Source organism: Humulus lupulus, chromosome 2, assembly GCF_963169125.1.
Source record: "Humulus lupulus chromosome 2, drHumLupu1.1, whole genome shotgun sequence".
NCBI lineage: Eukaryota > Viridiplantae > Streptophyta > Magnoliopsida > Rosales > Cannabaceae > Humulus > Humulus lupulus.
Window position 1 is genome coordinate 41570027 of NC_084794.1, and position 72089 is coordinate 41642115.

Consider the following 72089-nt stretch of genomic DNA (forward strand, 5'->3'; position numbering starts at 1 on the left):
GTTAGTCCTAAGATTAGTCAGTGCACCAGATTTACACTGACTTGCCAATCTACGATATGATATACTTACACATTACATTGTTATGTTCTTTCCACAATATTAGCAAAGTAGATAAGATCGGATGTATTTTTTACATCGGACAGGACCGATATTGACAGTTGATAAGATAAGTAAACATGCCGCTATTATCTATTCTAGTCATATCATATTGTTGACCATAGGTCAATTCAATCTCAATTATGAGTGGTTAGTATTCTAACTGATTGTATTATTTGAGTTCTTTGACTTGTTCGTTACCAGCTTACTGTACGGACTAGCCCATACTTACATCTTGGGAACTCGGTAGTATAATTGAGTGGGAGTGTTAATCATAGATATGAACATCTATAGCTTCTGATGAAGAAGTGAAATGATGGTTTCCTTTTAGTTTGGTTCAATGTATTCAATGATAGAGATCTCATTTCAGTAATTAAACTAGTTTACTGAAATATCATTTACAAGGAACTAAGTGTTTTAAGGATAAAATACAATGTGGGGTAAAACGGTATTTTAGTCCCATCTCATTGTAGACCGTCTATAGAGGATTGAGTGACAATTATGGTTGTAACAATGGATGATAAATAGCGTGTCTATATTTGTTATAGAGCGTTCTATGAATTCAAGAGTGCAATTCCGAGTCTATAATGGAGTCACGAGGAATTAATAAGTTAGTAAATTTATTTGTTAGATTTATGATAACTTATTGGAGCTTGATTTCATAGGCCCATGGTCCCCATTGTACCTTGGATAAAATCATCTACATAGTCTCAATTAATTGATTTAATCATCAATTAGAATTATCAAAGTAGACCAGGTCAATTTTGGATAGTTTCACAGAGTTGTGTAATTTTGAGAAGAAAAGAGAAATTATGGCAGATTTATTAATTAAGATAAATTGGTATCTAAATTAATAAATAAGTTTAAATCAAGGTTCAAATTATAAATAATTAATTTGATAAAGGATTTAAATAATTATTTAATTAATTAAATCAATAGAAAATAATACAGGCCTTGATTTTAAGTCCAATGGGCTTATAATCAAATGGGAAATTTCACGGGCCTGTAGCCCATGATAATTTCGACCTAGGGCTTAAAAATGGCTGTTATTTTATTGATTTTTTAATTAAATTAAATGGCATAATTGAGTCTATAAAAGGAGTGCTTAGTGAGAAGTTTGATAAGTCACAAGTCAGGTTTTCTGATAGTTTTAGATTCTCTCTAAACACAAGTCCTTTTCTAAACCTCTTTGTTATTTTCTCTTCTTCTCTCTATATCTATCTCATGTGTTGAGAATTGCCCACACTAGTCTAGGTGGTTCTAAGGATACATTGGAAGATCGTGAAGAAAATAGAAGATCGGTTCAGTTTCTTGATAATACTCTGCGACAGAGAGGATACAAGAGTTAGAGAAACTGAAGGAAGGACTCTTAATTCCGCTGCGTATACTGTAAGTATTATATTATTTGTTTCTCTTTGAATTCAATTTTAGAAACATGTTTTAGGCTATCTTATATTAATTTTTTTAATATTAGATATACATGAAAATTAATAAAGATCCTGTATAAGATTTTTCTAACACCAACTTGTTGGGGTGTTGAGGCCATTTGCTGTGGCTGTGGATGCGGCGGAGGCGGAGGCGGAGGCGGAGGCTGAGTTTGGGGCTGAGCTTGTTGTCGCTGATGCTGCAATATTTCCTCGACTTGTTGTCACACTCTGGCGATCTCCGCAGTGTTATCAGCTGGTGGCGGCAGCGCGTTGCGGCTGGCAGTAGCACGCACTCCCCTTCTGCGAACTGGAGGGGCTTCATTGTTCACTGGAGTAGTGTTGGAGGCGTTTCTGTTGGTGCGGGCAGATCTTCGGAGCGACATCACAGCATAGTTCTAACAGTTGAGAAAAACATGTCAGAACTTTACCCTAATAGGCTCTATGGCAAAAACTTAATCTAAACAAACATAACTCAGACCTATTAATTATGACTTCTTATGAAAATTATAAAAGTCTTCTTTATTATTAGAGTGTGTTTCTATATTTAGAAAAATAAGCAATCTTTATTATTTTCTAAGTCAGTTTCTAATCATCCTATATGACTTAATTCTCAGGCTCGAAACTCATCTTTGTTCCATAGTTAACCATATTGAGGGAGGGCTGGGATCAGTAAAATCGTTCCCACTACTATAGCCCCCTAACTCTCAATATAGAAACTTAGTTCATCGATTTGTATCCACTCTCACCAAACTTAGTCATTATTTATTATGATTGCAAAAGAAAATCTAACTCATACATGATATCAAAATAACCATGATATTAATTTGGAAAAGAAGGTTTTCACTATTTACAACCATAAAAGAAAACAAATAATAAATTAAAACAAAGAATGAAACTAATTATTCTAAAAATCGGGATCTTCTATATCCGATCCTTCATCTAGCATATCATCATTTAACTCCTCATAGTCCTCATTATCATGTGCCTCAAAATGCCCTCAAGGAAGGTTCGTAAAAATTCTATGCTTTTTGCTCATTTATAAACTGAAATTCCATTTTTCATGTGAACCTAATTAAGAGAAAATAATATCTCATTGCTACCGGAAATTCATCTTAATCATCCATTGTTTCCAATATTTCCTCTAAGGCTGCAATTACAGTATGATAATCTCTAAATAGTCTAATTACTAAAACGTATTTCTCTGTTGCTCTCATCATCATCTGCTTAGATTCTTGGAGGTGACCTATTTCTCTATGGAACAAAAGCAGCCTCCGAGTGATTCTTTCTAGCACTCCTACGGTATTTCTCGGTTCTCTAATTCTTTTCAAAGCCTTAATGGCTCGGATATCCTCATAAGTTAATGCTCCGTTCATTCTTAACTAAAATCATAAATACTAAAATCGTCAGTTATACATATAAACATAATAACTATAACTTAAACACTTACTTGGCGATCAGATTCAGAGCTTTGAATGTGTGTATCGAGGAGAACTTCATGCGAATGAACCGTTTCTCTAATACCAATTGTAACGACCCAACTATTCTAGACTTTGGACCATTAATACACAACTATACACAGACACTAATCTTAAGAAAACATACATATGAAATAACCATAACTTTATTTAAAAGCTATAAAGCAAAGGTTTAAAATACATAAAAATTCATAAGTAGGATATGGGATCCCATTGTTTTGAAAATAAAGCATAACATAACTTAAATCTTAAAATTCGTTACAACTCAGATGCGGAAAAATACATAGAAAATATGATTGAGAGACTTAAACAACTTCATCCTCGAATCGTTCGCGCAGTCCACCAATTCCGTTCTCCCTCAATACACATTCCCAAGCTGCCAAGAACCTTCCCGCCGCCATAACTATTTTCCTGTACATATAAAACATAAAGGAATGAGCCTAATGCCCAGCAAGGAAAATCTACTACAAGCATGAAACATAATCATACACATAAACTATGAACATATATCATATACTATAACACATATAATTCTAACCCATGTACATGGTAACTATTGGGGTTTGCTAACTAAGCAACTATAAGCCTCAAACTACAATGAGGTTTGCTAGTAAAGCAACTATAAGCCCCAAAAACATAAAAATGTTGGGGTTTGCTATATAACAACTATAAGCTCAAAACATAAAAATGTTAGGGTTTGCTATATAACAACTATAAGCCCCAAAACATGGATATATCATAACACATAAAACCATACTATAACACTTTCATATAAACATAACACATTTCACATAAGAACTATCCTATTTTCCTTACCAAAATACCGGAATGATGAGAACAAGTTTGGGATTTTGGAACACTCCTAAAAACCATTAATAGAGAGGTGAGTATTCTAAAAGAAAAGAGATGAAAAGAATGAACTAAACCATCAAGCAGATACTTACCAACAAGAACCTCAAGTTCAAAGAACTTAGATGCCTAATAAAGAATAAAGAATACTGAGTTAGGATTTGAGTAGAGAAAAACTATAAGAACTAATGAAACAATACTGAAAGGAACTAAGAATAGGAATACCTTTGAATACTTCTATGACCGAACTACACCTCGAAATTGAAATACACTATAGACCTTACTCCCCAAGTGTTTGATAAGCTTATAATGATAAAGCTTATAATCCCAACCCAAGTGTTTAACACTCTAAAGTAATCCTAGCAGCTTGTAGGCTCTGAACTCAGCTTGAAGAATGAAGAAATGGCTAGGTACTAGGTCCTATTTATAGAGTTCAAGAATGAAAAGATCTTCATTTAGCTTGAATAAAATAATGGCTTTTTAATTGAAAAACATTTGAATAATCATTCAGCAGAGGCTGAAGACTCGGTCAAAAAGATTCCGGACTTATCAAGATGTTAAGGATTAAAATGAGCTCGGTTTCAAAATTATTTAAAAATCATGCACTGCAGTCGATATATCGCCCATGCTAGGCGATCTATTGCCTGGACTGATATTCCCGAGGCTCATTGAAGTTTTCGTGCGAAGTTACGTGTTTTTCGTATCCCCATATGGCGATATATCGCCCCCTAGAGCTGCGATATATCGACATACGCTGAAATATTATACACATAATTACATTTTTTCAGCCTAATTTGAATTGAGTAAACAGCCTTGACTAAGTCCTTTAACGATTTTAAAGCTGCTGGCAGACTCTAGGATTTTCAAATATTATTCCTAATAAACTATTCCTCAAAAATACTTAATTTCTCATTAAACATACATATGAAAAGTGTTATTATCTTATTGGGTCTATCTAAATTTATAGTATAATAAATATCATCTCCATAATCAGTCATATTAATCAAACCTTAGGTTATAATTAATATTCTTAAACTATAGGTTAAACTTATAAAATCTACAAGTGTTGCTATGAGTGTCCAACTAAGTCCCAGCTTGAACCAAAATCCACCGAAAAAAAAATACTACAACTACTACTAGCTATTACTATTACTATTATCTAAGTAAAGTTCTTGGACTCTACAGCAACTGACGAAGTTCCAAGGTCTTGATCGCCTGGTCGGGCATTACCATCTGGTGCACTGTCGTCAAGTATTTCTACTTGACTGGCAGGGCGGTTCAGATTTTGCCTTTCGACTGGGACGATCTTCCTCTTGTTGGTGATAACGTCCCTTAGATCCTTCTGGGAAGCATGCTCTCCTGCCTGATCGAACACCGTACTCTTCAATTTTTCAGAGGGCTTACTACACGGGACTTGCTCTCTCCTACTATGCTGCTGGCCGGGGTGCAGTGGAGGATTTTCGGTACGTCCCGGGCAGTCTTTTCCTTCTTGTGGGTTATTTTCTGCTTTATCCTTTGACTAGTCAGTGTGATGACTATCAGCCTCATCACGACCATGTCCATCTTTGAACTGTGAAGTTCCCTTTTCTCGAGGAGTTCTAGTATGATCCTGCCTGGGTCTTACTGCTCAATCGATGACTTCCTGATCTCGAAGTTTCTGATCGGTGGCTCCTGGATGGAGTTCTAGAGTTCTCCCTCTGTGTTGATGCAGTTTTAGAGCGGACTCCGTCATCTGCCTGACCAGTCTGATTACTTTGACTCCGATCAGGTCCCCGAGAGTCCGTCCTTCCAACAGGGGACTTCTGACTAGCGTTGTCCTTTCGTGCTCCTTGGGCGACTGCTCGTGCAGCAGATTGAGCATTGGCTTGGGCCAATTGGGTAGCTGCCTCTAAAGCAAGTTCTGCTTCGCGATGTCTTCGGTCGGCCTCTTCTTGTCATTGTCTGATCTCTTCGCTTCTGGCCTCCATATCGCGCCTTTGCTGCTCTAACGCAACTACTTGGCCATCGCTTCAGCGAAAGACTCCTGCCGAGCATTGAATCGCATCATCTCCTCTTGGAAAGCGTCTATTACTTCCAGGAGTTGTTCAACTTCTAGAGTGGTCTCTTCGAGAAAGACCCTGGGCTCAGTCTCTGGGTTCTGCGGTCCAGGACCTTCTGATCTAGCAGGCTCTTTTGACGTGCCTGACTTTTTGGATGCCACATTGGTATTCTTGGGCGCCATCTTGATATGATAGTTGTGTGTTTCTTCTCTTCAGGCTCTCAATGAAAGCACCAAAATGTTGACCACGATTTTGGCCAACGACGAGTAGATGTCAAAACTATAATAAACCTTCAAGAGAAAGAACGACACTGATAATTTTTATAATGGTTCAGCCCCAATATGTTGGTAATAGCCTAATCCACTTAGAGTTATGATTTATGGATCTACACTCAAGATCAGATGAGCATGTGTCAACTGAGTTTCTTAAGTGTAAATGAAAAGAATATAATATTTCTCTCAGAATACAAATACTCTCTCAGGAAAATCAGAATCTCCCTAAATGATGCCATGAGCCCTCTATTTATAGGCTCATGGATCGTACATCAGATATATTCCTTTCACCAGGTCCTTAGTTCTTCCAACAGACTTTAACTAATAAAATATAAATGAATTTAAATTACAATAATATAGCTATTATTCCGGGATATCTGAGAGATTCCCGCGGCAGTTGAGAATGATTCGGGTTGAAGCTGTTACTGAGGACATATGCAAGCACCTCTCGTCAGCAAAGAACTCCTCTAGCACACCTCTGGTCTAGCATGACACGTCTCTGGTCTAGCAAAACCCTTTACTAGTCGGGAAAAACAAATGACTGGTCGGCCAAAATAAATGACTGATCGTTCAAAATAAATGACTGGTCAGCCAAACTCCTAACTGGTTAGTCAAAAATCTATACCGGTCGGACATAAATTCTATCAGATCGGTTAGATCACTTTATCATAACTCCGAAGAGCCAATACATTTATTGACTATTAATGTGCCATTTACTAACCATGCATTGCCACTTGTCACTTCTGATTGCCACGTCATCGAACTGAAATTTTGGGGATAACACCAATGAGAAACCCTATTTGCTACCTGGAAGGAAAAGTAAGAGGGTAAGCTAAAAGCCCAGTAAGGAAGTACAAACAATATACAAGTAAGCACCACAAAACCTATTCATAATCATACATTGTTAAACATCATACTTAAGCATCATCATCATTGTCATGTGTAATCGTGATCATCATACAGTAAACATCATTATCATACGCCATACATTATTCATCAATAGAAAAATCAAACATAATCATCATTATCATTTCATCCTTGTGAACATGGCCTTTATCTTGTCCATGTCACACCTTGAGATAAATAGGAGGCTCTAGTCCTTGAATAATCTCGACGCGTCCGCCCTATGAGTTATGTCATACCTTAGTAACTCGGGTTACGTCTATATATCCTTAGTAACCCCTTTTTTGTGCCGCGTTCAACATGCTAGCAACCATTTACATAACATACAACATACAAAAAAATACATGTAATCCATTCATATCGATACAAAGGAAATACATGATTTCTCAAATTCATCGCATCAAATCGCAACAGCATTTCATTCATCATATCACATAGTACATCATCATTCATAGCATATCTTTACCCTCATACAACCTGTTGACGCGGTTCTTTTCCAACAGGTAATTAAGAGAAAGAGAGGAAAGGATTAGCACTGAATGTAGAACCGTAACAGATATAAAATCTTAGAGGATGAAATAGGTGACTCAAGACACGTTTTTAAGTGGTTCAAAGGTTAAAATCCTTCTATTCCACTAGTCAATATTATTGATATATTATGGGTATTTGGTTACAAAGTATCTCTCTCTAGAGACTATTTTTTCCAACCCTTATCAACTCCCAGGTTCTCCATATTTATAGGAGAAGGCACCTGGAAGTTGGTAAGGAGGTCATCCCGTGACCTTCTTATTTGTCATATCAACTCTGTGACATTCATGATTAATTCCTAAACCTGTCACATAAGTATGGTCAAATCGATAGGTAAGGAGATAATGGGCAGCACGGCCCAACCCAGCCATGGGTGCCTGAACACGCACGTTCCTGCAGCGTGTCCGAGAAGTCAGGGAGATATCGGACACGTGATGTCAGATATATGCATGTTTATCTTGCGTGTGTTGACTTTACAAGGGGTCATGGCCTCCATATCTAGCTCGTACCACGAGCTGTGCATCTAGCCCGACCTTCGGCCTTCGATTCCTAGCTCCAGTCTTGGCGAGTCCTTGAGGATTCCTCGAGCTAAGGGGGTACGACCTCAAGACAGGATCTCCGACCTGGGGGATGTTTATGGACTAACCATGATTAGTCCGAAGCTCGACTTGCTAATCAGCCCGTGGGAAAACCAGGGCGTACATCTGCCCCCCAAGCTCCTGCTCGTGGTATATGACGTCATATATAAGACCATAGCAGGTGCTTTTAGAATTCCCCACAACTATTTGCATTCCACTCTTTATGCAGGTGCCTGGCACGTGGCACATCGTGGGTGGTGACGGTACGCCTTACGAGAACCGCATTTAATGGCCTAGCCTATGCCCAGCCATCGTTTCGTATTTCGAGTGGAAGGCCTCGGATCCCTCATCAGGGCCATCCAAGAGCCTTCTACACGTGATCCTCCACGCATATAAAAAGGGGGTGGCCACCCTACGCACGAGCCACCCTTTCATTCAAAATTTTCAAACCCTTGACTCGGCCGCTGCCATTTTCATCGTTCAAGAAGCTCAGGCGCACGGATTTCTCCGAAGCTGTGGAAGCTACTACACTGACGAAGCTCCTGTCAATGCAACACTCTCGTTTACTTCCCAGTCATACACAGTAAGTTTCCTGACCCTGCGTACTTTGAGAACATGCTACTGTAGCTTAGGTACAAATTTTCACCGTAGCCGCATGCAAGGGTTTTCTGGGCTTTGTGGATATGGAGGGTGACAGCCCTTTTCAGGTTAGGGTATATTTGCTGTAGGAAATCGCTTTAGAGTATGGGTTTCAGGATATTTTTTCTGGGGAAAATTTATGGGTAGAAGTTTTGGGAATTTTGGGTGCAAAACTGGGTAGCTTAGGGAACAAGCCTCATAAGCTGTTTTGTAATTTTCGGCCTATTGAAATTTTCCCCCCAAGGAAAATTCTATTCTGAACCTCCTGACGCACGGATTTCGAGTAATCTGGGATCTGTTAGGGGTATACGCGCGTGTTCACTGAACCGCGTGGTTCCACTCTCCACGAGCTGGGCTTACCTCAGCTCGGGAAAATAATAATTGCTTCCTCCTCTTGCTTGGGTCGCCTTTTCTAAAGTGTTTTCTTTTGTTCGCTAGGCGACCAGATGGCTCCAAAAGAGAATCTCTCCCAGAAGAACGTTGAAAGCTCGGCCTCCCAGCAGGAAAAAGGAAAGGCAGTGATGCCTAGCTCCCCGATCCCCCGTTTCGGGCCGGCAGTGGAGAAGGAGGTCGAGGTGGCCCCTGACGCATTCTTTGAGGCGGAGAGGATCGTCTCAAAGATAACTGATCAGGCAAAGATTAACAAGCTCTTCCTCACTCACAACATCGCGCTGGGGAAAGCCTCCGTCATTGCCCGACCTGCTTCGGAGGGCGAGCGGAGCTGCTCGCCGCTCGAAGAGTCGTTTGCGGCCTGGAGCGGTGAACACTTTAAGGCAGGGGCCTTCCTTCCCCTGGACCAATACTTTGCTGATTTCTTGAACTTCGTGGGGTTGGCCTCATTTCAGCTCCCCCCAACTCCTACCGTCTGCTGGCAGGGTTGAGGTACTTATTCCAGAAGCATGAGTGGGAGGTCCCCACTCCTGCGGATATTTTATATTTCTTATGTCTCAAAGCCAGCCCGAACCAGCGGGGGCGAGGCGACGGGTTTTACTATTTAACCCGTTTTCCCAACACGGCGGCGGTCATCGAGCTACCTAGCCATCCTAATGATTTCAAGGACCAGTTCTTCATGTCAACTAGGTTCCGGAACTGCGAGCACCACTACTTCACTCATCCTCGTAAGTGCTCCCTGACCCTAGCCCGTGTGTTTAAATATCACTTTAACTCCTCTTGCACCCCTTTCTGACTTAAGTTCATTACGCAGCCATCTTCGCGAGAACGGAGAAATCTGTGACCCTCGAGGCATAGTATGAAACACTGGCGGGCTTGCACCCCAGTGAGAAGGATTATCGCGCGCTCGTGACGGACGAGACGATGGTGTTCTGCAAGCTGATTTTTCCAAATCAGACCTTGAACCTCAAGAGGCCCCGGGGGCCGCCCCAAGCCCGGGACACCAGACCTGTCAACGTGGAGGAGGTCGCGGAAGATGAAGACGAGGAGGACGAAGTTCCGCTCATGAGGAGCAGGAAGAGGTCCTTGGAGGTCGCCCAGAGGACAGGCGAGGAGAGGATCCAATCCGGAGCAGCTGCGGGTCCTTCTGGCCAAGGTAACCCTTACTTGTTTAGGAGTCTAGATAAGGCCACTGCGGACCCCCGACTGGCTAGGTTTAATCCTAGGCAACTCGTCCATCGTCACAGGAGCAATCCGGACCTGAACACACTTCTGCTTCATTGTGTCGACCGGCTCGTGCTGGATCACTAAGAGAGTCGGCCTAGGGGCACCGTAGTAGTAGATAACACCCTAGCCTTTAGGTCGATCCTTTTCCAGGAGTATGGGACAAACATACAAACATGGTCATCACTCCAAAGGGGTATCTATGCTCCGGGGCTTAGGCAGTACGTAGGGGAATCTAGCCCGAAATCGGACCCGGAGCCAGAACCTGCACCTGTTCGGGAAATAATCGTCTTAGGTTCTTCCAGCTCGGGGGGTAGGGTTCCCTTAGTATTTGTACACTTTTTTAGCTTTAACCTTCTGTCTTTATCTCTGCATGATTGCTAACTTGTAATAACCATGTTTTTTGTTTGACAGAAGAGATGTCTCAGCCCGAGGATAGATTGCGGGGCGTGGTCTTCGTGGGGAACCCCTCAGCCGGGCCAAGACAAAAGAGGCTCCGGGGTTCCAAGAGCACTACTGGGGTCTCCACCAAATCTCCAGCAAAGGAGAAGGAAAACACCCCGACAGCCCAGGTCGTGGGGGCGATCCTTCCTGCTGCCTGAGCAGGACACATGCCCCCACCGCCTCAGCGAGTTCCGCCTGCCGCCCAGGACGTGGGAATGGAGATCAGGACTCCGTCTGCGGCGGCCTCCGATGTACGCATCCCGGTCAACCCCCAGGACCTGGCAAAGATCCCAGAGGCCTTCTGAGGGCAGATGTAAGAATCGGCGAGCTACGCCGTTAACCACATCTACAAGTTCACCGAGAAGGAACTCCGGACTATTGAGTCAATGAGCCCGGTTGACGTTATGGACTCTTCAATGAGCATGACCCTAACGGTAAGATACCCTATTCTTTTGAAGCTTTTACCATTATACTCCGCCTTATCTCTCCTCTGAACCAATTTATCTTTCATTCCTCGTAGGGTGTCGTCGCCCTTCACCGGAGCATCATCAGGGCCAGAACTCAGCTCGATGACATGAGGACCGAGCACCAGGCCACCCTTCAGGAGGTTAAGGCGGCTAAGGATGTCTTGGAGACCTCGAAGGTTGAGTTGGAGAGGACCTAGGTCGACTTAGAGAAGACCCGCTCGAAGGTCCAGGAGCTCGAGACATCCCTTGCCACCTCGCAGGCAGACCTTGAGGCAGCGAGGACAGAAATCCAGGCCGCCCAGGCCGCCCTGGAGGACGAGAGGACTATCTCAGAGCAGTCCATGTTGGATCTGTTCTATCACTGTTGGCTTCACAATCTGGAGGCTGACTTCTCTTTCATGCCACCGAATCTCTGGGCGCGCTTGCTGGTGAAGTTCCAAGCTCGCCTCGACAAAGAGACGCCGCCTTCGGAGACTGGGGAAGCCTCTGGTGTCGTGGAGCAAGGTGAAACGGCGACCTCCAAAGGGCCAACTGACGGAGCTTAGGGCGCTTTTTCTCTTCTTTTTTCTTTTCTTGCTATTGAATATTTTGAAACATTTTGTGTAACCTTTTCATGAGGTATTTTCACCTCGAGACGATCTGCCTTGCACCTTTAACTTATCTTTTTTTTTCTTCATGCTTTTGGTTACAATATACGTATCTTTTTGATAAACTTAGTTCGTGTTAACCACTATTTATATCTCGAGCTCTTTGGAAAGAACAACGATAAATAGATAAATCAACTTCTAAGTTTTATGACCCAGTTAAAACCAGGAACTTATTTAGAAAACTTAGTTCGTGTTAACTTTTATCCTTATCTCATGCTCTTTAAGAAGAACAAGGAGAAATAGATTTAAATCAACCTCTAAGTTTTATGACCCGGTTAAAACCAGGAGCTTATTTAGAAAACTTAGTTCGCTTTAACTTTTATCCTTATCTCATGCTCTTTAAGAAGAACAAGGAGAAATAGATTTAAATCAACCTCTAAGTTTTATGACCCGGTTAAAACCAGGAGCTTATTTAGAAAACTTAGTTCGCGTTAACTTTTATCCATATCTTAAGCTCTTTAAGAAGAACAAGGAGAAATAGATTTAAATCAACTTCTAAGTTTTTACGACCCGGTTAGAACCAGGAACTTATTTAGAAAACTTAGTTCGTGTTAATTTTTTATCCATATCGCGAGCTCTTTAAGAAGAACAACGATCAACGGATTTAAATCAACTTCTAAGTTTTTTATGACCCGGTTAAAACCAGGATAGGACTTAGTCAGTGTTAACCCTTATCAATATCTCGCGTTTTTAAGAAAACCATGGTCAATCGATAAGAATCAGCATCTAAGTCGTTAAGGAGACCTGGTTATATCCAGGTACCATATGCCCCCCAAGTAACTGGGAAAGGGTCTTTCGTGATTACTTTTAAGATTACACTTACAAATATGCGTAAAAGCTGATTTTTATTAATACATAGAAAGTGGCTTTCCAGGCCTTACAAGCGGATCATTGATAATATTTCTTTAAGTGGATGGCGTTCCAAGTCCGCGGGATCGCCCCTCCATCAAGTCGAGCTAGCTTATAAGTTCCCTCCTTGATGACTTCGATGACCTGGTATGGTTCTTCCCAGTTTGGTCCCAACACTCCATCTTTGGGATCTTTTTCGGCCAGGAAAAATCTCCTTAGGACCAAGTCGCCAACGCTAAAGGCGCGTTTTTCGACTTTAGAGTTGAAATAGCGAGTGATCTTCTGCTGATAATGGGCGAGCTGGAGTTGCAATTCCTCTCGCCTTTCATCAACGAGGTCTAGGGAGTGGCATAGAAACTCGTGGTTCCGACCTTGGTCGTAGGACTGGACTCTATGCGACAGAATCTTAACTTCCACGGGGAGGACTGCTTCACTCCCGAAGGTTAGGGAGAAAGGAGTATGACCCGTAGGAGTCCGATGCGAGGTCCGGTATGCCCATAGGACCTGGGGGAGCTGTTCCGGCCAGACTCCCTTTGCTTCATCTAATCTTTTCTTGAGGCTCGCCTTTAGAGTCTTGTTGACAGCCTCGACCTGGCTGTTAGCTTGAGGATAGGCTACAGAGGAGAAACTTTTCACAATCCCATGCCTGTCACAGAATTCCGTGAATAGGTCGCTGTCGAACTGAGTGCCGTTATTGGAGACGATCTTCTTGGGCAGGCCGAAGCGACAGATGATGCTTTTAACCACGAAGTCAAGCACCTTTTTAGACGTGATCGTTGCCAACGGCTCTGCCTCGGCCCACTTAGTGAGGTAGTCGATGGCGACCACGGCGTAACGGACCCCGCCCTTTCCGGTAGGCAGGGCGCCTACTAAGTCTATCCCCTAAACGGCGAACGGCCAAGGGGCCGAGATCATTTTTAGCTCGACTAAAGGAGCTCGGGCAACTGCAGCGAATCGCTGGCATTTGTCGCAGCTCTTTACGTATGAAATCGAGTCTTTGGACAGAGTCGGCCAGTAATACCCTTGCCTGAGAAATTTTAAGGCCAGGCTCTGCCCCCCAGTGTGGTCTCCGCAAAATCCTTCGTGAATTTTCTGCAGGACGGCCTTCGCTTCACTTGGAAGAATGCACTGGAGGAGCGGTAAAGAGTGCCCACGTCGGTACAACACTCCGTCGACTGTCGTATATCTCAAAGCTTGATATAGGACTCGCCGCGCGTCGTTACGTCCCTCAGGCAGCTTGCCCTCGGTGAGATATTCAAGAATGGGGGTTATCCAGGTCGGCATGGCGTCGATCATCTCGACCTCTGCCCGATATCCTTCTATACTTGGTTTTTCCAAGAATTCTACTGGCACCAGCCCCAGGGTCTCTGTCTCTCTCGAGGTGGCGAGCTTGGCAAGAGCGTCTGCATTGGCGTTCTGTTCTCGAGGTATTTGTTCGATCAATCCTCAATCAAATGCGGACAGCTCGGCTTTTACCTCCGCCAGATAGGCGGCCATCTTGGGTCCTCGTGCCTGATATTCGCCCAAGACCTGGTTAACCACGAGTTGGGAGTCACTGAAGCATTGGACGAAGCTCGCCTTTAACTCCCTGGCTATCCTTAGGCCGGCCAGCAAAGCCTCGTATTCCGCCTCGTTGTTGGAGGCCTTGAACCCGAACCTTAGCGCCGAGTGGAACCTATGTCCCTCGGGGGATATCAGAATGATTCCGGCCCCAGAGCCGTTTTCGTTGGATGAACCATCTACAAAGATCTTCCATAACGATTGGGGCGGAGTGAGCTGAGATGAGTCCTCCGCTAAATTCTCCTGGAATCCCATGCACTCTGCCACAAAGTCGGCCAAGGCCTGACTCTTTATGGCAGTTCGTGGAGTATAGAAAATCTCGAACTGACTGAGCTCGACCGCCCACTTTAATAAACGTCTCGATGCTTCAGGCTTTTGCAAAACCTGCCTTAGAGGTTGATCGGTCATGATGTGTACCGAGTGAGATTGGAAGTACGACCTGAGCTTTCGCGAGGCCGTGATTAATCAGAATGCCAGTTTTTCCATCAGCGGGTATCGTGATTCTGCCCCGAGGAGTCTCTTCCTGATGTAATAGACTGGCTTCTGAACTTGGTCCTCTTCTCATACTAGTACGGCGCTAGCCGCGTCCTTAGTGACGGCTAGGTAGAGAAAAGGTGGCTCTCCTGCCTTGGGCTTGGATAGCACGGGCGGTTCAGCCAGATGTGCCTTCTGGTCGAGGAATGCGCTTTTGCATTCTACTGTCCATTCAAACTTCTTGTTTCCTCGGAGCAGGTTGTAGAAGGGAAAACACTTATCGGTTGACTTGGAAATAAACTGGTTCAGTGCGGCCACTCTTCCTGTCAAGCCCTGGACATCTTTCCTCGACCTAGGCGAAGGAAGCTCGAGCAGTGACCTGATCTTGTCGGGGTTTGCCTCGATTCCTCGGGTATTAACTATGAACCCCAGGAATTTCCCGGATGCGACACCAAAAGTACATTTCTGGGGGTTGAGCCTCATGCCATATTCTCGTAGTATTTTAAAATATTCTTCCAGGTCGGAAACATGGTTGTCGGCAGTCTTTGACTTGACAAGCATGTCATCAACGTACACTTCCATGTTTGTTCCGATCTGGTCCACGAACATTCTGTTTACTAGCCTTTGGTAGGTAGCTCCGGCGTTCTTCAGACCGAATGGCATGACCTTGTTGCAATAGACACTAGTCGAGGTCATGAAGCTGGTGTGTTCCTGGTCCGCCGGATTCATCGCGATCTGATTGTAGCCTGAGTACGCGTCCATAAAGGACATGAGCTCGTGCCCTGCCGTGGCATCCACCAGCTGATCGATCCTTGGCAGTGGAAAACAATCCTTGGGGCAAGCTTTACTTAAATCGGAGAAATCAATGAAGGTCCTCCATTTCCCGTTGGGCTTTGGAACTAGCATGGGGTTGGCGACCCAAATAGGAAATTTGGCTTCACGGATGAAACCGCATTTTTTGAGTCGGGCCACTTCTTCTTCAAGGGCTTCAGCTCGGGTTGTTCCTAGACGTCTTTGCTTCTGAGACTTGGCAGGAACGCTTTTATCCAGATGGAGCGTGTGCATGATGACACTCGGGCTGATCCCTACCATGTCTTCGTGCGACCATGCAAACACATCTAAATTAGCCCGGAGAAACATAATCAACTCCGTCTTCCTCTTGCTACAGAGGTTTTTCCCGAGCTTGACCGTCTGTGATGGATTTTGTGGATCAAGGTTCACCTCCTCGAGCTCCTCAATAGCCTGGAGCTCGGACCTGTCTTCGCCTATTCGGGGGTCAATGTCCTCACTAAGGGCGACACTTTCCTTTGGCGTTTTGAGGTTTTTCAATCTCAGGAGCCGCCAAGGGCTCCTGGGATTCCTCTTCACTCAGAATGGCCATAGCCAATTGCCCGGGTTTAGATTTTCCCTTCATGGAAATGCTGTAGCATTCCCTGGCAGTGAGCTGATCGCCCTTGATGGTGCAGATTCCTGTTGAAGTAGGGAATTTCATGGCGAGGTGTCAAATGGAAGTGATAGCCTCGAAAGTTATGAGCGTAGGTCGGCCCAAAATGGCGTTGTAGGTAGCGGAGCAGTCGATGACCACGAACTCGAGTAGTTTAGAAACTGTCCGAGACTCTTCCCCTAGGGTGATCACCAGCTCGATCGTCCCTATCGCTGCCGATCCTTCTCCCAAAAAGTCATACAACATCATGGAGGTTGCCTTTAGATCGGCGACAGTCAGACCCATCTTCTCTAAGGTGGATCGGAATAAAAGGTTCACCGAACTCCCGTTGTCTATCAGCACCCTTCTTACTTTCCGATTGGCGAGCTGGACTGTTACAACCAAGGGATCATTGTGAGGGAGCTGGACATGGCCTGCATCTTCCTCCGTAAAAGTGATCGGTTGCTTCTCTAATCGTTGCTGTTTTGACTGACGCTGCTCCAGGACGAACTCCACTCCGTTGTGAGCTTTTAGTTCGTTCACGTATCTCTTCTGGGCGCCTCTGCTCGTGCCAGCCATGTGCGGACCTCCAGAGATGGTGGATATCTCTCCTCCGATCACGGGAGGAAGGACGTCCTGATCTATCCGAGTCCCGGGCTGACTGGTTGGGACGTCTGGAGCAGGTCGACTCGCTGGGACCCTGTTTTGTGAGTATTGAGCCAAGGGGCTTGCTCGGATGAGAGTCTCTATCTCATCTTTGAGATGCCTGCAATCGTCGGTATTGTGGCCGACGTCGTTATGAAAACAGCAGAATTTGGAAGTGTCTCTCTTTCCCTTGTGGTGTTTCAATGGTTCCGGCCTCTTCCAGGGGACCCGAGTAGAGTTGGCCAGGAAGATACTTTCCCTGGACTGGGTGAGTTCGGTATATGTCGCGAACACGGGCTTAAACTTGTCTACAGACTTATTCTTCTTTTGGCTGTGCTGATTGTTTTCGCCATTTCCCTTTCTTTTGCCTCCACCCGGCTGGTTGTTCTGTACGACGCCTGGGGTCGCTGCCACGACCTCCGTCCCTACTCCAGCGGGCTGCTCGGGAACCTGGCTGGTTCCTGCGGCTGAGGCTTCTGCTTCTTCCAAGTTTATCCATTCTTGGGCTCTGTTAAGGAATTCGTTAACCGAACTGACTCCCTTCCTCTGTATATCCTTCCATAGGTCTCCTTCGACAAGGATTCCGGTTCTCATGGCCATGAGCTTGGAGCTATCATCCGCATCCTTAGCTCGGGCAGCGAAGTTCGCGAATCTGCTCAGGTAGGCCTTCAGCGTTTCGCCGGGCTGCTGTCTCACATTGGCCAGGGAGTCGGCCTGAACACGGGCTGCCTGGGAGGCGCAGAATGCCCTTTTGAAGTCAGCTGAGAAGGTCTTCCAGGAGTTGATTAACTGTCTTTTACTCTGCTTGAACCACTGTCTGGAAGGTCCGGTCAGTGTGGAGGGGAAGATCAAGCATCTCAGCTCCGGGCCAATGTTATGGGCCATCATTAGGGTGCTGAACATCCCTAAATGGTCCGACGGATCTCCGTCCAAGTTGAACTTTGATAAGTGAGGCATACGGAAACCAGATGGGTATGCCGTTGCTGCTATGTTGGGGGTGAAGAGTTCCATCTCGTCCACTGAATCATATTCGTCTTTTTCCTTTTCTGACAGGAGCTTCCTCATCAGTTCCTCCATCTGAGTTAGGAGCTCGAGGGTTTGGTCTTGAGATCCTTGGTTATTCCGGGGCTGTTCAACAGCTCCGGATCCATTGTACATATTAGGTGGGTTATTGCCCCTCCTTTCTTGAGATAGGTTGTTTGGGACATTCCCTCCGTTACATACTTTGGATAGGGCCCCCCCCGAGCGAGCCTGACTACCATCTCCAGCCCGATCCTCTCTGTGAGAGTTGAGGTGATCTCGAAGGTCGCCTCCCTGGGTGGTCTGGTGGCTTTGTGCCGAACTTAGTCGCTGACGTAGGTCTCCTCCAGAGAGATCACTCCGGCGACTGCCGGTCCAATGACTCCTGCTGGATAGACTTGGAGTCCGTCTTTGGTGGTGAGGACCTGAGCTTTCTTCCGGCGCCCTGCTACGCCGGGAAGGTCCCACTGATGGTGGGTTTCTCCTATTACTCCCGTAAGCTGGGATGTCTTGGACGGGCCGAGGAGGAGACGGATATCTGATCGGAGATGGAGGATGCCTGATTGGAGAAGCGATCCTGGTTCTGTCTGGATGGATCAAATTTGGTGGGGACCTTTCGGCCCTGCCAACTTGCTGGTCCCGCGCCGGGCGATCTGGACGAGGCGCAGGACGGTCTTCGGGGACGGGCTGACGTTGCGGGCCCTCCCCGGATCTCCTCCGGGAATTTTCTCGAGCTCTCCTAAGCGTCCTCGAGGATGGTTGAGAGCTAGGAGTCGACGTCCTAACCGAACGGCTGTATTTCTGTCGTCTGGTCCCAGGCTTTTCCCCGAAGTTTGTGTCTCGATGGTGCGATGAAGGGGTGGAGTTGGCTGCTGGAAGTCTATCCGAACGGCTATGCCTGGACTGATTACCCCGGCGAGACATAGGAGCCTCACCTTGCCTCTCTCCAACGTTAACGTTGGTTGTGAAAGGGGTAATCGGGCCAGGATATCCTGGATTTGCCGACTAGCAGTTGCTAACTGGCTCCTCAGCTGAGCGTTCTCCATCTCCACCGCAGTATAATAACACGGGTTCGGATTAGGTGGCTGGGGCGCCGAACTACCAGTATCGTCTTGGCCCGCCGGCTGCTTTCCTGGCCGCTGCTGGACTTCAGGAATTTGTTCATCAGGGATGGCGGTATGATGAGCCTCCTGCCCATCATGTTGTTCTGTCTCGTTGCCATGCCTGGATCGAGTAGTCACCATAGTTGGATGTTTGTAGCAGCACTAATCGATTTTGCTCTCAATGAAAGCATCAAACTGTTGACGCGGTTCTTCGCCAACAGGTAATTAAGAGAAATAGAGGAGAGAATTAGCGCTGAATGTAGAACTGTAACAGATATAAAATCTTAGAGGATGAAATAGGTGACTCAAGACACATTTTTAAGTTGTTCAAAGGTTAAAATCCTTCTACTCCACTAGTCAATATTATTGATATATTATGGGTATTTGGTTACAAAGTATCTCTCTCCAGAGACTATTTTTTCCAACCCTTATCAACTCCCAGGTTCTCCATATTTATAGGAAAAGGCACCTGGAAGTTGGTAAGGAGGTCATCCCGTGACCTTCTTATTTGTCATATCAACTCTGTGACATTCATGATTAATTCCTAAACTTGACACATAAGTATGGTCAAATCGATAGGTAAGGAGATAATGGGCCGCACGGCCCAACCCAGCCGTGGGTGCCTGAACACGCACGTTCCAGCAGCGTGTCCGAGAAGTCAGGGAGATATCGGACACGTGATGTCAGATATATGCACATTTATCTTGCGTGTGTTGACTTTACAAGGGGTCATGGCCTCCATATCTAGCTCGTACCATGAGCTGTGCATCTGGCCCGACCTTCGGCCTTCGATTCCTTGCTCCAGTCTTGGGAGTCTTGGCGAGTCCTTGAGGATTCCTCGAGCTAAGGGGGTACGACCTCAAGACAGGATCTCCGACCTGGGGGATGTTTATGGACTAACCATGATTAGTCCGAAGCTCGGCCTGCTAATCAGCCCGTGGGAAAACCAAGGCGTACACAACCAATCTTATCATTTCATAGCATAAACATAAAGATTTTATCTAACTTCCTTACCTCAAGTTCGAGCAAAGCAAAAATTGAACAACTTCACAATGAGCTTATAACCATAATCAAATAGCATTCCTTAGTATCACATAAGATTTTCTTGTGCCCAACTCATATATCCCATGTGTGCATGGGCCATGCACACATGGTTAAATCTACACATAGTTTTCCAAACAAGCACATTTTATACATAAAATCACAAAAAGAATAATGCAACTTCTACATATTATCCATGCATGATTTTCAAGTAAAAATCATATGGTTGAATATTAGACATATTTTTTAACGTAAAAGTGCATTTGCATGTGACATGCATACGTGGGAACGTTGTTAAAAATTGACGTTAAAAACGATAATTTCTACACGCTTATTTCTATCATTTTCAAGAAAAGGGTTTAACAACATACTTTCTCACCCTTATTTATTTCTTTTAAGTACCCTAGTTGATTAAACCTCTTTAAGACATTATATTTTATTCCATAAAAATAATTTATTTAGCCATTTCAAAATACAAAAAATCCATTTATTATTTTTAAATTGCATAGGACTAACAAAAACTTGAAACTATTTAAAGTGCTTATAAATATTATGTTCCCTTAGAAAAATAATAATTTTATTTATTTAAATTAATAAAATTATAAAATTGATGTGAGGAAAATATAATTTTATGTGTGAGAAAATATATTTTGCTTGTATTATTTAAGACTTGATTTTATGTAATATAACCTCATATGTGATCATCAAATAATTAATTTAATTTATTAAACTAAACTTTCAGCCACCATTTAATTTATTTAAAAATCACAAGTGAATTAATCTCAACATTTTTTTTAATTAAAATAAAGAAAATCATACCCATTAAAAGTGAATACTCAAGGTTACATTTAAAATTACCGTTTTTAACATTTACGTAGTTTAGGGTGTTATATTATTTCAACAAACACACAAACTTTCTTTTATTTAAAAGATTTTTCAACACTTTTACCAAAAATTCCAGCAACAAAATAAACCCTAAAAAATCACCATCTTGAAATTAAAAACTCATATTTTCTCTAAATATATATATATATATATATATAAATTTTAGGTATTTATTTGAGTAAAAACATCATAGCACTTGCAAAATTATGTAAGCATGCAAAATCATTATTTTCATCATATTCTAAACCACTTATACACAAAAATCAGCAAGCATAACAAGTCATGAAATCCTTCTTTTTACATCATGCTTCACAAAAATTTACACAATAATCATACATGTTTCAATCTATACAAATAAATCACCAACCCTAGCATGTATCCATTATCATGTTGTTATTCTAAGAAAAATCCCTATCATCACATATACATTCAAACCATAGGCATAATTCAAGATCAATCATACATATACATGGCACAAGAACCCTAGGCCAAAATTCACATGACCTAAACATAAAATAAAACCAAAATTCTCATAAACATATTCATCCACTTTCATGGATTCAATAACAAGAAATCCAAATAAATTATCATGCCAATATTTACATAGGATCCTAGAACATGGATCTAACAAAATTAAAATAACAATCATACAAGGAGGATCCCTATACATGCATAAGCCAAAACCTATCGTGAACATGGACATAAAATATCCAAAAATCAACATATCCCAAACATTCAACCTCACAAGTATGCTTATCAACATAAATAAACAAAAAAAACATCATGAAAGACTAGGTCGAAACCCCTCATCAAAATAATCCCTCAAAACCACAACCAACACAACATTTTATAAATCAAGATCCATCACCACAACAACCAAAAGGCTAGATTCACTACCTCCTTGATAGAAATCAATACCACAAGGTTGATTCTCCTCTTGGGCACCTATAATTTTCGAACCCCAACAAGAACAAGGAAGAAAACAAAAGAAAGAGAAGAACATTATTACTTTAGATTCAAGAAGAAGAGAATAAAAGAAAAAGAAACAGCATAATTGAGTACCTACACCTATGGATTTCGAATCCCTTCTTCTTCTTCCTTTCCTTCTTTCTTTGCTTCTTCCTTTCTCTCTCTAGCTCGTGCTTTTCCTCTCTCTCTCTCTCTCTAGTCGTGCTCTTCCTCTCTCTCTCTCTAGCCGTGGGTTCCAATGAGCAAAAATGCTCTTCTCTTCTTTCCTTCCCTCTTCATTCTAACCTAGCCCATAATAGCCTAATGAATGAAAAGGTAAGTTTCCTATGTGTGTTTATTTTCACTTATTTTGTTTTTTATTTGATTTTTTTCTTAATTATAGGAAAATAAGAGTGCATAAAGATGACAACATCTTTTCCTATTATATCTAAAATCACCCAAATAAAAATGGTAATGAAATCCCTCCTTTCCCACCATTCTTCACATGTCCACCTCTTCCTTTCCCTTTCTTTTATTTTTTTATTTAAATAAACAAGATAAATCTAATAAAAGGAAACAATAAAGTGTGTAGAAAATTCTATACAAGTGCACCATGTAACCATGCACATGCACACACTCAATCACTAGGGTGCATCACTACCTACCATGCACCTTGGTGCATTCAACCAAAACTCAATTATTCACAAATTAAATAAATAAATAAACAATTAATAATTAAATTCACAAAATTCTACTAAACAATTCTAACAATTAATTTAAACAAATAAATAAAATAAATCACAACACTTAACAATTAATTAAAATAAAGCACACAATTTAATAAAAAATTGGTGCACTTTATACGCTGGGCCAGTTCCAAGGCTGGTTATACAGAGGACAGGCCAAAGGACCTGGGGTGACTCATTAGTCCTATATCCTAGAGCGTTGAGCTAGTATGATTCCATAATCATGTATTTTGGGCATTGGGGCCCGATATGATTCATTGATCATTTATCTTAGGAAATTGGTCCCATATGACATTGTAGTCATTTATATGAATTGTATGCATGCATGAGTAGGGGTATTACTGCTAGGCATGCTTATTATGATTTGGTAACATGTTATTAACTCCTTATGAGCATGTTTAAGTTTTCTTGCTGAGCCTCGGCTCACGGGTGCTACATGGTGCAGATAAAGGGAAAAGAAAGTCGGACCATCCTTGAGTTGGAGAGCTTAGGTGACGATGTGTACATATGCGGCTGCCCGACCACCACAACCGAGGGTTTAAAGAGGAACTAGGGTCAAACACTATTTTTCCACTTAGGTTGGCAGGTTGTAACTCTTTCATTGTAATTAACCTTTTAAATGTATTTTGGATCTCATGTATACAGTAAACGTTTTAGTGAAACGTTCGTATCTGTGACCAAAATTTTTAACCCTAAACCGTTAATCATGTTTAGTTACATGATTATGACCAAATGACTCGTTTAGCGAGTTTAGCACTATTTAAAATACACAGTGTAATGGTCCCTAGGTAGTAGGGCATTACAAAACCGGTGTCGGGTTGTGTATTGATGGATCTCCTATTTAAAGTATATAGAAATCTGCTATAAAGACAAGTCCATCAACCTTTACCAACACATCTTCAACTACCCCTAAAGGATAAGCATTAGTGTGATCGACCAGTTGAATAATAACTTCTGTCTCAAGATTTAAATAAGCATATATTGAATATGACATGACATTAATCGATGCTCCCAAATCTATCATACACCGCTCAATCCTTTTATTCCCAATCATACGAGGAATTTTAAAGGTTCCAGGATCCTTGCATTTTGGTGGCAGCTTCTTTTGGAGAACAGTAGAGACATTCTCCCCCATACTTATCTTTTCACCACCCTTCGATTTCTTCTTATTGGTGCACAACTCCTTCAAAAATTTAGCATAACATGCCATTTTTTTAATAGCATCAAGTAATGGAATGTTTACCTCAACTTTGTGAAAACTCTCATGAATTTCCTTGTCAGCTTCCTCTTTCTTAAACTTTTTCAATCTGCTTGGAAAAGGCGGACGAGGGACATAGGTTGGCATAGTTGGTTTATGTAACTTTTTTTGCATTAATAGTTCATAATGGATCAAGTTGTCTACTACTTGCTTTTTCAATAGAGCTAGCGATGAAGGTTGTGTGGGTGGTTCATATTGTATACCACTTTACAGTGTTATCACACTTACATTTGCTCTTGGGTTCTTCTCTGGCTGGGGAGGTAATCCTTCAGAATTTTGAGTTTCAAGCTTGCTCGGAGATGTAGCAATCTGTCCTATCATGTTCTCCAAATTCTTGAGAGACGCTTGAGTACTTTGAAGAATTACTTGAGTTTGTATATTGGATGCCACCAAATTTTTAAGCATGTCTACTATTGATGGTTCCTGATCTTGTGGGACTCCAGTAGGAGGTTGTTGATGACAAAGTACATAGGCTTGTTGAGGCCTTTGTTGGTAATTAAACCCTGGTGGTCTGGTAGGTGTTGCTTGTTGTTGGTTCCCATGTCTTAAATTAGGATGATCCCTCCATCCCTCATTACAAGTATTTGAATAGGGATCATATTATTTTCATGGCTGCCTAGGAAACCCACCAATGGAATTTACTTGCTCAATTTGTACCTCTTGAAGAGTGGGACATGCATCAGTAGCATGCCCCATCAACTGACATATGTCACAAGGTCTCACTTGTTGACCTAAAGCCATTTGTTGAACCATACTTGTTAACTGTGCAAGCAGCTGCTCTACTTTAGAATTTGTCTCATTTACTCCCTTAACTGAACCCTCATGACAAACTCCAAACTGTTGGGAATTGGCTGCCATATTAGAAATTAAGCTCCTACCTATAGCAAGAGTCTTATCCACCAGCGCTCCCCCACTTGCTACATCAATCGTGCTCCTATCCAATGGAAATAGTCTTTCATAAAATTATTGGATCAGGAGTTGTTCACTTATTTGATGGTGGGGGCAGCTAGCGCATAACCCCTTAAATCTCTCCCAATACTCATATAATGACTCACCAGTTTGTTGGTGAATGCCACATATTTCCTTTTTTATACTACCAACCTTAGATGCTGGGAAGTAACGCTCCAAGAACATTGTCTTCATTTCATTCCAGGTATTAAAAGTTCCAGGAGGAAGGTAATAGATTCATTCCTTTTCACCATCCTTCAAAGAAAATGGAGATGCTCTCAATTTTATCTTCTCTTCAGTTACTAACGATGGCTTCATACTAGAGAAGACTATGTGAAACTCTGTCAGATGCTTATTCGAGTCCTCTCTTGATAGCCCATGGAAAGAGGGTAGCAAATTTATGAGGCCCAACTTGAGGTTAAAGTTAATGTCCAACGCTGGATGTTGAATACATAGAGGTTGATGGTCTAGATTCGGCGCTGCCAACTCTTTCAACGTCCTTTCCTGAGCCATCTGAGACTTAACTGATGTTTCAGAGTCGTCATTAGATGGTAATGGTATTTGTATTGGATTGACTTTCCTTGAATGTTGAAAGAGTGGATTTTTAGTGATAGTCCTTGAAGAGCAGGATGACGATGTATCAAGATATTGCTTTATGGCTTCAAGATATTCCTTGAATCTTGAGTATCGTTGCCACACATATACACTTGCAATCAAAAGTATAAACTAGTTAGTATGTGGTCAATTACATTGAGTAATAAAAAGACGTACAATAGTCCCTGGAAACGACGCCAAAAATTTGATGGGTGTCGTATGCCGTATCAAAGTGAAATGTTTATTTTATCAATCTCTTATACCAGCCACTTCAGTAGAGCGGTTAATAAGGGTCGAGCCCACGAGGACTATGATAAAATCATTATTAAAAATAAAAACTAAAAAAAATTAGATAAGGGCTTTTAATTTTAAAAACTGAAAACATAAAATAAAATAATGATCAAATATTAAATAACTAAGGATAAAACGATATTAAAGAAACAGTCAAGAATTACTCTCCACCTTTGACAATAAATCTATCCACAATCACAAATAATATTTCATATTCCCAATTAAACTATTAATCCCGCAGATAACACTTAAGCTGTCAATTATCCCAGTTTCCCTGTTATAATTAATTAAAGTTAAGCATTCTTAATTAATCATTTTTACCTAGCAATAAACCCATTAAGCATGCGATCTATTTAACCTAGTAAAAGCATTACGCTCTATGGAAACAAGTTAATCTAGGCAACGAATTCATTAAGCATGCAATTCATTTAACCTAGGTTCTATTTTTCATCAACCAAGTTACCCGTCACAATATCCTAATTGAAATTTATCACCCTACTTAGAATCCTAAACTATTAGGTGAATAGAAATTCTAAGATGATAGTAGAATAATGCAAAACCCTAATTAGTTGGACACCTAACAAGATCTCACAATATTCATAGCATTAAATTAGAAAAATAGAAACAATTTAATATAAGAAGAATACAATTTATGATTGCATTCAAGATCTCATGTCTAGGGTTTTGAAATAACCCTCAACTACAAAGAAAACTACTCCACAATCACATTCATATTCACAAACATAAATATTCAATGAAAATAAAGGAGTTTTTAGAAGAAAGAAAAACTAGATTGAAGAATGTATATGCTGATGTCTTTTCTCCTCTAAAATTCGCAATCCAAAGTGATTCTAAAAGTTAACCCTAGTCTATTAAAAATTACATTTAAAAATCAAAATTTAAGAAAAATTATATTGCAGGCTGTGACCAGTAATTCCTTGTGGCCGCGACCACGGGACTGTTCTGGGAAAAATACGCGCTCTGGCCGTGGCCAGGAGTTTATGGTGGACGACGCCACTAGTCTCTAACTCCCAGGCCACACCCAGGGATTCTTGGTGGCCACGACCAGTGACCATTTTCAGCACGCATTCATTTTTCTTCATTTTTCCGTGTTTATTCAACTGCAGCCACTGGAAATATTTTAACCATAACTTCCTCGATATAGCTCGTAATTGGAGAATTCAAAAAGCTATGAAAAGCTAAGAAAAATATCTAAAACTTGTATTTCTTGAAATAGTTTCAAAAGAGCATTGTAAAATTATCAAAATTAATTGTGAATTTTCAAACTTGTAATTCCAAGCTTAATCATTGCTTGTAAAACATCCCAAATTCATTATTTTTCACCCAAGTGTCTTGTAAGTCCTAAAATGGAAAATAAACTTATTAATAAATATAAACAAATGATCAAGTTCATAATCATAGAAGAATAATGAATTAAAAATAGACAAACTCGATACTTATCAAGGACCCATCGAAGTCCAAAACGCATGCTCGATGGATGTCTACGAGTATCTGAATCGTCCTCTCAGACTGACCATATGTCCGAGGATGGTAAGCTGTACTGAATTTCAACTGGGTCCCCATAGCCTTTTGCAGACTTCCCCAAAACTTGGAAGTGAAGATGGGGTCCCGATCTAACACGATAGACCTAGGAGCCCCATGGAGGCATACTATCTCTTTCACATAAAGATCAACACTGATCCACTGTAAAGTTCATCCTTACTGGAAAAAGTGGGCTGATTTGGTATACCGATCCACAATCATTCACACTAAATCATGTTGACCCACTCTCCTGGGTAACCTAACTACAAAGCCCATAATGACGCCCTCCCATTTCCATTCGGGAATACCCAAAGGCCATAGTAACCTTGCTGGTCTCTAGTGTTCAACCTTGACTTGTTGACATGTCAAGCACTTAATCACATATTCAGTTACATCTTTCTTCATCCCAGGCCACCAATATAAGGTTTTCAAATCCTGGTACATCTTCGTGGTGCCTGGGTGCAGAGAATATGGTTTAGTGTGAGATTCATATAGAATTTCTCGTCTGACAACAGGGTCCATCGAAACACAAATCCACTCCTTGTACCTCAGCAAACCCATCTTTGAAACAACATAGTCCTTAGCCACTCCAGCTAGGAAGTCCCCTCTGTGCCTCATCAACTGAGGATCATTCAACTGAACCTCATTTATCCTCTCCAAAAAAGTAGACTGCAAGGTGATGTTGGCTAACTGACCCACCACCGACTCTATCCCTGCTCTAGTCATATCTTCTGCCAACTCCTTCGATATCTACTTCAAACTGAATAACTGTCTCGAACCTCTCCGGCTCAAGGCATCTGCCACCATGTTGGCTTTCCTTGGGTGGTAAAGAATCTCATAATCATAATTCTTCACCAACTCCAGCCAACACCTCTGTTTCATGTTTAGATCCTTTTGGGTAAAGATATACCTTAAGCTCTTGTGGTCAGTGTATATCTCACTCCTCTCCCCATAAAGGTAGTGTCGCCATACCTTCAATGCAAAGACCGCTGCTACTAACTCCAGATCATGCGTAGGGTACTGCTGTTCATATTCTTTCAACTGTCATGATGCATTTCCCTGCCTGCATAAGAACACAACCTAACCCCTACCTCGAAGCATTACAGTAAACCACAAACTTTTCTTGATCTGATGGAAGACTAAGTACTGGAGCTGTAATCAATCGTCGCTTCAACTTCTGGAATTTGTTCTGACATCTGTCTGACCATACAAACTTATGATTCTTGTGTGTCAACTCTGTTAGTGGTGTAGCAATCCTTGAGAACCCTTCTACAAAGCGTCGACAGTATCTTGCCAATCCAAGGAAACTCTTGATCTCTGAGGCACTTTTGGGCCTTGGCCAATCTCTCACTGCCTCAATCTTAGTCGGATCAACTTTATTTCCAACTTTGCTAACAATGTGACCGAGGAAGGTCACCTAAGGTAATCAGAAGTCGCACTTCTTGAACTTGGCATACAACATGTGCTCCCTCAACCTCTGAAGTACTAATCGTAGATGTTGCTCGTGTTCTGCCTCTGTCTGATAGTAGAATAACATATCGTCGATAAATAAAATCATAAACTTGTCGAGGTAGTCCTTGAACACCCTATTCATCAGATCCATATAAGTTGTCGGGGTTTTGGTCAGTCCAAACAACGTGAGCAAAAACTCATAATGTCCATATCTTGTGAGAAAGACTGTCTTCAAAATATCCTCATCTTTGATCATCAGTTGGTGATAACTGTTGGGAATTGTGCCCTTAAAGCAACTGTAGTTGACAATGGTTTTAATGAAATAAATGAAATAATTGAATTATTGTATATATGTAGCTTATGTACTATATTATTGTTACTAATATTAAGTAAATATCAGAAAATTCTCAAGTTCATCTATGTGGTCTCAATCTCATATTGGAATGAGAGGATCAAGATTGAGATAATGGACTTAAATAATTCGTAGTAAAATAAAGTTATGGAATCTTTAGATTAATTATTGCTAGTACGGTCCACTAGTATTATGAATACATGTGACCTAGATCCGGGTTACTAGTGTAGTAGGACACTTTAGTGGAGGTACTTTGCATACTGAGAGTATGTAGAACTAGACCAGATGTGATTTAATAATACTTTTTTTGAATAAAGTTTCGTAGTATTACAAAACATATCAACTGATGATCATATACAAACTGATCTTAATCCTAAAGTTACTATGAACTCTTATATATGTCATTTGATTCATGCGTTACGGTTTGTCAGAATGATCACGCTAAGAACTATTGTTTTTGGACTCAATGATGTATATGGCTGGGGACATAGCTTGACAGATATGTAATCTATACCTTCTTATAGATTGAATGATGGTTCCTTATTAGGTTGGCTTCTGGAACTGAAAAGGTTATTGACGTCAAATTCATAAGAAGATTATGAATTAACCTTCACTAGTAAAGTCAATGGTACACTAGGAATCAAGATATAATTAAAAGGGTAAAATGGTAATTCTATTTCCACTTATTTATGAATCATCAATAGAAGATTAATTTGTATGTAATGATTATATCAATGGACACTTTATGTTACAATAAAGTACTCAGTAAATATATGTCTTTAATTCTCAAGAATGCAGTCTCATATTTATAGTGGAGTAATCATGAGATTAATATATATGATTATTAAATCAAAGATTTATGGTTAATAATTTTTTTTTATTGGAGCTTGGAATTATTGGTCCATAGGTCCTCATGATGGCTCTACTAACACTATTCAATATAAGAGTTGATACAAGAGTCAAACTGTGAATGAACTATTTGAGAGAATATTTATTCTTTGGGATAAATATTTAATTATGTGATAATTGAAGTTGCAGAATTTATTATTGCATTTGTGCAATTTTTGAAATTGTGTAGAAATAAAAGAAATTGATTTTAATCAATTATTTTATTTAAGTGCAAAAAGGTAAATATGGATAGTCAAAATTGGTTTTGATAATTAAATTTATTTAATTAATAAGAAGATGATAAGGAAAATTCAAATTTTGAATTTGAAATTTAAGTTGTTATCTTTACCTTAAAAAGATGATACCTTATTTGATTTCTAATTATTAATTAATTAAAATAAAAATATATGAAAAAAATCAAATCCCATTTTTAGGGAAAGTGCTACACGCATGGGGCTTCTTAGACTGCCCTATGCGTGTACCACAACTGATGGTGATCAATTATTGATTTTTTTTATTTTATTTAATTAATTAATAAAATATTTTAAAAAGGGTTTTTAAAATGGAATGTAATCATTTCTATTATTATTAAAGATGATCAATTTTATTATTATTATTATTATTATTATTATTATTATTATGATAATAATGTCTATATATTCTATCTGATAGAAAAGAGGAAGAGAATTGTTTTGACACATAAGAGAAAAATTGATCATCTTTTTGCATACAAAAGAAAAACCTTTCTCTCTAGTCTATAATCTAGAGTCTCATGTGTTGAGAATACTTTTGATTCACAAATATTGATTTTTGTTCTCTATGTGCCCACCCACACCTTGAGGTGTTGAGTACATCTTGGAAGATCTAGGTGTGAGTACTCTAACAAGGATAGGAAGATCGAAATATATATGAAAAGATTAAAGGATTATGTAACGTCCTGAATTTGATATTAAGGCTGAGTGCCTTGACTACAGTGCCTAGAGGGCCTAATTAGGATTATATGATCGAGTAATTGATTATATGCGTGATGATGTAATATAATGAACTGTGTGATAATGTGATTAGACATGCATGTTTGTGTGTATTAAATATGCATGTGGGCTCATTTTTGTGAATAGGGGCATGTTTATAATTTTGGCCCTTTGAGGGCATAAATGTAATTATGTTTGTATCGTGAGTGAGACCCCAGTGTTATGGGGATATGTTTTAGATGTGTGGTCTGAGACGATCCTAGGAAGCGGATTAGAAGAATAGTCACAACGGGGTCAGATACTCGGCTAGGGGTGAGCTTAGGGGTATTTTGAGAACTTGGCATGTGCCTGAGATTTACTGGGTAATGGGAAATTATTTAGTAATTATTTGGGTATGTCAGGATTAAATGGAAATTTATAGGAACACTCGAGGAATTAACGGGAGGTGTCAAATGACATGATTCCCTTGGTGGCACTAAAGGATTTAGGATAGACTTGGGGGTATTTTTGTCTTTTGTACTATAGGATACACTTAGCTTAGGCCTTGGGAACCATGTAGAATAAACCAAAAAATCATAAATAAAGAAAAAAACAAACCTCAACTCAGCCCCTTCTTGCTATATCTCTCTCTCGGCTCCCTCTCCTTCTCTTGGAGACTTGGGCAATTTCGGAAATTCTTGTGGAGAGGCTCTGAATTGAGGTTGAAGCTTAGGGAAATCTAAAGCTTGTGGAGATTGGAGTTGGCCAGATCAAAATTATCAGTGAGGTAAGGCTTTGCCCTGAATTTTGGTGGTTTTAGTTGTGGTTTAAAGGTTTTCTTAAGGTTTTAGTTTTGGTTTGATTGTTTGAATTTTAATGGGTTATGGGCTAGGAATTAGGGTGATTTTCTGGTCATGCTGTGTTATTATAAGTTTGGGATGTGAATCTGAGTTTGGGGCAAGTTTAGGTAGGAATTTGGTGATGCTAGCTTGAGAAAATGCAGAGGATTTCTGGCTTCGTAGGCTTGAGTCGCGACCTTGTTCTTCAGGTGCCGCGGCCCGTATGAACAAAAAGGCTTGGGAGCCTCTGTTTTTGCCAAGCGATGCGACATAGGCTGAGGTGTGCCACGACTCATCATAGAGAACTTTGCTCTCTGACTTGAGTGCGTTGCGGCCCTTAAGGGTTGGGCCGCGACTGAAATGGGAAATATTGGTCAAATGAGGGGTTTAAGCTTGGGAACCCAAATGTTAGGGCTCGGGAAGGTACCTACTACCCGGCTTAGTATAATCTGAGGTCCTGAAGGCTAGTATTTTAATCCGAAGTTCTAAACTGATTAGAGATTGATGGATATCTATTTGTTATGGTGTTGTGACTAGGTTTTACTGCTCAGGCTTGGGATTAGGAGTCATGCTTGAGATCGCTTTGAGTTGTCAGCTTGGGACACCATGTAAGAAAATTGTTTGTACCCATAGAGCTATATGGTGTATAGTGTTATATGTATTGGTTATAACTATTATGTCATACATGTGATTATGACTAATCTGCTGGAAGCGGCAAGAGCTGGGAGTGGCAAGGGGCCGGGATCGGCGTTAAGCATGTTGAATGTAGGCTGCCAAGGTGAAACCCTCTAAGGGTGTTGTACACACCCGTTCGGTTAAGGCCACAACTATGCTACTGTGCTGTTGTGTTACTGTGCAACTATGATATTGTGTTGTTATTGTATTACTGTGTTATTGTGTTATTGTACTTCTGTGTTACTGTACTGCTGTGCTGCTGTATTATTAGGTTGATATGCCATTGTGCTATTGTGCTGTTATACTACTGTGTTGTTGTGCATTCCAATAGGAACTGGTAACTTTTTGTTGTTTTGACTAAGTATATATTTGTTGAAATAAATTATTGTATGTTGTGCTTGAAGTTCTCTTGTTGGGCCTTGGCTCATGGGTGCTCTGTAGTGCAGGTAAGGGCAAGGAAATGATCAAACAATCATGTGTTGGAGGGCATGGTGCGGTGTCCACATGTTTGATCTACTTGGCCGCTACGGCCGAGGTTGTTTTGAGGAACACGTGGTAAACGTTCGATTTTGTCACTTAGGTCGACGGTATCATATCTTTGGATTATAAATGTATTTCAAAATAGTATTTTGACTTCCCAATGTAATATTTTTATGAATTTTAATGAATGACCAACTTTTTATACTTAATGTTCATTAAATGAGTCATTTTTTTATTTAATCACACTTTTTAACCTAAAACCTCGATTAGCGAGCTAATGACACATTTATAAATCACATGGTAACGACTCTAAGGAAGTAGGGTGTTACAGATTCTTGATAGGCTACAAGAGGTAAATTATTTCGTATTATTTTTACATATACATATTATAATGATTAACGTATTGCATATTAAAGGGTCATCATATAAATTTGTTTATATGAATTTTTTTTGTTGTCTACGATACTATCATTACCGTAATTTCTGTTGTGCACTAGGAACTGTTCCTAACAATTGGTACCAGAGACATCTTTATTTCATGCATATGTTAATTACTGTGTGGTTATCATATGCATTTTTTTTATATTATCTGTAATCAGATTATGAATTATCCTTCACTAGGAATCAACGATACACTAGGAATCAAGATATAATTAAAAGGGTAAAATGGTAATTTTATTCCCACTTAATTATGAATCACCAATAGAGGATTAATTTGTATGTAATGATTATATCAATTGATACTTTATGATTACAATAAAGTACTCAGTAAATATATGTCTTTAATTCTCAAGAGTGCAGTCTCATATTTATAGTGGAGTAATCATGAGATTAATAAATATGATTATTAAATAAAAAAGTTTTGGTTAATAATTTTTTATTTAATGGAGCTTGGAATTATTATTCCATAGGTCCCTGGGGCGGCTCTATCAACACTATTCAAGGTAAGAATTGATACAAGGGTCAAACTTGTTACACCTAGATTTCGAGATAAGAAGTTATGACCCCGAAAGCTGGGCTCGTCAAGTGTGAGCTCGAAATATATGCAGACATCATATGGTCCAACCATTAAACCTCTCTGAAGTAGGATGTGTAACCTTGAATATTCTCTGAGCTCGCGATGGGCAATGGCATGACACTTGAATATATTTTTTACCAATTGTCTTCAGACGAGATAGCTCGAGCTCGGGAAGTGCAAGCTCGGATGCAACAGCCTTGTCAGTATCTACTTGTCCCGAGCATAGCGTGAAGTTGGGTGGTGAGCTTGTGATTGACCCATAAGTCTTGACAGACTCAATGCCAATTACTGATCTCGAAGATCTGATGAATCACTTGGGATAGCCCATTACGTGTGAACATGTTTATTGTTGTGTAATCCAAATATTTAAGGGATATCATTTAATCTATTATCCGTTCCCGATCTTCATGGGGTGTTTCTGTGTATATAGGAGATAATGCATTTAATATCATGATTTCCATTGATTTACAGAATATCTTCCCAAAATATGTGGGAATGAATTCTGCAACCTTCTCTATAAATAGAGAAGGAATCACCACTTGGGTAATTCATCTCTAAAGAATTTCCAAAAAACTCCCAAGTCTTAATAACATAGACTCGTGGACTAGGCAGAATTAACTGCTGAACCACGTAAAAATCCTCTTGTTTTTCTTCATTATTCATTTGCTTCATTGTTCTTTTGTTTAATTGCGCTACAACTTAAGTTGACGAAAAACGACGTCAAAGCTTTGGTGCTTTCATTGAGAGCATTAAGCAGTACGTGCGTGAGTCTGTTGTTAAAAAAGCCTCCCTGAATCAACAATGGCAGCGAATGATCCCAATGTTCCTGAGGAGGAAATTTTAGATGAAGCTGACTACCCCCGACGCCTTGGAAAGCAGCCTATGGTGAATTCAGACCCTGATGAGAGGAGTGGATCATTCGACTCTTGGGGACACCAGCCCCCAAGGACGATGAGGACATGTACTACAATCCTGAATGATATGTTCTGATAGTGGAGCTCGAAAATCATCAATTGAATAAGCAGTTGGCAGAAGCCAAGAAACGAGGGGCTAGCCAGATTAGCTGCTGAGGCACAGGCAGCTTAGGCCCCACCTTCGCCAGAGGCCCAGGCTCCACCTCTGCGGGACATTCATGTTCCACCACGTAGGCCTCGAGGGCGACAGTGCAAAAATGCTGCCACCCGAAGAACAGAGTAACCTCCGCCGCCAGCAGAACAGCCTGCTCCATCAAGTCCCCAGAGAAGTAACCGGGCTGGAGCTCCTGCCAACCCAACTGCAGAGGTAAGAGCCGGAGTAGGGAATAACTGAGCCCCCACGGAGGCTCGGACCCAAAATCCTGGTAACGCGTAGAACGTTCCTAAACTAGATCGAGCAAACTCAGGGCCTTCTAGTCCCCGTAATGGATGGCAGCCACCATCACCCATAAGGCACCCACCATCGCCAATAAGGTATCCCTCACCAACTCTGAGAAGCACACAACTGACCCAGGGTGATAGGGAAAGGCGAGCTGGGTGAAGGCGTGGAAATGGGGAGACTGCTAGGGAGCATAGAGGTACCCAACCCACGAGAAGCCAAATGTCTCAGTCTCACACTATTGAGACGAGGCAACCGGCAAGGAACCCATCTCGAAATAACCGCGCAATGAGCCATGTCAGTGGAGGCTCGGGAGACACTAGGTCGGTTGGTATGTATGACCAGGGACGTAGAAATACTGGAAATCGAAGGGATCACCCAGATTTACGAGAACACCTGAACCACCGGGGGAATGATAATCCATCGAACCCAGATATGAGGGATCATCTCAATGGGCGCAAGAACCCCGTACCGAGGCATGAAACTGGGGTTGTAATCAACGATTACCAGTTCCCACTGCTTCAAGTCAGACCCACCGTAGATCCAGTCCAAGAAAGGATTGAACAATTGGAAAGAGCATTCAGGCTCTTACAAAATGAACGAGCACGGGAACGGGATGAAGAGTTCGACAAAGAACTTGAACCCTTTTCCCCCCATATATTCCAGTACCCTGTTTCCTCAGGGATTTCGAATTCCTCATGTCCCACCATTTGATTGGAATTTGGATCCGTACAGTCATTTAAGTACGTTCAACACAATCATGCGAGCCAGTAATGTGGGCTATGAACTCAGATGCATGCTGTTCCCAGCCTCGCTTACAGGACTAGGGAAGAACTGGTTTGAGAAGTATAAGAGACATTCAATTGCTTCTTGGGATCAATTATCTAGAGATTTCAAGAAGCAATTCAAAGCCATGGTCAGAATTAGGCCCGAGGCGTCTGCCTTGACCAATGTCCGACAGCAGCCGAATGAAACATTGAAAAGTTACCTCACAAGGTTTAATTTGGAAGTCGCCCGAGCTTGTGACGTCAACGATAGTGGCCATTTAATGGCTGTCCGAGCCAGAGTAATGCCTGTAAGTCCTCTCTGGGAGGATATGAAGAGGAAGCCCGTAAGGTCCTTAATCGAGCTCAATCGACGAGCTTAGAGGTTTGTTAATGTAGAAGAGGCGAGGTCAGCATTAAATATGACCTCAGCGGATCCTACGAACTCAAAACCCCCTGGGGACAACCCTTCTGAAAGGAAGAAGAATGAAGGGAATAACCCCGAGGCGGAAGGGGGAAAGAAGAAGAAAGGGGAAATATACTTCTCCGTATACAAAGTGTATACCAAGCTCAATGAGTCTCAAGAGAATATATAGCTGGCTAATGAAAACTAGGTCCCCTTCAGACGACTGGACCCCATGAGGAACCAAAAAGTTAAAAGAGACTGCAGCAAGTACTGCAGATTCCATAGAGATATTGGACATACAACCGATGAGTGTCGGAAATTAAAAGATGAGATCGAAGTCCTGATCTTGAGAGGATATTTCAGGAAATATGTTAGGAATCAAAACCCCAATCAGGCTTCCACCAGCCAGAGGGTAGTAGCAGCTCCACCTGCCCAGAATAACAACTCCTGAGAAAGGGAGGACGAACGACCCCCTCCGATTGATGGAGAAGATGTCATAACCATTTCGGGGGGACCACATATTGCAAGATCGGGTAGGAACACCCAGAAAAGATATGTGAATGAACTGAAAACTGGTGACAAGTCTCCCCACGAACCCGAACCCAGAGCTCCAAAACAGCAAAGGGTTGAATCCCAACCCATAACTTTTACTAAGGATGATGCGTCTCATGTACAGTTTCCTCGCAATGATCCGCTGGTCATCACCCTTCAGCTCGTGAACAAGAGGGTACACTGAGTTCTGGTTGATAACGGGAGCTTAGTAAATATCCTCTACAAGGCCACCTTAGAAAAGATGGGACTCATGCTTCGCAACCTAAAGGTCTGTGCAACGACGTTGTACGACTTTTTAGGAGAAGGAATTGCCTGTATGGGATCCATCGAACTCCCCGTAACCTTGGGAGACTTCCCAATCTCGACAACCAAGATGATGGAATTCGTGGTAGTGGATCTTCCATTGGCCTACAACGTACTGCTCGGGAGACCCGCCCTAGTGGGGCTGGGGGCAATTTCGTCTGTAAGGCATCTGGCCATCAAGTTCCCGACTTCCAGTGGCATTGAGACTCTAAAAGGGGACCAGCTCGCAGGGAGGGAATGCTATAGCATTTATGTTAGAGGAAAGAAATAGACAAGTGCAGAAACACTTGTCGTGATTCAGAATAAGGATGGGACAGTCTTCGAGATAGACGAAGAAATTGATTCGAGAATAGAAGAAAGGGCTGATCTCAAGCTGTTAGAGGAGCTCGAAGAGGTTGACCCCCTGAAAACTATAAAGGTGGGGAAAAACCTTTCGGAAGAAAAGAAATAGCAATTAATTTTCTTTTTGAAAAAGAACCAGGATGTTTTCGCGTGGTCACATTCAGACACGGTAGGGATAAGTCTGAATGTGATGAACCACGCTCTTAACATTGACAAGAGCTTCCCCCTGAAGCAACAAAAATAAAGACTCCTGGACGACGACAGGAAGAAGGCCCTAAAGGAAGATGTCGACAGGTTGAAGGCAAATTGATTCATACGAGATGCCTTCTACCCGGATTGGGTCGCTAACTCAGTACTAGTCCTGAAACCTAATGAAACATGGTGAACATGTATTGATTACTCATACCTCAATAAAGCATGTCCTAAGGACTGCTTTCCCCTACCTCGGATCGACCAGCTCGTAGATGCCACAGCTAGGCATGGACTTATGTCATTCATGGATGCTTATTCTGGATATAACCAGATTGCCATGCATGCCCCGGACCAAGAGCATACAAGTTTTGTCACAGATAAAGGACTGTACTGCTACAATGTCATGTCGTTCGGGCTCAAGAATGCTAGAGCCACATACCAACGACTCGTAAACATGATGTTCTCCGAACAGATAAGTAATAACATGGAAGTTTATGTTGATGTTATGTTAGTTAAATCTAAGCATAATAATAACCATGTGGACGACCTTGAAGAATGCTTTGCCGTGCTATGGAAGTACAACATGAAGCTCAACCCCCAGAAATGCTCTTTTGGAGTATCGTCGGGGAAGTTCCTAGGTTTCATTGTGAATGCTCGGGGAATAGAGGCTAATCCTAACAAGATCCAAGCGTTAATTGAGATGCCCTCACCTCAAAAGCACAAGGATGTCCAGAGTTTGACTGGATGGATGACGACATTAAGAAGGTTTATCTTGAAATCTACATACCGATGTCTTCCATTTTTCAACCTTTTGAGAGGGGGCAAAAAATTTGAGTGGACAGAGGAATGTGAGCTAGCATTTTAGGAGTTCAAGAAGCACCTCGCGGAGCCTCCTATCTTGTCGAAACCTATCACAAGAGAAATTTTGTACCTATATCTCACTACAACCGAGCACGCCATTAGCGACGTGCTCATCCGAGAAGAACAGAAGGTGCAAAAGCCAGTATACTATGTCAGCAAAAGGTTACTGGGGGCAGAATCGAGATACCCCTTAATGGAGAAGTTGGCTCTCAGCCTAATTCATTCATCTTGAAAGCTCTGACCTTACTTCCAAGTGCACCCTATCCATGTGCTGACCGACCAACCACTACGACAGGTCTTATCCAAGCGAGAAGCCACAGGCCGATTACTAAAATGGGTTGTTGAACTCGAGCAATTCGAGATCACTTATCATTTGAGGACAACCATAAGAGGACAGGCCTTGGCAGACTTCATAGTGGAATGCACTGGAATGACTGGCGATGAAGTTATTACCCCAGCCCGCGAGCTGTGGAAACTTTATGTCGATGGGTCTTCCAACGAAAATGGATCGGGGGCAGGAATCATACTAATCACCCCTACTGGGAGTCGATTTCACTCCACTTTGAGATTTGACTTCGAAGCGTCTAACAACGAGGCTGAATACGAAGCTCTACTTACAGGACTTCGAATAGCCAAGGAACTCAAGGCTAAGGCGATACATTGCTACAGTGACTCCTAGTTGGTGGTCAACCAAATTTTAGGGGAGTACCAGGCTCGTGGGACAAGAATGGTTGCATATTTAGAAAAAGCAAAAGCAGCTCTTGAACATTTCGAGTTCTACACAATAGAGCAGGTTCCCCGAGAACAAAATTCGAATGCAGACGCCCTAGCCAAGCTCGCCACATCCACAGAAGTCGACGAACTGAACGTTCTACCAATCAAGCATCTATCAACGCCTAGTATAAGCGAGCCTGAATAGGAAGATGTCTACATGATTAACTCTAAGCCAACCTGGATGACCCAATAGTTGAGTACCTTGAAACCGCCATTCTCCCAGCAGAACGGAACAAGGCTCGAAAACTGATGTATCAGATTCCCAGATACACTATTATGGAAGGAAGGCTATATCGAAGAGGATAGTCTATGCCACTACTCTGATGTGTGACTCCACCCAAGGCTAAGAAGATCCTAGAAGAGATACATGAAGGATTCTGTGGGGACCACACTGGGGGGGCATAGCCTATCTAAGAAAATTATACGCTAAGGATACTTCTGGCCCACTATCAAAGCAGACTCATTTGATTATGTCAAGAGATGTGATAAGTGTCAACAGTTCTCCACAATCCCACGAGCTCCCCCATCCGAGCTAACTATGATGACCTCCCCATGGCCATTTGTGGTCTGGGGTATTGACCTCATAGGCTCGTTGCCAACCAGCAAAGGCAAAGTTAAATACGTAGAAGTCGCGGTGGATTACTTTACAAAGTAAACCGAGGCCGAACCTCTGGCAACAATTACCTCAAAGCAAGTCTTGGACTTTGTGGTAAAAAATTTAATCTGCCGATATGGAATGCCAAGGAAGATAGTATTGGATAATGGTACTCAGTTCGATAGTGACCTGTTTACCAACTTTTGTGAGAAAAATGGGATAATAAAGAGCTTCTCCTCTGTGTCCCATCCCCAAGCAAATGGCCAAGTCGAGGCTGTGAATAAAACCCTGAAGAGTTCTATAAAGAAGAAATTGGAAGAAGCTAAGGGAAAATGGACCAAAGAGTTGCCCTAAGTCTTGTGGGCATATCGGGCCACAGCTCATACTTCAACAGGACATACCCCTTTTTCTTTGGCATATGGATGCGAGGCTATGCTACCAATCGAGGTAAAAATACCCACCATTCGTACCCACGCTTATGATCAAGCCTCGAACCAATCCCAGCTCGAAGTAAGTCTGGACCTGATTGAAGAAAGACGGGACGAGGCTCAACTAAAAAATGCAGCATATCAGCAACGAGCTACCCGGTATTTCAATAAAAAGGTTCGAGACAGAAAATTCAGTTTGGGAGATTTGGTGCTAAGGCGTGTGTTCTTAGCTATGCGGGACTCGGCTGCTGGCGTGCTCGAGCCTAATTGGGAAGGACCTTATCAGATCGAATCGGTTATCCGACCTGGCATCTATAAATTGGCAAGATTGAACGGGGATTTGGTACCACGAGCATGGAATGGCGAACATCTATGACCTTACTATCAATAGTGTAGGAATGATGTCACCTGTAACCATGCTTGTTTATCTTTACTATGCTACTGTTAATAAATTGTTGAATTCCGAATAAAGTTCATTTTCGTTTCAATATGTTGTATTTTTGCAAACTCTCTTAATTTAATAACCTTTGGTCACACTCATAGGATATTAAGGGGGCATTAGTGGTATATATACCGTAAGATTGAAAAAATAAAAAATAGCATACACGAAAAGAATAAAAGTGTTTGGACATAACCAATAACACGAGCTAAGATAGTTTGGACATAACCAAATTATTAAAAGAATAAAAGTGTTTGGATATGACCAAATACGCGAGCTAAGATAGTTTGGACATAACCAAATTATTAAAAGAATAAAAGTGTTTGGATATAACCAAATACACGAGCTAAGATAGTTTGGACATAGCCAAATTATTAAAGGAATAAAAGTGTTTGGATATAACCAAATACACGAGCTAAGATAGTTTGGACATAACCAAATTATTAAAAGAATAAAAGTGTTTGGACATAACCAAATACGCGAGCTAAGATAGTTTGGACATAACCAAATTATTAAAGAATAAAAGTGTTTGGACATAACCAAATACGCAAGCTAAGATAGTTTCGACATAATTTGGACGTGACCAAATTATTAGAAAATAGAAGTGTTTGGGTATAACCAAATGCGCGAGGCAAGGTAATTGGATAAAACCAAATGCGTGATCTAGACATAACTATATCAAAAATATTTGTGTATGGATTACGAACCAAAAACACGACATAAATAGGTTTGGAACAAGCCAACTAAAACTAATCGACATAAAGTTGGAATATAAATAAACCTACTTCAAGCTAAGTGGAGATCGAGGCTGGAATATCTTGCAAAATGATAGTTTCGACCTCGTAACTTTGGGGAGCTACCCAAGGACAAGGAAAAGTAACTAGAAAAGCAGGAGATAACTAAACTACCTACATTACACGCCATATAAGTACTTTCGAGTGCATGGTAAAAGTAAGTTTCGACCTTGACAAGTAACGAGATCAGACACGGATACATCGCGTAAACTGTGCATGAATGCATTGAAGCTCGAGCTTAAATCCACCACGTGTTTGTATGAATAAACAAACATATGGACACTTTTAATATAAATTGCTTGAAATATTTCAACTTGAGAAATGTAAAGCAAAAATATTAAAGTAAAGTCAAATACGGTATTATAAATATCATAAGAAAATAGCTCTTTTACGCGCTATAAATTGTCTTAGCCCCAAGGGCATAGAAAACAAAAGATAAAAACTATTACAAAGGTTTTAAAAGGATGCAGCCCCAGATCGAGATTTAGGAGGAAGGAGCGCCCTCCTTAGCCTTCTCTACCTCATCCTAAGCAGCCTCCTCTACATCAAGCCGAGCTTTCCATTTGGCCACGAGCTCTTCCTCAAAAGAGCCTAGAAAGCTAGTATCTAGATCAGCGTTACTGGCCTAGATCCTGTACATGGCCAGGTCAACCGCCCGATCCTTCTTCTCCTTGAACTCCTCGAGAAGATGAGCCTTTTCGCCCTCCATTATCTCGAAGGTGGCCTTCTTCTCCTCCTCAAGCTTGGCATTGATCTTCTCAAGCTCCTGGAGCCTGGCATTCAGCTTCTCGAGCTCGGCTATCTTGGCTTTCATCTACTCAGCTTCAGCCTCCATCTCTGCTTTTGCGGCCTTGAACTCGTCAGCGAGCTTAATTTGAAGATCTTTCGACTCTTGGGCATAGGACATGCTCGAGTGAACCTCGTTGTTCAACTTGTAATTAAGCTGAGTAAAGGCAGTAAGAGACTAACAAAGAAACAAATCAAGTTAGAACATACACTAAGCACAATTACAACAAATAATAAGGTGAGAGAGGTTACCGCAACAGCGAGCTCGACACTCTTATCGTAAAGAATGTTGCAGTCCCGAGCATTGTTCAAAAACTGCCACTGGGGAGCCTCGAAGCTGCTGATGCTCTGGCCTATCCGAGACAAAACATCCGAGCCAAGTGTGGCCCCATGAGTCCTGGCAGCATTGTCGACAACATACTCATCAACATGAGTAGAAATCAACAATAGGCGTGTTTTGGGGGTCACAGGCTTCATTGGAAGTGGGCCGAGTGTTGAGCGGACCATGATGGCAAGAGGCACAGGGGGGATACTGTTAGAGAATATATTTTATTGCTCAATGGAAAAGTGGAAAAACCAAAAATAAAACTCTATGCAAAGAATACAATGGACAAGATGATAGATAAATAGGTTTACAACTTAATAACCAACAATACAAGTAAATGTAGAAAAGAGAGAAATAAGAGAATTACTAGAACAAAACTCTAAAACAAGAGATACCAATAAATATGTAAATAGAAATAAAAGAAGAGGATTACAAACTCAAAACAATAATAATACAAGAAGAACAACTGAATGAAAAGATCAATGAAAAACACAAACTCACACTCAACCAAAGTGTAGAGTAATGGGGATCACCAACTTAAACAAGGTTCAAAACCTTTGTCCAAAAGCTTTTTTCCCCTTATTCTCTAAGTACTAAGGGATCTCTCAAGGAAATAGCTCTCTGGAATAATCAAGCCTCAAGGTGTATTTTTCAGCCAAGTGCTTTGTGGATGAAAAATGGTGTGTCTTACAAGTGAGCATTAGGCTCCTATTTATAGAGTTTTGAGACACCCTTTGAATTTCAAATTCCACCAACCCATGGCTGTTACCAATAATTAATTGGATATTTTATGGAATTAAAATAGAGATTTGGGAGTTACTTGGCTGTTGGAAATGTTCAAAATTTGATAAAAACCAAATTTGTATGAAGCTGTCAACCACTAGGGCCGCGACCCTTGGTCATTTTCAGCAACCAATTTTTTAGTTTTTTCCAAAACGTTCCAATTTATTCCCACTTGATTTTGTAACTTCCATACACAATATGGGAGTTAAAATCACATCTCTATCAGCCATTTCTCATATGGCTTTATGAAATCCAATCTCAAATGTGTAACATATAATATACACATTATTGGATAATATTTGGGAGTTACAAATTTGTAATTGATTTTGTAACTCCAAAATATGTCACATTTAGGCACACACATGTGTCCAATTTTGTGACTCTCAGTAATATGTTACAAGGTGTGACAAATCACATTTTGTCACATTATTTAATCTAATATTATATTATATGAAATAATATAATAGATACCCATGGTGGAATCTTCGACCTGGGGAGTCGAATCCAAGATTGAGCTCGTAAAAGTAGGAGCTGGGGGAGGAGGAATCTTCTCGGTCCTCTTAAGGACATTGGCAGGCCGATCTGACTTTTGCGAGGCTCTCGGGCGCCTACTCCTCTTGGCCCCCTCGCCACTGGCGAGCACGGTGTCGAGATCGGAGTCCATAGTACCTGCACAATCAAATCACATTAGAAGATGATCTCAATAAGCGTAATACAGACAGTCAAGGAATAAAAGGACAAGTAATGAGGAACCTAACTGGAACTCTCCCCTGAGCTCGTGCTTGGCGACCACGTAATTCCCCCATCTTCGGAAGAGGCAAGGAGAGTCCCTTCCCTACATGTGGAGGTCAACCTCGAAAGGTCCCTATAATCATTCGTCTCGTATTGGACAGCTATTCCATCCCAGACCTCGTTCAGACTATACATAGTATCATACTTCCCTAGTCATCTTCACACAAGATTAAGGTGTCAGGCTTATGATTAAGTAGTAGAGGAGACCATAAGGCCGAGCTAAGGATGACCATACCTCTGTCACACTACAAGAAAAAACAGTATTCATAACACTTAAAAACTGCTAACCGGAACTATTGATAATACTTCTGAAAATGCTAACATAGCCCCTGTTATTAAAAGTCCAGTGTTTTCTATAACAGTATTTGAATGTTATGTTCGGTGTTATCTTAAACTATTCAATAACACATTTTTAGGTGCTATAATATTCAAATAATAACATTTAGATAGATTTTTCGGTTATAAATTTGAAGTTTAATCTTATATTTTTTCATAACACTTTTCAACAGTTACATTTGATTATTTTGATAACATTTTTAGTTTGTTATATTATATAAACCATAACGATTTTTTACGCTTATAATATGTTTTTAAATCATAACATATAGTAATAAAATTTTAAATTTTATTTTGATAAGTATACTTATATGGTTTTTTTTTAATTTAAAGATTTTCATTATTGTATTTTGATAAAAAAAAAATTCAAAATTAATCATAAAATGTAATTCTCAATAGATTGATAAACTATAAGTATTACATTAAACAATAATTATTTCAAACCATGAATGTGTCTACTTTATGAGATCTTAGTTCTAACTTAAGTTTGAAAGCATAACATAATAAAGTTTTATAATCTTGAACAATTTTTACTTCAAAAATGAAAAATAGAAACATTGCAAGATACTCAAAAGTAAACGAAACTTGCTCCATCCTTCAATTCATCATCCTTTGTGCACTTGTCTTTGTTGTGAGTCCATTTGCTTAGCTACAACAAAATTTAAATAATTAATGCTTCAACTTAAATTTATAGTAAACTAAAAGAGTACATAAAAAAAATTAATTACCTAATTATAACTTTATCAGCTGACCATGCAATTATATATTATAACTTTATTTTGCATCTATCTTGTGTTTAATATAAGAAAATAAAACCTAATAAGTACCAAGAATTTGAATAAATGTTTTTGACAAACAAAAGTCAGTTGTCATCGAGACAATACCTGAGGCGTGAAGCATCAAATTGTAAAGAGGCCTCAATAGCAGCATCATTGTATTCAGGAGAAATTATTGGCTGGGTCTGGGGTGGAGTAAAGAATGGTACACTGCTCTCTTCTCGAACTGGGAATTCAACTCCAGCAGCCTGTGATATATATTTATACATAGATTACTTATAATACTTTATTATAAAAGTGAGTTAAGAAATCAAAATAGGTTCCTTTCCAAATACTGTAGTAGCACATTATCTATAAAAACTCTAAACAGAAAAAGGAACACATAGAATTAATACAACCCATCCAAACACAGATGCAAAACATTCATCATAACTTAAGCATCAAGGACAACACTAAGGGATTCAACTTCAGCATATATATACCTTGTAGGCTAGTATAACCATGTATAACTAACATTCACATTCATCTGCAACCCATGCTATTGCATATCTCACATAAAGCAGAAAGAAAAAAAAAAGGTTGATCATATGATATTTACACTTTAATCAACTTAAATAAGCTTTTGCCCAAATGCCTTGGCTGACGAAGTAATTAACAAGAGGTCCCCCGAAGGCTTCTTTCCATGTGTCAATTAGGATTATATCTTTTCCCTCACATTCAAGTCTGGCTACAGAATTTAAACAATTGCATCGGACAAGTTAGATTTACTAGGAATGCACAGGAGAGATTCGCAGTGAAAGGACAAGTAAAACTAAACCCAAATTCTCTTCTAAACTAGTCAGTAATGAGGTCAAAATTAGTAAAGAAGGTGAAAATCGCTTAAGGAGTTCAAATGGCTAAATCGCTTAAGGAGTTCAAATGGTTAAGAGCTTAAGGAGCTATTCTAATTCTTAACAGTCCTTACATTTTCATGGCCAATATGGCATAGGAGTTCAATATCTTTCCCAATTTAGTTGAAGCAACTGCTTATGAGCAAATAAAAAGAAAAGGCCAGTTAAGCAGTGGCTGGACAAATTTAAATATATGTAGGCAGCGAATGAAAATAATATGAATAACTCAATTTCTTAAATGAATGAAGGTGAAATAAAAAGCTCAACACCTTGAATTTGATCCAGACTAAGTGTTTCTAAGTTATAATATAGTGGCCAAAGTTATAAATAAAAAGTACAAGAATCTATACACACATGTTAATGAAATTAACACATGCCTACAACCAAACAAGGTCAAAAGGCCACTAGAAGTACAGGAAGCATTGTGCCAGATCCATATATATGTAGTATTGAAAAAGAAAGATTCACTAATAATATTACTGAATGTGTTTTTATTAATTGCTGTACATAGTATTACTCACTGTTATAAATATGCCTTAGTTTCTTGATCTTGTATTGGTTACATGTTGGTGTCTATAGCCCTTGTTCTAACCCCAACTTTAAATCTAGATATAAGCCACAGAGAGGCCTTTAGTGCTGCTGCAAGATTCAGGATTCCTTAATTATAATATACTTAATAAGCTAGCTATAACAAATAAAAACACTTAGTGACACTATAATAAATAAGAGTTCAAGCAAATGTTTTACAACTGTTAATGAGACAAGAAAACAACAACAGAACAAAAACCTGAACACCAGGATGTGTCTCATGCATGAACTCAAACAATTTGTTCACAACAGATTTTAGGAACTTCCAATGAGCTCTTAGAAACCTCGGGTACTGTCCAACAACATACCTGCAGAAAGAGAGGAGGATTATGTACAAGATTTCAAAAAAGTACTGGTTGTATACCTCCAACCAAGTTTCTCATAGTTCTCAAATTTACTCAAATTTACACATGTGACTATCTTTGATCAGAATAAACATTTTTTTGTAGTCAAAACAGAAATGCCAAGTAAACTATTATCACAACTAGGGAGGTGGGACGTAGACAATATCTTGAGAAGTAAATGATGAGTTTATAGTTGAATCATAAAGTATAAGCAGTGACCACAAATAGAAAATGAGTAGAAATAACATTTATAAGGTAAGTTAAAAATGTACCTGTTCTTCCATCATCGAACCAGATATAGACCCTATTGCCCAACATAATGTGTAAGTTGTTCCAATTCCAATCCCTACCACTTAATTGTTTGCTTAGCTTCTTTAGCATCTGCATCATACAAGAAGAATAGACAACATAAGATAGAAATTATAATGAAAATAATATATAACACAATCAAATGACACATTTTCTCTGCAAGTGTCTGACAAGATAGAAACAAGGTGTTTCATTATAATTATACATGCAGAAAATAATTTCAATTGAATGGCCAATAAAAGAAATTCCCCACTCATATTTTTCCTCAAACTATTCACTATCAGCAGCCCCCAAGCTGCAGCCACATGACTTGAAAGAAATTTCCACTCAAAATAGGTCACATCATAACAGAAATATTATTAGACATAAAACAATTATCAATTGATAATGGAGTTAAAAAAAAAAAGGAAGAAGGGGAAGGGCGTTCCCTTAATTCTTCTGCCATTGAAGCCCCCAAAGAAAAGAGAAGATTATTTTTCATCCAAAAAGAAGCCACATCCAACTCTTATCCTTACAAAAATGGAATTTCTTTCCTACATATATAATATACATACATTTATATATACACTGATAATTTGGAAGAAAAAGTACTTAAGGTTCTTATTTTTCCTTCCAAAACATCAATGAAAACAAATGTCTTTGAAATTATGTAAACCATGATGAGAAAAAACATCATGAAGTTTCTTCATTGAGAAAGAAAGCAAAGAATATAAGTTTTATTTGATTTTTTCCTAAACAAAACAACACTACTTGTTGTTAATGATATTTAATTAATCAAAGTACACAAATCTGAATCATATTTACCTGAAGTGAATTAGCATATGTGGTAATCATATTTGTTATCTTTCCTGTAGAGAAACTCTTGCGACTCTCATGAGTCAATCGTAATGATTTTCTAAATATAGCAGCCACCTAAAAAGTTGACAAAATTAGACACTATAACATAATTCACAGTATTAACATAAAAGAGGACTTTACCAAAGTTGATCTCAGCCGGAAACCAACGCGCATAACATTCTGGAAATATTGAGATTCGGTCAACACCCCAATTGACTGAAAAAAAAAATCAAATCAACTAGTCAATAAACAAGTTAATCTTTGCGAATTTACTTTTTCTAATCTGAATAAAAAGATCATTTAATTCTTAAAATGAACACAATCAGCAACTCTATTTTCTTTGTATTCTTTACTTCTATGAATTAAAACATAAGGAAGTCAGAAATCTAAAGATATTAAAGGAACATCTATGTCGGTTTTCCAAAGAATAAGCAATAAAACTCTGCTATAGAGGGGGAGAAAAGCATTTAATATCTAAGAAAACATCAAATTGTAGTATAAGTTCTCATGTGTGCATGACTTAAGAAATCAGATATTAAATTTTGCAATTTCGCAATTACATAATTTAGGCTTTTGTCTTTCAAGTGTATACACAACTTTTCAAGAAATTCATACAAAAGTTAATCATATACAAGAACTTGTCAAACCTTGTTGGCTGCCATAATAAACATATTAATGAATTGAAAATTTATAACTGTCCTAAATAACTTCTATCTCACACTACAACTTGATTCATTCCAATAATCTCCTTGTAGTCCATAAAAGTGATTTAAATATTAAGATTTCAACTTGCCATTAGTTCTGTACAAAAGTGTTACAATTTTAAGCAGAAAGCACATTACTTTATTTGAGTTCTTGAAAGATAGAAGCCATACCACTCCAGAAAAGATTAAGAAGGCATATATATAACCAACCCAAGCTGGATCGCCTCGTTGCATGGACTGCAGATCGGAACAAGATAAATAGAAAGTCCATGATTCAAATTCAAAAACTACACTCTACAATGCATAAAACAAATTTAATGGTAAAAGTGGATTGAAACAGGTTTCATTTCACATTGAGCTAATTTATTGTTGCTATGTCGAATATATAGCTTCTATAATGAACATACTAAATCTTTCTCGTTATTGCAGTAAAAATGTCAAAAATCATTAGCTTCAGATTCCAACCATAACCTTTTCTCACTGCAAACTTGGGCTAATAACAATGGTATCAGTGCTCAAATCATCTTTAAACCATATGAAGTATTAAGACTTTGGGAAGATTAATAAACATGGCCAAGTTAGTATATTCTCATCTTTCAAAAAAGCTTCTGATTTTAACATTATTAACACAAAATAAAGATGCCATTTTTTTCTCCTTTTATTATTAACACAAATTAATTTTGAACTTCGTGCCTATACAAACCAAAATACAGAGAAAATGGGTCAAAGAGGGTTGGTCAACATAGAAGAAATTGGAATATGGAATGTCACAGATCAAATGGGAAATATAACCCTGACAAATTTTCTTTGACAAAGTCCAACGCAACCAAAACTCTCCTGAAAGATAACCCAAAACAATATATTGAAAACAACCAGACTATTATTTCTTTATAACAGAAACAAGTACAAATTGTAACACAAAAAAAAAACCATATAACAGTTAATCATCAAGACCAAAAACAGAGATAACCACAGCTAAGAAAAGAGATTATGCACATCATAGCAGGCAGCAATGGACGAAACTGGTATGGGTGTTCATCACTACTTGAATTAACTTCTTATGAGTGATCAAAGTTCACTAACTTGTAATTTGAGTTGACAACTCAAGTAGTGTTCAGCATCATATGTTAGTTTATAATTGCTTATTATTATTATGGGCACATGATATACATTGACCTAAACTGGTATGGGTAAACTTTGAATTATTGCTGCATGTGAAAAATATTAACAAAAATCATAAACTCTTTGTCAATGTCGAAGGAGAAATAAAGATTACCCTTTTTATTTTGCTATTCTTCAACGAGGGAAAAGAGTGAGAGAAAGTTCAAAAAGAAAAAAGCATATGCAAAATAATATAATGAGCCGCAAGTCATCTCTTTTGCCAAACAAATTGAAACAAAGAATGAAAAAATCGCTTTCTAAATCAAAGAAAGTCTCACCTCAACTACTGCGTGGAAGACATCAGCCCTGAAAAAAATACCACTGACCCTCCAAGAATGGTGACCTGATTTGCTTGAACAAGTAAAAATCCCATAAAAATTGAAGCTTGGAAAAACCCCCAGAATCCTTAAACTGAATAAATAAATAATCCCAAATTCAAAGCTCAAATGCTAGGTCTTATCAACTACAACACACAAATTCTTAAAACTTGAGACTCACAGCAAGAAGAAGGGATTCTTTAGCGGTTAGCCTCTCCATTTCTTGGGCTTAAGCAGCTGGAGCTCCTCCCTGTACAGCCTGCTGGACCATTGCTCTACAAGTCAATCTCCGTTGGAGTCAGCGAAACATGGGGAGGGAAGTTGTGGTAGATGAGACGGAGGAAGACAACGAACAACAGGAACAGATTGTAGAGACAACAGATAGTTGGTACAAGACCGACCCACGAGTCGAGCCACGCCGTAGACCCACCGCCGCAAGCACCGTCACACCCACGAGCCAGCCACGCCGTAGACCCAAGAGTCGAGCCTCCCTGTCACACGACCCAAGCCGCAGGCCCCATCACATTGTTACACACCTGCAACAAACAGAGAGAAAGAAAGAAAGATTGAACGAGTGAGTGAGAGAGAGAGAGAGTTACTGAGTGTGAGAAAGAAACAGAGGAGGCGTGTAGAGTAATTAGGGATTCAACCTTAGAGATTGCTTTTTTTGTTTCATTTGGCGCCTGTGTATTTCATTTACCGCCCATTTTCCGTGTCTTTTTCTATTACCATGCGACAATAACACTTATTAAAATATGCTATATTTTAATGTAATATATGGGCATAATTGTTGTAGTGTCACTCGAGTTCAAAGCTTCATCATTGGCCTCGTTCCCTGAGCACGGACTCCTGCGACGGTGAGCTGGGATCGTGCCTTAGAGCTTCACCTCGGAGGAAGGCTGTCAGTTGAGAGAGGCACAGACTCCCAATTGGTGTACTTCTTGTTGGACCAGTGTTGGTAGATTGATCCTTCTCTAGGAGACCACAAGCTTGAAGCCTATCTTCATGAAGAAGATAGGAAAGAGAGCGCCTACCATAAGGGAGCTGAAGCAAGGCTTCCTTGTGCTCCTTCATCTTGTCCGTGGGAGTAGGGCGGTGATAGTTGGCTGAAGAATTGAAGGTATATGAGTGGTTCGAGCTTAAACAAAAATTCAAGCATGAAAAGAAAAGAGATGTATACTTACAAATTTGCCTGAACGAATAATATCTGGAGGGACCAGGCCGTCCGTCCAGAAGAACACAAGTTTGAAGTTGGGGGGATGGTTCGCCAGGTCTTCAAAGATTTTCTTCTCTGAGGGATAGCTCGAGAGGTAATAGAAGTCATCTCCTCCCCGAGCTTGGAAGGGGTTGCTTTTCAAATAAAAGAGATACAAAATCTCTTTTGGTGAAGGTCATTCCCACTTTAGCTCGTGATAAAGCGACCTCAGGGCTGAAAAAACCCTATATGAGTTGGTGTTGAGTTGGAAGGGAGCGAGTTCGAAGAAATCCAAAAATTCCTTGAAAAAGGACTTCAACGGCAATAAGGCCCCTGCCCTCATGTGCTCATGACTCCAAGCCGCATATTTTAACTTACTGTCGGGATTACCATCTCCCGAGACGCAATAGCTTCGTTCGTGGGAGGTTGGAGCTCAACACCTTAGTGAGCCTGATAGTCCAATTTTGTGAAGAGCCAAGATGTCAGAGATTTTCCCTAGTGAAGAAATCAAGCTCCAATAATGCTCGACCTCGAAAAATTCTCCCCTCGAGGTGGGAATAGTGGTTGGCTGCGAAGTAGACGTGGGATTTGATGGTTCTTCCATCAGTGAAAATTGGAGATCACCCGGTTTGAATGTGATCGTCATTTTAAGAGTGGGATCGATGGGGATTGGTCTAGGATCGGGGTCTGGATCTGGGTAGATGGCGACCCTAAGTCTCTTCTTTTTTCTCTCTTCGACCTCGTTGATTTGACGACGAAAGTGAGCTTGAGTGTCTTCTTGCACACGCCTTAGCTTGTGCTCCCGGATTAAGCGTTAATTCTGAGTAAAAGGTGACTCTGGGCTCGGAGTTGTCGGTGAGTAAGGAATCGCGAGTTTTGACCCCCACCGCTTTTCCAAATTCTGCGACATCTAGCAAGAAAGAAAAAGGGTGAGGCCCAGACGAACAAGAAGATTAATAATAAAAATCAAGATTGTCTGAGCTCGAATGCTCGAGACTATGGAACGAACATGGACAAAAGAGCGAGATTAGGCTCGGAGCGTGTATTCCACATATAGGGGAAAATTGGATTTATTTTTTAGAATCCCAGATTTTCAGGGAAAAAGTTGGCGGTTACCCAAAAAGTAAAATTTTTGGGAAACGTGCAATTTAAAAACCCTAATCATGTACCCAGTTTCTTGGTCTACACGATACGATAGTTGAAATCAAGATAACCCAGTAAAAGAATTGAATTTGCCTCATTCATGCAAAATCTGGGTGTAACGACCCAAATTCGTTAATAAGGCTTAAGTGCCTTGATTAGTGTGCCTGGAGGGCATAATGGAGACTATGTGTGGTTCTAATGATTTAGATGCATGATTATGGTTTAAAGCATGTTATATGATTACTTGAGTATTTGAGATGCATGACTATGTATGTTAGTATGCATACAGTCCCAGATTAGGTTAGAAGGGCATAATCGTAATGTGGCCATTATGGGCATAACTGCTTTGATATATGTGATAATTGTCGAGACCACATTATTATGTGGATATATCTGTGATCTGTGACTCGAGACAATCCTAGTGAGCAAAGTAGCGGAAAAGTTATAGCGAGGATTTATACCCGGCTCGAGATGAGCTCAGGGGTATAAGTGGAAATTTAACGGATATACTGGAGTCTATTTTGACGTTGAGGAATACTATTGGTGATTAATTAGGTATCGGGAACTAAGCAGAAAATAATAAAGACACTCGAGGAATTAGCGGGAAGTGGGTAAAATGGCTAAAATACCCTTAAGTGGACTAAAGGGGTTAGAATTAATAGGGAGGGTATAATAGTCATTTGATTTACAGAAGTTAGATTATACTAAGGCTTTATGTTAGTAGAATTTGTAGAATATCAAAGAAGTCTGAAAAAGAAGGAAAAGGAAGGGAAAAGAAAGAGGGAAAAACAGAGAGAGTTTCTCTGAGTTGGTTCAGGCTTTCTTCATCTGTTTCTTGAGGACTTTTTGGAGTAAAGCTCAGAGGAGAGCTGGGGTAACTAAACATCAAGGATCCTGACCTAAGACTAAGGAATTGACAGAGGTTTAGCAGGGTTTCATTAACACTTGAGGTAAGATTCTAGAGTTCATCCATTTCTGTTTCTGGTTTTTGAGTTGTGGTATTTAAGTTGAATTGAATGGAACTTTGGGGAATTCAGGCTTAAGGCTGAGGAGTGGCAAGCCAAGGAAGCCTAGGGATAGCTTGTGGGCGAAATCCTATCAAAGGTATGAATTCTAAGCTCTAACTCTTATGTTCAGCTGATTTCTATTGGGTTTTAGAACTTAGGAGTGGCTATGGTGAAATCTGAGTTTGTGGATGCATGTGCTTGGGTTTTAGGTGTTTGGGGTGCTTGGGATGAGTGGAGTGTGTTCATGAGGTTGTTTTTAAGTTTGGGTAAGATTTGGAAGAGGTTTGGTTGAGGTTGGTTCGAGAAAATCGCAGAAGAGAAATGTTGGTGCTGGGCTATCTGTGACTAGCGCTACAGCGCTAGCCTTTGGGTGCTGTAGCGCTAGGCCATGTTGCTGAAGGGTTTTTGGCTTCTGTCTGTAGCGCTGTAGTGCCCTCCCAGAAGCACTGTAGCACTACCCTGCCTTCTGAAGGGGATTTTAGGGTTATTTGCAAGGGTTTTTGACCTAAGGTTTGGGGTTTGGTTCCACCACCCTGTTTGGTGGAACTAGGGCTTCCCGGGGGCTTGGGATTGGCCCCGGGGCTAGGTTTTGAACTTGAGGGTTGGTGATGACTTTGGCCATGATTGTGTTTAGGTGAGCGCTAGGGCTCGAGGGGGATCATTCTCAAGGAGTCAAGGGGTCAAAGATTATGAATTGGAAGGTAAGAAAACTGCACCCGGTTATATGATTGTGATGGGACTAAGTGCTCCCGTGAGTTGTATCATGTCAATGTTGGTATCACGCCATGGGACATGTAAAAGTGGCCTAAGAGTGTCGTACATACTATTAGCGCATAGATTGCGATTTGGCCACTGGGAGCCATGAACACTGGGATAACAGAGGGAGCAGCCTGTAGGCGCTAGCCCTGGTTATCGTTATAAACTGTGTATGTTATGAATTGATATGCCTAGTATGTGGAATACTTGACTATATTGAATGGTTATTTGACTGAGGCTATGTGATGCAATGTGAGATATTGACTTGACTGCTTAATGCTTATGCTTTGTTGTTGTTGTGTTTTCTTGCTGGGCCTTGGCTCACGGGTGCTACGTGGTGCAGGTAAAGGCAAGGGAAAGCTGGACCAAGCCTGAGGTGGAGAGCTCCGAGGTGAAATGTACATAGCCAGCTGCTCGATCACCACGATCGAGGAGTGGACCAGGACAGGGATTACCTAACTGCTTGGTTTGCCTTAGTATGGCTGGTTAATGTATCTGAGTCTTACAAATTCTGTAAACGATCTTTAAACTTGTATTTTTGGGATCCCGTGTAACCGGATAATGTTTTTTTTTTATGAAAAGTGTGGCTTTTGAGACCAAAATGTTTTTAACCCTAGTTCCTTTGTAGCTCCTGCAACACGATTTTAATTAAATGATTTGAATAGCAAGTCTAGCACTTTGTAAACACACAGTGTAACGGTCTTGGCTATCCAGGGCTTTACACTGGGTTTGGGAAACCAGTAACACCAGAAGAGCCTAAAAATTACATGGTATTGACTAAAGCACCCTAGTACGAAACTAGCAAATATGTCTAAAAGTGCAACAACATAAAACATGCATGGACAAAGCAAAGCATAAACACGAATATATGAGGTCAAGAACAGATACTTACAAAATGTAGATGGTGGATACAAAGAAATTGAAGACTGAAGGATTGGCTACAAGAACGATCTCACGGAGTCAAACAGACCAGCAGTGTTTTTCTTTCTCGGCTTAGAGAACATGCAAGGACCGAAGTTTTTAAGTTCTGGTTTCCTTTGTTCTTCTCTTCTTTCTAAAAACTTGAAAGCGTAAAGGTAAAATGAGGAAGATGATGGCATATATATAGGTCCCAGAGGATACCAAACGACGAAGTGATCTGGACCATTGGCCAATTTCAATATTTGATCAAATAGCCAGGGACATAAGGAAGTGTGGCGCCATAAAGGTGGTAGGCAGATGGACGTGCGTGCGATATCAAAAGCACTCAAGTACTTTGACCATCATGTACCTGGCTGACGCGTGTCTACACTCAAGTACAATTGATGGTACGATTTCCAAGAAGTACATTTCAAAATTTTCCTTTTCACGGGATTCGAACTGATACTTTTGAGGGGGCAAAATGTTACACTCAGATTTCAAGATAAGAAGTTATGACCCCGAAAGCTGGGCTCGTCAGGTGTGACCTCAAAATATATGCAGACATCATATGGTCCAACCATTAAACCTCTCTGAAGTAGGATGTGTAACCTCGAATATTCTCTGAGCTTGTGATGGGCAATGGCACGACACTTGAATATATTTTTTACCGATTGTCTTCAGACGAGATAGCTCAAGCTCAGGAAGTACAAGCTCGGATGCAACGGCCTCGTCAGCATCTACTTGTCCCGAGCATAGCGCGAAGTTGGGTGGAGAGCTCGTGATTGACCCATAAGTCTTAACAGACTCAATGCCAATTGCTAATCTCGAAGATCTGATGAATCACCTGGGATAGCCCATTACGTGTGAACATGTTTATTATTATGCAATCCCAATATTTAAGGGATATCATTTAATCCGTTATCCGTTCCCGATCTTCATGGGACGTTTCCGTGTATATAGGAGATAACGCATTTAATATCATGATTTCCATTGATTTACAGAATATCTTCCTGAAATATGTGGGAATGAATTCTGCAACCTTCTCTATAAATAGAGAAGGAATCGCCACTTGTAAAGGACTGATTTTGAGTTTTCTAGAGAGAAAACTCTGGGTAATTCATCTCTGAAGAATTTCCAGAAAACTCCCAAGTCTTAATAACATAGACTCGTGGACTAGGCAGAATTAACTGCTGAACCACGTAAAAATCCTCTTGTTTTTCTTCATTATTCATTTTGCTTCATTGTTTTATTGTTTAATTGCTCTACAATTTAAGTTGACGAAAAATGGCGTCAACAAAATTGCTAATGGATTATTTAAGAGAATATTTATTATTTGGGATAAATATGCAATTATGTGATAATTGAAGTTGCACAATTTATTATTGCATTTGTGCAATTTTTGAAATTGTGTATAAATAAAAGAAATTGATTTTAATCAATTGTTTTATTTAAGTGTAAAAAGATAAATATGGATAGTCAAAATTAGTTTTGATAATTAGATTTATTAAATTAATAAAAAGATGATAATGGAAATTCAAATTATGAATTTTGAATTTGAAATTTAAGTTGTTATCTTTTCCTTAAAAAGATGATACCTTATTTGAATTTCAAATTATTAGTTAATTAAAATAAAAATGCATGAAAAAATCAAATCTCATTTTTCAGGAAAAGTGCTACACGCATGAGGTTTCTTAGACTATCCTATGCATGTACCACTACTGGTGGTGATCAGTTATTGGTTTTTTATTTAATTTAATTAATTAATTAAATATTTTGAAAAAAGTTTTTAAATGGAATGTAAGACTTTGTCTTTAATCATTTTTTATTATTATCAAAGATGATCAATTTTATTATAATTATTAGTATGATAATAATGTCTTTATATTCTATATGATAGAAAATAGGAAGAGAATAGTTTTCACACAGAAGAGAAAAATTGATCATCTTTTTCACACAAAAGAAAAACCTTTCTCGCTAGCCTATAATCAAGAGTCTTATGTGTTGAGAATACTTTTGATTCATAAATATTAATTCTTGCTCTCTATGTGCCCACCCACATCTTTAGGCGTAGAGAACATCTTGGAAGATCTAGGTGTGACACTACTACTACAAAAAAAAAGGTCATTTGTGCCAGTCAAACGTGTCAGTCAACGCAGTTGACTAAGGTCGTTGACCGAGAATTAACATTTGTGGCAGTTGGTCACTGCCACAAATGCAAGGGCATTTGCGTCAATACATATACTGACGGGGTTAAATGAGGGTGTTTGCGTCAGTGCCACCATGACGTTGTTTAACGACTTGTTTGCGTTACAAATGCTAGATTTGTGACGATTCTCCACTGACGCAAACACCTATCAGTTGCATCAGTGGGGAGCTACCACAAATGCCAGATTTGTGACAATTCCCCACTGACACAAATGCCAGCCTGGTTTGCATCATAAGATTCAACGTCACATTTAAAACTAATGCAAAACTCAATTGTGGCAGTTAGAAACTAACGCAAATGGCCTTTTTTTGTAGTAGTGTGAGTACTCTAGTGAGGATAGGAAGATCAAAATATATACGAAAAGATTCAAGAATTCTTGATAGGCTACAAGAGGTAAATCATTTCATGTTATTTTTACATATACTTATTATATTGATTAACATATTTCATATTAAAGGATCCTCATTTAAAGTTGTTTATATGAATTTTTTTTGTTGTATACGATTTTACCATTACCGCAATTTCTGTTGCGCACTAGGAAATATTTGTATACATGTGTATATAATATAGGAAGATCATTAAATATACAAAAAAAAACTCAAGGACACTTGATAGGCTTGAAGAGGTAGATATATATGTCCTCAAATGTTTGTATACATGTGTATATAATATATAAGTATGTATATATATATATATGTTCCGTGATTAATGATATTGTATATTGATGGTTCTTGTATGTATTCTTCAACATATAAACTGTTTATAAGAGAGATGGAAATTTTTTTTGTTGTTTATCAACTGGGCCCACCATGCCATTTCGTTGCGCACTCTGATTGTTTTTCAAACAATTGGTATTAGAGCAGGTTATTAATCTCTGTATATTATTAATTGCTATGTGGGATTATGTGCATTTTTATATTGTATGTGATATATATTTGAATGGATGAATGTTTATATTGACAATGATAGATTCTTAAAGATTGTTTATAATGGTTCTTTTGGATTTAGGAATTGTTCTTAAAATTTTCGAATGACAAATGTAAGCCATTTTTGGGGCATAGAAATTTTGTAATTTTATTTTTAGAAATGTAAATTATAAAATTATTGTAATTGGATTCAACGAAGTTTTGCACAAAAATTGAGACGACATCACCAATTTCGCTGACTGTTGTGGCACGCACCTCGAGGCCCCCCCCCCCTGTTGAACACTGCTTGAATGTATCGACCATTTTAACACTGTCCGATTTTACCGGCCAGTTGAACACTGTTCGGATAATTAACACACATGCACATTTGTAGCAAGAATCGACCACGCTGCACGTAGTCTCTTTTATTACTCGTAAATTAAAAAGGACAAAACGTGTCTAATAACGAGTCTTAAACAACAAAAATTGTTCAAAAATAGATGGTTGGTTAGCAAATAACCAGCTCATAAACCAAATTTAAATAACAAGTTAAACAACTTGAAATTAAACTACCACTCTGAAAGCGGTATTTAGAAATAATATATTCATAGACGCTCGCCACTCCAGTGGCTCCTGATCCTAGCACTCCCACTCAGCATGCTTCTCTCTTGCTTTGTTGCTTTCCTCAGCCAAGTGTGGACCTCCACATATAGTGTCTAATGTAAAGTCCACAGGTCCGGGCTACAAGGGTGGAGATCTTTGTCCTTTGAAACCAGGATTGCTGCTGCCTCCTTCTCCTTGGGGTGTCTCTGCCCGATACTTCCTCAACTTGCCCGACCGGAGAAGAAATTATATCTCATCCTTGAGGTGATTGCATTCATTCGTGTCGTGACCATAATCTCCATGGAAACGACAAAACTTATTAATATCTCTCTTCCTCATCTCTTTCCTGATAGGTGGAGGTTTTTTGTAGGGAACCTCTTCATGAGTAGCAAGATATATTTCCGCTCGGCTGGCCGAGAGAGTGGTGTAATTAGTGAACTGAGGCTCATACTTGGTTGGCTTTTCATTTGAACTCAACTTTGCTTTCTTTTCCTCATGGTGGTCAGACCCGTTATTTCCACGCTTCTTTCCACCATCCTTAGGAGAGTCAGTTGCTCCGCCCGGATTGTTTATGCCATTTTCCTCTTTCTCGATTGCATTATCGAATTTCATATACTTGTCTGCTCGGTCAAGAAATTGTTGAAGTGTTGAAATTGGATTTCTATGTATGTTATCCCACAAAGGGCTCCGATAAGTTATCCCAGCAGATATTGCAACCATCTTCCCCTCGTCTCCTACAACATTTTCTCTATTGGCTTCTCTCATGAATCTCTGTATATAATTCTTTAGAGACTCGTATTTTCCTTGTTTGATATCTGCCAAGTGGTTGGAATAAACTGGTGGAGTCCAGGTAGTGTTGAATTGTCTACAAAACTCCTTCCTGAATGCTTCCCAAGAAGTAATGGAGTTTGGCTTAAACTTCCAATACCATTCCTGGGCAGTATCCGACAATGTAGTCAGGAAAACTCTACACCGATAATTGTCACTTACTCCGAGCAATTCCATCTGGTCCTCGAATTTCCCAACATGTGTGATGGGATCTGCCTTTTCTGTATATATTGGCAAAACTGGTGCTTTATATTTTGTCGGCGGCTGGGCTACTCAAATCCGGGCACAAAATGGGCTGCCACTCTGGTGGTCTATCGTATCTATCCCAGAAGGTCGTTTTCACAAACCTTGCACTGCAGCTGTTAGCATGTCAAGCTGGGCTTGAATGGCTGGTGCTACTGATGAAGTTCCAAGGTCTTGATCACCTGGTCGGGTATTACCATCTGGTGCACTGTCGTCAACTGGCAGGGCGGTTCAGATTTTTCCCTTCGTCCGGGACAGTCCTCCTCTTGTTGGTGATAACATCCCTCAGATCCTTCCAGGAAGCATGCACTCCTGCCCAATCGAACACCGTACTTTTTGATTTTTCAAAGGGCTTACTACGCGGGACTTGCGCTCTTCCACTACGTTGTTAGCCAGGGTGCAGTGGAGGCCTTTCGGTACGCCCCGGGCAGTCTTTTTCTCCTTGTTGGTCATTGTCCTCCTTTTCCTTTGACTGTTCAATGTGATGACTATCAGCCTCATCACGACTATGCCCATCTTTGAATTGTGAAGTCCTCTTCTCTCGAGGAGTCTTAGTCTGATCCTGCCTGGGTGGAGTCTTTTTACTGCTCGACCGGTGACTCGTTGATCTGGAAGTCTCTGATCGGTGGCTCTTGGAGGGGGTTCTAGAGTGCTCCCTTTTCATCGAGGCAGTTTTGGATCGATCCCCATCATCTTCCCAATCAGGGGGGTTACTCCTGCTCCTGCTCGGCCCTCGAGAATCGGCTCTGTCAGTGGTCCTCCGACCAGCATTATTATTTCTTGCTCCCTGGGTGGTTGCTTGTAGAGCAAATGCTGCTTCACGATGTCTCCGGTTGACCTCCTCCTGTTGTTGTCTGAGCTCTTCGCTTCTGGCCTCCATATCGCGCCTTTGCTGCTCTAACGCAGCTCTCTACCTGGCCATCTCTTCAGAAAAGACTCCTGCCGAGCATTGAATTGCACCATTTCCTCCTGGAAAGCCCCATGGCCTCCTGAAGTTGTTCAACCTCTGGAGTCACGTCCTCGAGCATGACTCTAGGCTTAGTCTCATGGTCTTGAGGGCCAGGACCTTCTGATCTGACAGGCTCTTTAGAGGAACCTGTCTTCTTGGAGGCCGCATTGGTGTTCTGAGGCGCCATAATGCTACAGGGATCGTTTGTCTTTCTCCTCAGGCTCTCAATGAAAGCACCAAAATGTTGACCGCATTTTTGGCCAACGACGTGTAGACGTCAAAAACGATTAAAACCTTCAAGAGAAATAAACGACACAGACGATTTTATAGTGGTTCAGCCCCAATGTGTTGGTAATAGCCTAATCCACTTAGAGTTGTGATTATAGATCTGCACTCAAGATCAGATGAACCTGAGTCAACTGAGTTTTTTCAGTGAAGATTACAAGAATACAAGAATTCTCTCAAGATACAAGTACTTTCTCTCTCTAGAAAATTAGAATTCGAATCAAAAGTTCCAAAAGTCCCCTTTATGATGCCATAAGCCTTGTATTTATAGGCTCGAGATCGTACAGATGATATCCCCCATAATCGGGATATTTTATTATTCTCATTATATTTAAATTACAATAATATTCAAAATGTAACAGTACACTATATTTGTGGGATGAATGAGAGATTCCCGCGCCAGCCAAGACCGATTCTCGTTGAAGCTGTTTCTGGGATCTCTTGCGTAGCCCTGCTCTGTCTAGTCGATCCATATCACATTCAGGCTAGTCGGCCAAACCTTCACTGGGCAGACATGCACCTAACTGGGCAGACATGCACTTAACTAGGCAGACATGGTCATGACTGGTCGGACATGGTCATGATTGGTCGGACAAGGTCATGCCTGGTCGGACAAGGTCATGAATGGTCGGCCAAGGTCATGCCTGGGTAGACAAACACATGACTGGTCGGACATGGTCATGCCTGGGCAAACAAACATGTGACTGGCCAGTCAAAATTCTTCACTTGTCTACCGGGTCACTCCTAAGCCAGATCACCCAACCATTCCTTGCCTTTTGTCATTTCTATTGCCACATCATTGAACTCCAATTTTTGGGGATTACATTTGTATATAATAATTCATATAATAATAAATTTAGTCTTAATTAGTTAAGATGATAAATTAAAATTAACGTTGTTTAATTTATTATTTTAATGAAAAATGTTTTATTAAAATAAAAATGAAATTCTCTTAATTTAAGCAAAATTAAAATTGAATTAAATGGACAATTTATTCGTTTTATTTTTTTCTTAATTGGATTAGTAATTATTAGAATATCATTTGGTAAAAATAATTAAATTTATTTTTACAACTAAATTAAAAAAAATATTAATTTTTTGAAAAACACACTTTTCCAAAAATAGTGAGTGGGAAAGGGAGATATGACAATAAGTCTCATGGTCTCCATTATTGGTTGAACACCGAGAGGTATAGGAAGGACCTCGTGTCGCCTCCGTTTGCAGCCTCCCTAAGGAAAGGCTTCTGAATATGTTTGTTTTATCTTAAGGTTGACATAATATAATTAATGATGTATTTCAAGTTTGACTGACCCTAAGGCACACTCTTGAGTTAACTCATTAATTGAAAATAATGAGTTACACTCCAAAGATGTATCTAGGCTTTCGAGCACGACTAGTAAATCTTGACCAAACTAGCGGTAGTTCATAAGTCAAAAGAGAAAAATGGGTTTTTAAGTTTTCACTTATGAAATTGAGATTTGTCTCAAAATTAATTTGGAATTAGTTTGACATATACTAAGGTTGGTCCATTAAATTTTCAAATTAATTTTTTCGTGGATTGATATATAATCTTTATGTATTGCATTCATGCATCATGTTTACTTTTCCAAATAATATCTGGTATTTATTATATGTTTTAATTTATTATATTTTATTTATTTATTTCCAACAACAATTATTAATTCTCTTAATCCTGATCAAGTACTTGAAAACTTGGTAATTGACACACACCCCATTGGTAGAATCTTGGAAATGATTCCATTTAGTCTTAAATGCATAATAAGATGGTATGAAGGAATTCACATTGTCCTTGGAACACAGAACTTGTATGGAGCAATCTTTGATCCACCTCCAGAGGTTCCAATCTTTTCATCCAGCTTTGGTGAACATGAAAAATATGGTGAATGGATGAGATTGAATCACCTGGCACGTCAATGCATTTTATCGACCATGCATGGCGACATTAAAGAAATATACATGGTTGTTGAAACCGCATACGAGATGTGGGCATTGATAAAGAGTGATGCTTTGGAATATGCTCAATTTTTAAGATACAGGATAAATTCAATTTACTCAAAACTCTTATTTAATATTTTGAATGGTTGATTCAAAATTATGCCACTAATATTATTTTTCATTTGTTCTTGTTTTCAGGGATGCATAAATCTTTTGAGAAAAATAGTAATTGCATTGAAACCAAAGCAAAGAAGAAATGATGAAGACGATTGAATAAAGAAAATGTTAGTTTGGAAATTTATTTTGTTTACTTTAAAACAATATAAATTTTTTAGTCATTTTGAAATAGTTGATTTTTATTATCAAAGAAACTAATAAGTTCTTTCTTTAAATTGGTTCTAGAATTCTTTTTAGAAACTATATTTTAGACTCTTTTATTTGATGAGTGAACAAATTTAATATTTCTTTTAAATAATAAATTCAGTTGTTATTTTTGAAATATATTTATTCTACCTATTTCATCAATAAGTATAAATGATAATTATGAATTATTAATTATTTTGCAAATCATAGATTTAATAAATAAGACATATTATTCCAAAACCGATTAAGTGAAACATATATGTGTAATATATTTTGAGATTGGTTTATAATTAAATAGACACATAAAAAAAATAAAAGACAGTCTTTTATTAGAACCATACATTGGTTCTCTCCCTGTTTATATAGTCTATTAATTAAAGTTAACCAAAAAAGCTTTCTCTAATAAATGCTCAAAAATCACATAATCATTTAGCTAATACATAGAGATGTATGTTGAACATTTTAATGTTCAAAGCTAAAAGAGATAATAAATATTAAGTCAATATTGATTGACGTTTATTTAAGACATATTTACCTTTGTTGAATGCAAGGAAAATTTCTAGAATTTCATGCAACATTCAAATTAAAGTCACTTAAATACATGTTTGATCTAATCAAAAAGAAGTCTAAACTCGAATTTGGAATTCAAGTAATTTGCATGTGAACTTGGAATTCAAACCCAACTCACATACAACTAGAATGCTAAGCAACATTAGTATTTTAGAAATGGAATATAATCATATTAGATAAGATTAAATAGATAATGAGTGATCATTATCATCTTCATTATTTTGTATAATTTTGACACTTGTTATACTTTGTACATGTTTGGTTGTACATCATCAAAGACTTAAAAGTTGGGATTCACAAGTAGTTATGTGAATAAATTGAAAGTTTCCATGAAGTCATTTAGTGAAATAATTTAATCATCATAAAAGATTACAAAAGTGTTTGTATCTCTTAAATGCTACTTTAATGAAGCATGATTATTATAATCACTATATTTCTAGTTAACTTATACTAGAAACAATGACTATAAGTCAAGTAAGTGAGTTACTAGTAATTAACAATGATAAAACCAAAGAATATCACAAATTCTATAAAGCTTTATTGTAGTGGGAGAGTTAGTTAGCAACTACTCTGTTACAAACATAAAGTTTAGTTGGTTGTGTGTAACACAATCTAACTATATTTCATTAACATACAAGTATGTAATGAAAGGTTTTAAAGAAAACAATGGTTAAAATACCATGAATCTAGAAATGGAATTTGGAATTCCTATGACATCTGGATTCTTGAACATCCAACTAAAGTTCATTAAACTTCAGTTTGCAACAAGATATTCAAGATGAAGAGAAGAATAGAGGAATGTATAGACTATTCAAAGTAAGGATAATAGCCGAAGGCTATAAACAAAAAGAACAAATTTATTACTCGAATAAATACCTTCTACTGTAACCAAGCTTAAATATGTTTACATACTCTTATCCATTTCTTTTTGCATGGATTATGAGAATTATTAAAATAGATGTCTACGTAGTCTTTTCTGAATGGCTAACATGAAAAAACCGTTTGAAGATCTTGACCAGAAAGATTCGAAACAAAAGATCAAAAGCAAAGTTTTTTGCAAGGCTTCTTAAATCTAACTTTGGATTTTAACTAGTCATCAGATCTTAAATATCTTTGATTTAGTCAAAGATTCTGTTGTGATTCTTATTCTTCATGTTGATAACATTTTGATCATTGGGAATGATGTAGAGAAATTATCAATAGAGAAGAAATTGTTAGCTGAACATTTCTAAATATTAGATTTGGAAAATCCAAATATGTTCTATACATTCAAATCTATAGAGATTGTAAGAACAATATTTTGGCACTGTCTCAAGTGACTTATATAGATAAGAAGCTTAAATACTTTAGTTTACAAAAGTCCAAGAAAGGCTTTTTTCCTTCCCGGTCAGGAGGATGTATTATCTAAAGAATAATGTCCATTTATTCTTTTACAAGAAAAAAAAAAGGACATGAGGCAGTATTCCTACAACTCAGTTGTAATGACCCACTAATCTAGACTAATTGGACCATTATCGAAACTATACATAAAAACTTACATTTTACGAAAATACCATAATTTATTGAGTAACTTGAAAATAAGAGTTATTTACAAAGAAACAGAATACTAAGAAGGATTTTGGGATCCCATTGTCTTTAAAACAAAATAAGATTTAAAATAAAAGACATTACATAATAATGCGGAAAATACATGTAAAACCATAAAAAAACATAAAAGGAGACTACATCCTCGAATCGATAACGCTCGGCCCCTTGACTCCATTCATCATCGATACACATTCTCCAAGCGTCACGAATCTTTCCGTCTCTAAACTTATTTTCCTGCACATAAACAGAAAGGAGTGAGCCTAATGCCCAGTAAGGAAAATCTAACACAAAGTCACATACATAATTTCATAAGAAAACATAAAGACTTAACATAATACATATAACATACACTTATTATAATGGCCATTATTACTTGGGGTCCCATAGACTAAACAAGCATATGCCCATGGGGTTAATGGGGTCCTACTAGCTAAGTAGGTCATATGCCCATAACCCATTTGGGGTCTTGTTAGTCATATGGGTCATATGCCCAAGCCTACATACACATATACATATCATAACACTTTTAATAACATAAACATATAGATAACATAAGCACATAACATATTAATTCTAGCCTATTTTCCTTACCAAAGTTACCGGGATAAAATGGACTGAGTTAGGACTTTTGGAACACTCCTAAAACCACAATGAACAAGGGTGAGTCTAAAGAAAGGAGATGAAATGAAAGAGAATAGGAAGACTAAACCATTAAACGAAAATATGCTTACCACCACTTAAGTGCTTAAGAACTTGGATTCCCTAACCAAAAATAAGAATAAGGTTAGGGGACTGAGTAGAAGGTTTTGAGAAAAGAAATAACATAGAATACAGAAAGGACTAGAGTTTTGGGTTTACCTCAAAGATTGCAAGATCAATCTAACATCCACCGAAATACTATAGCACTCACTTACTTCCCAAGTGTTTGATAAGCTTATGATGTTTAAGCTTATAGTTTTTCCCCAAACCAAGTGTTTACACTCTCTCACTCACTTAACACTAGCAGCCTCTGAACTTAGAGCAAATGGTGAATAATGGCTGGGTACTAGGTCCTATTTATAGAATTTGGGAATGAAAATATCTTGATTTTACTTGAATAAAAATAATGGCTTTTTAGATGAAAATCATTTGAATAATCGTTCAGCAGAGGCTGAAGACTCGTTCAAAAGATTCTGGACTGTTGAAGAAGTTTGAATGGCTGAAGGGAAAAGAATTCAAATGAATTTGAATTCATGCTGGTGGAGGCGATATATCGCCCCTTGTAGGCGATATATCGCCTGGGCCAGTATGCCCGAGGCGACCGTGCATCGTCTCGTGTTTTCCGTATCTACGTGCTGCGATATATCGCCCCCTATAGCTGCGATATATCGGCACACGCTGAATATTTAAACACGAAATTAAACATTTTTAGCTAAGTTTGAATGGAGTAAACAGCCTTGACTAAGCCTTCAACGTACTCAAAGCTGCTGACTGACCCTATAACATTCAAACTTTACTCCTTATTATATTTAATCCTCAAAAATCTTTAATCCTTAATCACCATTCATAACATGTGCTTAAAATCCTATTGGTTGATGTCTAAACCTTATAATATAGTAAATATAATCCTTAATATCAGTCACATTAATCAAACCTTAGGTTATACTTAATATTCTTAAACTATAGGTTAAACTTAGAAGATCTATAAGTACTACTATGAGTGTCCAAATAACTCCCGGTCTGAACCAAAAATCCAAAGTAACAATGATAACACTAAACATACTATAATACTACTAAACAATTAGCTAAGTAAAGTTCTTGGACTCTACAATTCTCCCCTACTAAAAAGAATTTCGTCCTCGAAATTTACTTACCAAATAACTCCGGATACCGGCTCTGCATGTCCTCTTCCAACTCCCACGTTGCCTCGCGTTCAGAACTATTGCTCCATAGGACTTTAACTATAGGAAAGCTCTTGGACCGTAACTGCTTCATCCCCCTATCTAGGATGCTAACCGGTCGTTCCTCGTAACTTAAGTCTTTCTGGAGTGCTATGGTATCGTACTTGAGGACGTGAGATGGGTCTGACACATACTTGCGTAACATCGAGATGTGGAAGACGTTGTGACTATCGGCTAGTGCTGGCGGTAGGGCTAGTCTATACGCAACTGGTCCCACTTTGTCCAATATCTCAAAAGGACCTAAGAATCGGGGACTGAGCTTGCCTTTCTTCCCGAGCCGCTTGACACCCTTCATAGGAGATATCTTCAGGAAGACTTGATCTCCAACTTGGAACTCCACATCGCGTCGCTTGGTATCTGCATAGCTTTTCTGTCGGCTTTGAGCAGCAAGCATACGCTGTCTAATAAGCGTTACTGCTTCTTGAGCTTGCCTAACAGCTTCGGGCCCTAGAAGCTGCCTTTCTCCTACCTCGTCCCAGTGCAACGGTGATCGGCACCTTCTTCCATATAGCAACTCATAAGGTGCCATCTCGATCGTCGACTGGTAGCTATTGTTGTACGAGAACTCGATCAGCGGTAAGTACTTGTTCCACGATCCTCCGAAGTCAAGTACACATGCGCGTAGCATATCCTCTAAAATCTGAATCGTACGCTCTGACTGCCCATCTGTCTGAGGATGGAAAGCTGTACTAAGACTTAACTTAGTACCCATGGCTTGCTGTAAGCTTCTCCAAAATCTTGACGTAAACACTGATCCTCTATCTGATACTATCGTCTTGGGGATTCCATGCAATCGTACAATCTCTTGGATGTAGATGTCTGCATATTGGTCTGCCGTATAAGAAGTCTTAACAGGCAGAAAATGAGCCGACTTGGTTAGTCTATCTATGACTATCCAAGCAGAATCATGCTGCTTATTTGTCTTTGGCAGACCCGTCACGAAGTCCATGGCTATATCGTCCCACTTCCACTCCGGTATGCTAAGCGGTTGCAATAATCCTGCAGGCCGCTGATGCTCCGCCTTCACTTGCTGGCATACCAGACACTTAGATACATATTCCGCTATGTCCTTCTTCATCCCTGGCCACCAATAGACTGCCTTGATGTCATGAGTCATCTTGGTAGACCCTGGATGAACCGAGTATGGGGTGTTGTGCGCTTCTTCTAGGATCGTCTTCTTAATACTTTGATCGTCTGGCACGCATACCCGATCCTTATATCTCAATAAACCTTGACTGGATATTGAGAAATCTGTAGTCTTGCCTTCTCTGACTGCATCCATGTGCGTTGCTAGTGAATCATCATGTCTCTGACCATTCCGTATGTCTTCTAGCATATTCGATTGGATAGACAAGTTAGCCAACTTGCCTACAACCACTTCTATTCCGGCACTGATAAGCTCCTGCTGTAGTGGCTTTTCTATTCCGGATAAGGCTGCTAAGTTCCCATAACTTTTTCGGCTAAGTGCATCGGCAACTACGTTTGCCTTCCCCGGGTGGTATAGGATTTCGCAGTCGTAATCCTTTACTAATTCCAACCACCGGCGCTGCCTCATGTTAAGCTCCTTCTGAGTAAAGAAGTATTTTAAACTTTTGTGGTCCGTATAAATCTCGCACCGTTCTCCGTAAAGATAATGGCGCCAGATTTTTAACGCAAAGACCACCGCTGCCAACTCCATATCGTGAGTTGGATAGCGTTGTTCATACTCCTTTAACTGACGTGACGCGTAGGCTATCACCTTGTCATTTTGCATCAGTACGCATCCCAATCCTAACTTTGATGCATCACAGTAGACAACGAACTTGTCGTTGGGTGTTGGGACACTAAGTACTGGTGTTGAGCAAAGCTTATCCTTAAGCAACTGGAAGCTTTCCTCACACTTATCATTCCAGTTAAACTTTTGTTGCTTCCGGGTCAGGTTGGTGAGTGGAGTGGCTATTTTAGAAAAGCCCTCTACAAACTTTCTATAGTAACCTGCTAGCCCTAAGAAGCTTCTTACTTCCGACGCGTTCTTTGGTCTAGGCCAATCTTTCACGGCCTCTACCTTCGATGGATCTACTGCAACTCCGTCTTTCGATATGATGTGCCCGAGGAACGCCACTTGTGAGAGCCAAAACTCGCATTTCTTGAACTTCGCGTAGAGTTGGTGCTCCTTCAATCGCGTCAAAATTATCCTCAAGTGTTCCTCGTGCTCCACTTCATCCTTGGAGTAAATTAAAATGTCGTCGATGAACACAACGACGAATTTATCCAAGTAGTCCTTGAAGACCCTATTCATTAAGTCCATAAACGCGGCTGGCGCGTTAGTAAGACCAAAAGACATAACCAAGAACTCGTAATGTCCATAACGAGTCCTAAAGGCTGTCTTAGGAATATCTTCCCCCTTTACCTTGAGCTGATGATACCCGGACCGTAAATCGATCTTAGAGAATACAGTCGCGCCTCGGAGTTGATCAAACAAATCATCAATCCGAGGTAGCGGGTATTTGTTCTTAATCGTTACTTTATTCAGCTCACGGTAGTCTATGCACATGCGCATACTTCCGTCCTTCTTTTTCACGAATAGTACCGGAGCTCCCCATGGTGAATGGCTTGGCCTAATGAAACCCAAGTCTAGGAGTTCTTGTAGCTGCGTCTTTAACTCCTTGAGTTCCGTAGGTGCCATCCGGTATGGTGCCTTAGAGATAGGCTCGGTGCCCGGTACTAATTCTATCGTGAAGTCTATTTCTCTAGTTGGCGGCAATCCTGGCAAGTCATCGGGGAAAACTTCTGGAAATTCTTGTATGACTCGAACATCTCCAACTTTGAGTGATGTCTCCTTCTCCACATTCGTGATGTTGGCTAAGAATGCTTGACATCCTTTCTCCATCATTCTCTGAGCTTTGAGAGATGATACTAACGGTGTGCGTAGTCCTGAAGCTTGTCCCATGAAGCACAGTCTCTGGCCGTCAGGAGTATCGAATGTCACCTTCTTGCGTCTGCAGTCGATCGTTGCGCCATGCCGTGCTAGCCGATCCATGCCTAGTATTACGTCGAAGTCCTTGATCACTAGCTCTATCAGGTCTCCTTCTAGTCCTATGTCCTCAATCTTGATCGATACGCCTCGTACTATTCGTGATGATAGAACTACTTTGCCCGAAGGCAACTCGGTTACAAACCTAGTTCTAAATCTTTCACTAGGTTTGTCTAGTTTTTCTATCATTCCTAACGAGATCTACGAGTATACAGCTACCAATCAAGCGATACTAGAACATATACTATCGAGGATAGGATCTGACCTGTAAAACCTTGTTACTAGCATGGGTTCCTCCTTGGGTCAAGGCAAAGACCTTGGTCTGGAACCATCGTTTAATCCTTCTTCTCCTCACTAACCTTCCTCTGAATCCTTTCTACTTCTATTTCCGTTTCTAGAACATTGGCATAGGTAGTGGTTCCCAGGTTTGCTAACTTAACCCCTAATTCCATCTTTGGTCTAAGTCCTCTGATGAACATGGTCAACCTCGTAAAGTCGGTTGGGACCAACTCTGGTGCAAACTTGACCAATCTGTTGAACTGATGAGCATATTCTTCTACCATTAGCGATGACTGCCGAGGTGTAATATTTCTTGTGGAATGGCTCCACAAATCTTGTCCATATCATGGTGGTGACATCGTTAGTCTGCTGAACTAAGTCCCACCATATTCTGGCATCCGTCCTGAGTAATGACGAGACGCAGGATATGCGGTCCGTATTACTGAGGTTCATGTCCATAAGAATTTGCTCCACATTCCTTAGCCACTCTTCTGCCTCAAAGGGGTCTATAGTCCCTTCGAAGTTTGGAGCGTGCTGATTGCGGAAACTTTCATACACTGACTCCATATTCGGTACTGGATGTGGCGCGTAGTTCGTCACTGGCCATCCCCCATATGGACCAACTTGTTGGGGTGCTAGGGCCATTTGTTG

At 39.8% G+C, this 72089-nt stretch overlaps 1 protein-coding gene, 1 long non-coding RNA gene and 1 other non-coding gene across 3 annotated transcripts; 1 reads left to right on the top strand and 2 right to left on the bottom strand.

Annotated features, from left to right (window-relative positions):
* Positions 1-23513: 23513 nt before the first annotated feature.
* LOC133814179 (uncharacterized) lies at positions 23514-24788 on the bottom strand. The gene is made up of 3 exons (XM_062247174.1): positions 24588-24788; positions 24159-24500; positions 23514-24032 (listed from the first exon to the last, which is right to left on the bottom strand). Exons 1-3 carry the CDS (start codon positions 24786-24788, stop codon positions 23514-23516), a joined length of 1062 nt encoding a protein of 353 aa, XP_062103158.1.
* A 130-nt stretch (positions 24789-24918) lies between these two features.
* On the top strand, positions 24919-25025 carry LOC133820725 (small nucleolar RNA R71). Its single transcript, XR_009887126.1, has one exon. It is a non-coding gene; the product is annotated as a small nucleolar RNA R71 (small nucleolar RNA).
* Positions 25026-48515: 23490 nt separating this feature from the next.
* On the bottom strand, positions 48516-49491 carry LOC133815989 (uncharacterized). Its single transcript, XR_009884935.1, has 3 exons — positions 49404-49491; positions 48670-48744; positions 48516-48603 (listed from the first exon to the last, which is right to left on the bottom strand). It is a non-coding gene; the product is annotated as an uncharacterized LOC133815989 (long non-coding RNA).
* Positions 49492-72089: the final 22598 nt, after the last annotated feature.

Coding starts and splice junctions, on each gene's coding strand:
- LOC133814179 (XM_062247174.1), bottom strand. CDS start 24,788: ATGGCAGCCAATTCCCAACAGTTTGGAGTTTGTCATGAGGGTTCAGTT. Junction 24,501..24,587: donor CATGTCCCACTCTTCAAGAG/GTACAAATTGAG, acceptor ACTTGTAATGAG/GGATGGAGGGATCATCCTAA. Junction 24,033..24,158: donor AGAAGAACCCAAGAGCAAAT/GTAAGTGTGATA, acceptor ATGCAAAAAAAG/TTACATAAACCAACTATGCC.